The sequence below is a fragment of the Spea bombifrons genome, chromosome 6, assembly GCF_027358695.1.
Source record: "Spea bombifrons isolate aSpeBom1 chromosome 6, aSpeBom1.2.pri, whole genome shotgun sequence".
NCBI lineage: Eukaryota > Metazoa > Chordata > Amphibia > Anura > Pelobatidae > Spea > Spea bombifrons.
This window is the reverse complement of record NC_071092.1, coordinates 8,348,135-8,416,459: the sequence shown is the minus strand read 5'-3', so window position 1 is coordinate 8,416,459 and position 68,325 is coordinate 8,348,135. Positions and strand designations below refer to the sequence as shown.

The window sequence follows — 68,325 nt, the reverse complement described above, 5'->3', positions numbered from 1 at the left end:
TCAGATCTTTCTGGTGTTTCTTCTCCATTCGGGCATAACTACAAAGTGGTCCTCTTTTGGAGAGATGTTCCTTCAGACTTGAAGAGGTTCTTATCAGATTCCACACTCTACGTTTCTTTGGAACCCCAATCCTCTATTCCTCCTCCTCATTGCGCCTCAATAAAACTAAACTAATAAACAGGAGGAAATTTCTTAATAAACAAGTTTATTTGAATGAAATAGTCATTCAATTGGCCATGAAGGTTGGTCCTCTTTATTCACGTAAGATGTAACAGGTTATGTCAGATGTTAGAGCGAATTCTTGATTCCTCGTTTGGAAGAACATGCTCAGCTTTTTCACTTCTCCTCCATTCAGCTCGGAATTTCTTTGGGACTTTGAGGGTTTACATGAAAACTAGTCCTTTCACAAGGTCTTTGACTAACCCTTTCACCCGGCACCCCGCCGTGTATGCATGACGTAATGTGAATGTTTGTCGTTGACCCTGCATGGCTTCTGAAGTCAACTTTCCCTTTTGTTTAGAACTTCTGCTCCAGCCCTGTCTCCCATTGCTAGGCATCCATTCTCTAAGCCTTTCTTTGACTCGCCCCGGCCAGCCATGAATTCATTTGGAGCAAATGTGATGAAACCTGAATGGAAAACTCCTGTTCCGCTTCGTTGCTTTGCAACCTGCTGAGGTCCACGAGGAAGGGGGTTAAAGAAGTAGGCAATGCAGAAAACTCCACATCTAATATTAAAACTTCACTCCTTCTATTTCCCTGCTGAGGACATTATCCCCCAAGATGGACTCCCAGCTCCCGAGGCTCTGCCTTTATACCGAATAAAGGTATTTATTCTGCCCCCACCCCACACACCATGCGCTCTCCTCCATCCCTCATTTATATGCCTCTGGGGCACACCAAGGAGCATGGGAAGCACACTGCTATTGTCTGTCAGTCCAAGTAATTCACTTACGGAGGGCCTGACAACCCCCACCATCTAAACAGAGCTTTCAGATGAAGCACAGTTGCACTGGACGAGAGGACAAGTTGAAAGCCGGGGAAAATATTACAGGGTTCCCTTAAACGGAGTTCTATTTTGATCATCATATGGTGCTAACAGTATTTCTAATGCCTGCTGCTTATATAAATAGCTGCCAACAGTCCCGAGATTGGCAAATATCCTTTCAATCAGGACCGAGGTGTCGTGAGCAAGCACTCCAAGTCTCCAACATGCGTTGTACAAATGACTACATCAGTGGATCAGAGAAGTGTGATGGTACCTATGGTCATACACGGGAACTTTATAAATGAGATGACCCTGATACCTTTTTGTACATTAACCCTTTACTCATTTTAGATTATATTGTAGTTGCTCACCTATGATAGAAACCACATGGTTCTGAGAAAGTTCTTAATGAAAACTAATAATCAGCAGGAGGTGAGGGTATTCTGAATGTAGTCACCTGTAGTCACCAAGGTTGGGTTCCATCTTAGAAAAACACTAAATTGAATGTTCAGATGCTATTAAATAAGTAGAGGAGTTAGCACCAGAAAACCTGAGCCTCTGAGATCTCTGGGGACAAATCCTGAGAGTCCCAGATATAGGAATGGTGATCAACTGGTGGGTCTGTAATTATTCATCTGCAGTCTCAATGTCTTCTGTCTGGAGTGTCTTCACTGTCTTCGGGGCTGTATGCTGTGTCTTCACATTACAAATAAGATACTCTGGAACGTGAAGGAGATAAATATTTAAATGCAGGTGTATTTTTACAAGCCATCTTAGACTGCATCAGTCTCAACCACACGCCCTGACTTTGTAAAGAATGTGAGTTTAATGTGAGTTTAATGTTTAAGGCCCTTCATTAGATGTCAGTAATTATGGGAAGTATCTCGTTCGTATCACTTGTGCACTTAATTCCTATAAGCCCAACAGAGTTATAAACTTATAATAAGTCGAATTAAGGGCAGACTGAAGGTGAGAAGCGTGAAAAGTGACTCAAGAAGATATTTAAATAACTCAATTAGCAGATGTTTATAGAAGCTGGTCCATGTTGACCACATTTATTTCAACTGCCCCTTCATCATCATTGTCCCCTTCCCCCCATTACCTCTCCTCTACTTTAACAAGCTTTTCTTCTCCCCCTTTCTTCACCTCTTCCACCTAACCTACATTTTGCCCCTGTCTTCAAAAAATAGCTTCTACCTCTCTTTTCCACGGTCACCTAACGTCCTTCTATTCCTGTGCAGCAAATCGCTGGGATAAAGAACGATTGCTCCCCAATATGTTCTGACACCCCAATGTGCAGAGAAGGGTTGCTTCATGCTGACGTTGCCCAGAGGGACACAATCAAGTTTTTTTTCCCTCTAAGATGAAATTTTAAATAGCATGTTTTGAAGGCAAATATTGACTTGATTTAGATTGTTCTTCTGTTGACTCACTTTACATTTTGTTATATGATAAAAAAAATAAATTAACACATATTTTTGCAAGCATTCTTACTTTACGGCATTTTTTCACATCTGCCTAAAACAGTACTGTATGTATGTGTATGTGTATATATATGGTATATATTATATATTTATTATATATATAATATTTATTTATTATATATATTATATATATATTTATATATATATATATATATTTATATATATATATATATATATATATGATATATATATTATATATATATATATATATATATATATATGTATATATATTACACATTATTCACCCACCCTAGCGGCTGTTCATGCAGACCTGGCAATGAGCTTAGAGTCTCCCTGATGAACTTTTAGGTACTTTGTAGCACTTTGCATGTTACAAAAATATTCAGCAATGACCCAATTATCTGGCACAGGTAAGAATAACAGGGAATGTGTAACACCTCGCCACATCTGTTCCCCACATGTTCCTTCCTAGACTTTTTCTTTTTCGCCAGGCAATGGAAACATGTCTCGTGGAGGATGAAGTTTGTCTTTCCTTGAAAGATAGTTTTCGCAGTCGTAAATATATTTAAAAGTATATTTGGAATTATTTTCTTGTTTTTAAGCAGAGTATAGCAAAATATAGCTGATATTATACACACTATAAACATTATAAACATAATAAATAATATAATAGGCAAACAAAAGGGAAAAAAGAAAATTCATAAGTAAATGGAACCATTTGCCCTGGAGCAGAAAGGACAATAAAATAACATATCAGAAAGAAATATTTTATTTATTTTTATTTATGTATTGTTTTATATAGCACCATCAAATTCTGTAGCGCTGTACAATGGGTAGACAGGACATAACAAGTAGTATATAACATAACAATTTGACTTACAGAAACAACAGATGAACAATATAAAACTCTATATATAGAAAACCAAAAGTTTTTTAATATAATTCAAACAAATTACACTACTATATATATAAGAACTCATTTTTATTGAAATGTTTTTTTTTTAAATATAGTCCCCCGTTTTTACTGTGCCAACCACGGCCAGGAGAAATTACAGCATTTAGCTGATCGTGACTTTTAGGAGATGAATCAGATTTTTTGTGATGTGTTACAGAGTAACTCAGTGAAGAGGAAAGAGTTCCCCGTTACTCAAAAGTCTCCGCAGCTAAAGAGTTAACAAGCATTCCTTCCATTATTTGCATCCCCTTTCTCTATGATGACGGCTTTAATCTTCTAGCTGTGGCAGCTGGAATAATGGCGGCATTGTGACATCAAAAGGTCGTCTCCTACTCATTACCACATTCCATTTGGGTGGGCAGCTTTTTGTGAGTATGATAGTGCTGGACTAAATCTCCACAATGATCCCTGCCAGAAGCCATTAATATGCACATGGAAATGCCCATGGGTTATATACTTGGGACACAAAGGTACCGGCTCATGGGGTCCCTAGAAGGGTGTGGAGCTCAGAGAAAGTAAACATTTTGTAGGACCCCACACTACTACAAGAGAAAGTTCTGGGGTAAGAGCTGTGGTTCCATCTATGGACAGGATGGCCCCAGCCACCACCTTGGACCCTCTCGTAGACGGGTCTCCCGGTCCTAAGAAGATCTGGTCCTCCTGCAAGTCTTTGGGCTGAGCAGGAAAGGACGAGGTCGCATATCCCTTTAGAGAAATGTAGCCCCCAAAATAAAATAAAAAGTGTCTCTTCTTCATCACACTGGACATGATGTCACCTCCAAGTGGGCATCCAATGAAGTGCTGAGAACAAGTGCCTAGTGGCCCCAGAAGGATTTAATGGTACTATTCTTAACAGTGATCCCTTTTCCATGCTGTGATCTGAAATCGTAAGCAACAAAATATATCATGGAAAAAGAATTCTTCAATATTTTCATCTCGACCATAAGAATGTTCCACGATGGAATGGAATCGTGTCCCAGATCCTTGTAGCTGAGAAGATGACCCACAATATTATGACACAAGGCTATGCCTTTCCAGAACATCTCAGGATCTTGCCGTGTAGACCTGTGCAAAGCACTTACTCTTCATTGTTCAATACACAAGCTCCAACCTCTCTGTATTAATGCATCATTAATGTACCATGTTTTATGGAAGGAGCTGCTGGAGTGCCGAGCTCAGGGAGCAGCGGGGAGCAGCGCGGGCACTTTGTTGTCATGGAAACCGGAAGATGCTTCAAACTCTTACAAACGTGTCAGATTTCACCGTATTAAGAAACCTTTACATTCACTCAGCATGAGATGTTCTCTCTTCGTTGTTGTCACTTTTGAATATGATTCTGTGAGCTTCAGGAGCCAAATGGGCTTTTGAGACAGGTAATGATGAGAATTGGTAGATCATAGAGATATATCTCAGAGATATGTGGAGAATTTGAATGGCATATGTTTAAATTGACAAAACATATCAAAGACTTCTTGAATCTTGAGTTATGCCACCAGTGGCGACTTGACATCTACCTGGCATCAGGAGACACTGCTTGCGCGCCTCTTTGAATGAAGCCCAAACCCCAACCCAATGGCACCACCTATGGCATGAGGGTGACCCACTGGCCAAGGCGGTTATTAAATCTTTATTGCTGATATTTTTTCTTTAATGGCTTAGTGTTTTTTGCCCCCGCTACAGCAGTATTCGACCCATCAACGTAGGAAGCCACCCCTGATTTTACAGGGACAACCACTGCTGATTAGACCGAGACAGGGACAGATGCTCCCGGCACAGGGGTATTCCAGCCCAGACAAAACTAATCAATAATAACCCCTCCAGTTAATGTCCCTCCCGGCTCTTCCCATCTACAGTCGAACACAGCCACCCAGACTCAAGGGACATCGAGAATATGTCGCTGCTTCCCTCCCATGATTACACAGCGGCTGCTACGCCATCACTATGCTGATCTCTACACACGATCTGCCCTTCCTCCTTCTTTTTACTTTTCACAGAGGGATTTTTCTGCCCCCACCGGCCAGATCCGCTCCTCTCCCTGTTTTATGAACAGCCTCTGACAATCTGCTTCCTGGAAATATTGACAGAACACAAATTATAGTCTTTCTAGCCAAGCAATTGCAGCAAAGGTTTCTTTACACTGCATTTATGTTCACGCCAACCCGATTGCGACACATTTCAACACAAACAGAGCAGCTCCAGAACAACAATGTTTGACTCATACAACAGAGCCTTCGTTCCACTGGCTGTAAAGCCGGCCTGAGCAGTGAACAAGAGGCCGCTGATCGGATTTAGTCTGGCCTGTATCTAATTAACTAGGACCATAGAAACGTAGAATTTGACCCATTTGGCCCATCTCGTCTGCATGTGTTTCCCTGCTGTAGCTCCACAAATCCTACTCAATTATTGGTCTCGTCTTAGATTCGGGATAGCTGGAGGCATATCCCATGCACAGTTGCCAACTGCCCCGATTTTTTACCAGGATAGTCCATGCATTTGGAGATTGTCCTGATGTCATATCCAGGCACTCAGGGCGGGAGTCACATGCAATTCAAGGGACCCTGAAGAAGAGGTTTGAAGACCTCATCCTCTCACCACAAGAGTTAAAGAAGACTAAAGGAAAGGGAGACAAGAGATGGGGAGAAAGGGGGTAGTTGATAGTGAGAAAAGAGAGAGTTAAAGAGAAATGAGAGAGAAAATGAGATGAGATAAAGTGACATAAGGAGAGAGACAGTGAAAAAGGGCGAGAGAATGAGAAAGAAGAGAGATGGAGAAAGGAGGGAGATAATGAGAAAGAAGAGAGATGGAGAAAGGGGGGAGATAATGAGAAAGAAGAGAGATGGGGAAAGGAGGGAGACAATGAGAAAGAAGAGAGATGGAGAAAGGGGGGAGATAATGAGAAAGAAGAGAGATGGAGAAAGGGGGGAGATAATGAGAAAGAAGAGAATAGGGATAGATAAAGAATAGTAGAGAAAAGGAGAAAGAAGGGAGATAACGTAATAGGAGAGGAGAAAGTGGAGAAAGGGTGTGTTTGTATTTTGAAAGTGTGTGTGTGTCAGGGCAAGTGTGCCTAAGGGCCAGTAAGCATGTGGATGCAAGGGCTACTGTGAGCCAGTATGTTTATGTGCAAGCATGAATGTGTATGTGTGTGTATGGGCACGCTGTGTATGTGTGTATTTTGTCAGTCTATCCATACTTCTACGGGTTTTGGTCTAAAGGGAATAAACTGACACACGTTTAACCCAGGGGCGCTATTTAGTATTGTTTTAAATAAAAAATATGTCATTAAATCCTAATTTCTGAAAAAACTATGCAGAAAGATTTATCGAAAAAAGCGCCCTGCCCAAACCTGTACTGTCCTGCTGACTCGGGAACTCTGAGAGTCACATATTCTGGGTACCCATGTCACAGATACAGCCTACCAGCAAAGGTGGTAGAGGCAATTTAAACAGGCACAGGATAGGCACATTTCTATGCTGAATCTAAGACGAGACCAAGGGCTGATCATAGACAGATTATCGAGCTGACTGCCGGCCCCTGAGCTGCATACGGTTGGTATGGGGCACCGCTTCATGTTCTGTAGGGTTATGAGTGGTGGCTTCAAACATGAGACGGGGTCTCTTCATACCCCTGTGCACATGCACAGCAAGCGCTCCCACTGATTACATGGGGTGCTTTCCTGCTTCAAGCAGCCAATCTGTGGCTAGAAATAAAGGACCAAGGAAGAGGAGGGAAGCTGCAGCAACAAGGCTGCAGCTTCAAGTTCAGGTAAGTGTATTTTTTTATGAAGAGTGACTATTAAAGTACTCACAGAGGGCAGGGGTTACTACATTCTTCTTTAATGGGGTACCAGAGACATTAAACTGTCCCTTTTCCAGCGTGCCTTGACACTGACGATGTGCGATTAACATGTCAGGGCGGACTGTATGTTGCAGCGGTTGTCATTATTGTGTTATTTTGATGGCTTATGACAGCACACGTTGTGTACACTGGTGTTACCCCGCAGACAACGCTGACAACACAACACCCTCCAGGCTACAGCTCCTTATTTTTGCTCCATGTCACTCTGTTCTCGTTTCCATGGAGATGTGTCACATACAATCAGCGTACGGCTGTCCCTCGCAGGGAACGGTGATATCAACCAACATTATTTATTTCCACACACACAGCACACTGCTTGGATACCAACAACAGCATACCCGGGAACTGGCACGATTTATCTGGGACAGTCCTGACAGCCGTACTTCTCTGTACATTGGTATATTATATGGAGCACATCATACCTCCCAAGTGTCCCTCTTCCCTCACCTGATGCCCCTCTTTACAGAGTGGTCTCCTTATTGCAGCGAATAGCAAATTGATTACAGTGAAACTCCACGTCAATCACTAGAAACATAGAATTTGCCAGCAGATAAGAACCAATTGGCCCCCGTCTAGTCTGCTCCTTTTTCCTGATTTAAAAACTCAGACCTTAATCAGTTGTTCTTCTAGTTTTAGATTCAGCAGCCATATTCCTATCTCATGAATGTTTAAATTCCCTTCCTGTATTAGTCTCTACTGCTTCTGCTGGGAGGCTGTTCCACTTATCTACCACCCTCTCAGTAAAGTAAAACCACCTTTTATTGCATGTGACTTCATGACCTGTTGACGATTCTTCATGTCATTGTGGGAAGTAGACCTGGCTGTAGACCCCTGCGATCCCCTCATTCCCAGCAAACACTCTGATCTCCTCGAGAGGAGCATACCGTCAGCATCCTGGCATACTCTGGCTCATTGCGCACATTAATGAGACAAAGACCGGCGAGGGGGTTAACATTAGAGTTGTCATGTTGGTTATTTTATATAAAGTGGTTCCCAGCGTTAGGGGGTCTGTATAAACCCGATGGAGTCATCTATCGATACATTTATATGCCCGGGTAGCGTGCAGCCACACATATCCAGACGTCAGTCATGTACTGCAGCCCCAATCTGATAGTCCAGTGTAAATCAGGACAGTTGTTCAGTATGAAAAAGGAATGGCAGAGGCGTGACTTGGGTCCTAAAAGCTTTGGAGTTGTGTATATGGAGAGTATAGCATACATCTGCCGTATCTCTATAGTCTCTACCTTACTTCCTTACACCTGGACTGTCGGGGATGTTTAAATCTTTAATAATGCGATCAGAATTGGACTTTAACAAAATTGTTCCAAATTGTCTAACCAAATTTCCACATTGTGGGTACGAGTCTTTAAGGACGGACAATGGACATAACGTGACTGGTCCAAGAGAAAATGGGATCTGTATTGAAAGTTGATACATCTATCTGAAGAAGAGACTGCTGAGGTCCCAAAAAGCTAACGTGATCTTTTACTTCCTATAATATGAAATCACTGCAGCAAACAGCGAATGTGACAATTTGTTCGAAAAGCTCTCGGCGCCACCTAGTGGCTAAAGCCATAGCGACACATCGATGCGCTCGGCGTGCCCAGCCCTGATAGCGAGCGCCGAGTTATCGGAAAGTGTCATGGTTTCCTCCAGTGCGCATGCTGAATGATCCCCGACCAGGTAACTGTTTCATGCGGATGATTGAGAATCGATTGGGTTGATGGTTTGCTTGTTTATGTGAGTGTTTGGGATCAGTACCCAGTGTGCATTCCACTGGGGAGATTGATTAGAGCTATGCTCCATATCCAGACACGTGCTGATTTAATAATGTGGGGTCTGGTGACAGACTTCTGACAGGTACTGTGACAGACTCCAGGGTAAAGTGTATTAAGACTATATACTGTGAGTTCCACAAGTATCTAAATCTAAAGACTCGTCCCCTCTGTCGCCCGACTCGTCCCCTCTGTCGCCCGACTCGTCCCCTCTGTCGCCCGACTCCACATTGTGGACTTTGAAGTCAGCCGGTAAATTCAGAAATATTTGTTGTTATGCTGGTTCCATTACGGTGGACACTGAAGTTGATGGTGAGGGTCCAAACCTGCTTGCCAGAGCATGGAAAAGAAATCCAGCCATGAGCCTTCTTATCCTAGCCAGAGAGCCCACCGGCAATAGAAGTAAATAGATGCTGTGGCCATAAATCATTTTTACCGTTTAATCTCAAGAAATCACAGAAAAGGGCAAAATAGAAAACACCTCACATGCGTCATCTCCACAGGCGCGTAATCATAGGCACTGTTAATTTATGTCCTGCTTTTTATTAATGACCGTACTGACTTTACTCAAGTTCTAAATGCTTTTATCCAGACTGTTAAGAGGCATAACTGGCAACATGTCTGAAGTTGACTCGCTGACCGATAATCTGGCAGAGGTGAAACTAGATGTTGCCCCTAATAACTTGATGAACCTTGATGATGCACCAATCACTATTGGAGCCACAGTGCCCACGGGGTTTGAATTTACAGCAGCCGCAGAAGTGGAGGAGAAGCTGGGATGTCCGTGCAGAATCAGCAAAGATCGTGGCAAAATCTACTTTGACATCAGGAAGGATAGCCTGGCTCAGGTAAACGTGGCAGTTATACGGGGTTATCATCCAGTGCTGGAAAAATCTCTGATGACGTTGATGTTTGAGGGGGTGCCGTTGGCTGCTCTCAAAAACTCTCAATGAAGGGCATTGAAATTGGGAACAGGTGGGCAGAATAAACCTGGTCAAGTGGTCATCAGGGAGTTGATTGGCACATGTCAATCATCACCAGTCACCCAGCTATTGCTTTAGCGTCACCACTTTCCATCAACATTGTCTCCTTCCTTCAGGTTCACCGTCTGAAGTCCGTGGACAATTTGTTTGTTATTGTTGAGGAGTTTAAAGACTTCCCGTTCAAGGAATCAAAGGTCAGTGGCTGAGGGGCACCAAATCGTAATCTTTTTCTTTTTCTTGCATAATGTAGTTCAGCTTCTCAGTTGTCTCGTTGAAGAACTGGGTATAACTCAAAATCAAATGTTTTCAGCTGCTTGTTGTCTTTCAGTTTCTAAATGATTAAGGAGATTAGGAAGACTATTTTTGTGGGTCTCTGGCCTGTGTCTAAATATTTTGCTTTGAACATAGAATATAATATTAAAACTAAAGTGAGCACTGAGATTTAATGCCTTGAGTCTAGTGAAAAATGATCGTTATCCTGTGCTTGTGTAGGAAGATGCCCTACGAGATTTCCAGGAATTGGCACCCAAGCTGTCCTGGGACAGCGCTCTCAGTACCTGGGAACTTAACAACAGCCTGAAAAAGAAGAAAAAGCACAAGAAAAAGCGCAATAAACCGGGGAACAACAACCACAACAAAGAGCGGAAACAGCCATCAGCATCATGTGACGCTGAGATTCTGAAAGAAGACAATGGTACGAACGCTGATACACAAACTGAAGCATTATCTTCTGTGGAAACTCATGGAAGTGATGGATCAGATGGCCAGAGCCAACTATCAACACTTGAAAGTATGGAAAGTCTAGCCAAAGAGGTTACAGAGAAGAAGGATATCCCAGAATATCTCCCGGATAAATCCACAGGAGAAACCCCAAAGAAAGAGAGTTTAGGTGAGCCGGTTAAGATTCATGGCTCACAGTTATCATCACATGATGGGTCAAAAGACACACAAGACGGAACCCAGGATTTCAGTGAAGCAGGGGGCCACCTTGAATCTGAGGAGAAGCCAGAAGCCGATGAAGGAAATGGGTCCACAGAGGCCCGCGGCATCCTGAAATTCCGTGTCACCTGCAACCGCGCGGGAGATAAACATAGCTTCACGTCCAATGATGCAGCAAGGGATTTTGGAGGCGCTGTGCAGGATCACTTCCAGTGGAAGGCTGACATGACCAAGTTTGATATAGAGGTAATAAGTGTAGTAGTGTGTATAATAATATAATATATATAATATATTATATATATATATATATATTATATATTATATTATATCGGTAACATTGTGCTGCTGTCCTAGGTGCTTCTGAACATCAGTTACAATGAAATGGTGGTGGGGATTGCACTGACCGAGGAGAGTCTGCATCGCAGAAACATCACGCATTTTGGACCCACAACTCTTCGGTCAACTTTAGCTTACGGGATGCTCAGGTGATGACGGCTAATAGTCCAGCTGCTTGTGTTATGAAAGCTAGTCCTCCAAATTATAGCAAGCAGGGAAAAAAAATACATTTTGAAACTGAACTGGTGGAGCTGCAGTTATGTAGTTCCTATCAAGGTTCAAAGGTATAGCGATCCGCCGCTTCTTCCAACTCCTGCATTTTTGTATACTAAATTAATCTGTGCAATTATATGTAAGGGTTAAATTAATCCGTGTATTAAAAACTCACCTAATTTGTGTATATCTATATTTGTGGAGGACCTTACTGGTTTATCACTGGTGTATTCCTCTGTGTTTCAGACTCTGCGACTTGCAGCCATCAGACGTAATTATCGATCCAATGTGTGGGACAGGAGCCATTCCTATAGAGGTATTAAATGGACTTTGCCCTTTGTTTTTCTCAAATTAGTGATATTCTATTTGCGCTTTATCTGACATTTTTCACGAAGACCACCACAAATGATATTCATGCATTAAGAGCCAACTCTATGGTATGTTTCTACGATCTTTTAAGAATGATGCAAGTAGATGTCAGAAGGGTTCTCTGGATCATGGAGATGTGCCGCTTTTAAAGCGTAAACATGCTGGCCTCAAAGTGTGACACTGGTCTGTGTTTCCATCTTCAGGGTGTCAGCGAGTGGCCAAGCAGTTTCTTTATTGCCGGAGACAATAACCCGCAGGCTGTGAACAGAACCGCTAGCAACATCTCCTCCTTACTGGAAAAACAACAAAGCCCAGATTGGTGAGTTGAAGGCATTTGATTGATTTTTGTCTAGGATAACACTTTATTGATGAAGAGCTGCTTTTGGCCAAACCTATCATCATAAGCATTAGTTATCATCAGGTGCCTGGGGTGTCTTCAAGCACACATTCTCCTACTACAAATGTAGCCAAGGTTATCGCATTTCAGCTCTATGTTCTATTTTGGCGCCATAGAACAAATGTGCCCTGGTATAACATCAGTGGACGAGGGTCTGGAAGACCAGCATCATCGCCTATTGTTGATCTTATCCGTATAACTGATGTGCCTTATATTCTTTGACCCACCAGTGAGCCACGAGGGCTTCCCATCGATGCCGCTCACTGGGACATATCTAGCCTGCCTCTGAGGACCGGATCTGTGGATGTTATTGTCACGGACATGCCATTTGGAAAGAGGTAAGCAAGTCGCTGGAGGCGTAATCGCCCATAACGTTGTGCATGGTTGGGAGAAACAAATTAATTATACAGTTTGAGTCTGTCCCAAAGAGATCAAAAGCGATCAAGTTAGTAAACAAATCAGTTTCGCTCATCATCCTCCGTTTCATCAAATCATTAAATTTATGACCAGTTATGCATTTTTTTTTATTGTTTTTCTTCTTTTATTCTCAGAATAGGGTCAAAGAAAAAGAACTGGGATCTGTATCCATCGTGCCTGAGGGAGATGAGCCGCGTTTGCAGGGCTGGAACGGGGAGGGCAGTACTGCTCACGCATGATAGGAAATGCTTCATCAAGGTATGGGCATCACAAAATGTTTAAAGTAACAGTATCACATGCACCAGTGCTTCCCAAGGTGGGTGATACAGCCCCCTGGGGGGTGCGGGAACAATCCAGGGGGCGGTAGCACCCTCGGGTACAATTGGGGGGGCGCTGAATAAAAATAGGGGAGTGCTGGAAGCATAAAGAAAGAAGAGAAGAGAATTTTGAAAACCGTTGGTACGTGTCTGATCTGTTGTGTAACATAGCGCTAAAACTGTAGTGGTTACTTTATTTTCCATATAAAGATACAAAATGCGAGATATAACTATAAACCAGTGCTTCCCAAAGAGGGCGATACCGTCCCCTGGGGGGCGCTGGAACGATCCAGAAAGGTTTCCAGTAATTTTTACTTTCTGAAAAAGGACTAACAACAATGTTAGTCTTGCTTGACTGCAGATTTTCCATAATATGACCATAATTAGACGCTGTTCTCTTGGAGAAGTAATAAAACAATGAAGCATTGTACTGGTCTGCGTCATAATATAAATCAAACAAATGAAAAAAAAAAAAACATAAAAAATAAAACAAAGAATCAAGAGAGAAAAAATGTAATAGAGGAACTGCAGCAATACTACCAGCTGGAAGCGTTCCCTAAATACCAAAAAGAAAGATATACAAAATCTATCAATTCTGGTGTATGCGCTGGCTAATAAAACGACACTAGACAAAGCGGCTATTGTAGTCCTTTCCACCGCATGACATTTCTCTTTTTCCAGGCCTTGGCAAAAGCTGGACACTTGTGGAAGAAAATGCACACAGTCTGGGTTAATATAGGAGGACTCCACGCTGGCGTCTACCTCCTTAAACGCACGTCCCTGGACTTAAGTGAATGCTCCGGGGAGAGGCCGGACCAGAACCGACCCGAATGTTCCGAGTCTATCCCCAAGGAGGAGTAGGCGACGAGTCCCTCGAAGCTTCTGACAGTTCAGCCAAATTCCCATTATGCACTTAAAGGATCTGTAGTGACCTACTCAGGCGTTTAAAGGGTTAAATGTGTTTGATGTGTTATTTTTGAAGGGAATTCCCTGGTATAAACACTGTTTTTCTTGTAACATTAAGTTCTGATAAACATGGAATGGTGTAGTACCCTGTAACCTCACAATAAATGCTTTGTTTCTTATTGTTACATTCATTGTGCACATGATGAGGTCACAATTCTAAATTATGTTGTGATGTCACACTTCACTTTCAAACCGCCATGTTGCTTTATGGCAGCTCTTTTAAGTCTTTTTCAGAACACTATGCAATACCGCTAAGGACATTTTCCTAAAAGGTACTAATACAAATATTCCCGTGGGCTTCTCTTTAATCTTTTTGATTGCCATTGAAATATGTACTCTGTTTGGCACCAAAGTTTGGTTTAAAGCTTCCCTTGGCTTTCCTTACCTTGGCGTGTTTGGAAATGTTTAATTTGTTCTACATGTTTCGGTTGCTTTGTACAGCTGTTGGATGAACAATAAAAAGCCATGTTTGCGCGAGGGTTCATTCTTGGTCTCGACGATACCCTTCGTAGCTGGGTGTAAGAACTCACGACAAATCAAAACTAGAGTGTGATTCATGTTTCGTAAGACACGCACACGCATGTGTGTGAGCCCGTGTACTTGCCCGATAGTCCAGCTCTCTGGACTGAATATGTTCATTAACTAAAACAGGAACTTCAGGAAAAGTTGTCCCAGAAACCCTATTTAGGTTTTGCCTTAACTGGGTCCTCAAAATAATAATTTGCATCACCGGTCCTTTAATTCTTGACTTTTGGCAATATGTTTAGCACAGGGTAGGGGTGCGGAAAAAAATGCATATAATAGCAGCCAAATTTAGATCTTTTTTGATAAAATTATTTCTATGTCTGTATATGAGCATCAGTTTCTGCTTGCTGGTCACCCTGCTTGCTGGTCCTTACAATGTTCAGGGGTCCCTATCCTTGCTGATTACCTCCACTGCTTATCACCAAAGCCCTTCTACCTGGAGACATGGAGGCTACAGCTGGCAAAGGATGTAAGATGAACGGAGCGGATGCCGTCTGATGAATGGGAATTGAAAACTCCGCTGTGGTAGGAGGACCAACGCATCTTCATCACCCAAACTGAACTCTAGCCGCGATCCACTACTATATTTAGAAAAGCAATACCTGGAAATCGGTACTAATCCACTATATCGACAGGTCTCCCGGTTTCTTTCCTACTTAAGTATTGTTTCCATTACATTTATTGACCGATATAGGTACACATTAATAAAGTCAATGCTATGCACTTGGCAGGTTACTGGGAAACTCCAAGGTGCATACACTAGAGAACCCTTTCTGTATATAAAGATACGTTCAATAATAGATGTAGGTGACCAAAGTAGAAAACAGGTCCGTCTTCACGGTAATAAGTATTACCCAATTTCCAAGTAATATAACACGTGGTACAGCAAGAAATCAATAAAATACATTGCTTGGTTTGCTTTCTTAAACATAATAAGTTTAATATAATAAAAAGCTACACAATGTCCCAGTTTTGCACTGGAGGAAACAAGCAAACAATGTGGCCAAGAACAATTGTAAACAATTATAGATCTTGTGATGTTGTACTGATTAGGCGTGGGGTGCGTTGTTCTTGCATCAGGCGTTTACGGTGTTAATGAGCTGTAAACGGGGTTTACCTGGGATCAGATATTGGAGGCATACTTGGGGAAAGTCACGCTGAATCTGGGTCAGTTGGGCAGTATGCCACACACTGCAGAATAAGTGTGTTATCACTATAGAAACAAAGATGGTCCAAACAGCAGGAATAGCCCATTGGTTGCTATGGTGATACACCAAACCCCCTTTGCCTGTAACTGCTGCTCTGAGTTTAATGTTGTTAGAGTGATGATACGACTGTTGCTGTTGCCATGATACGTGACGAGTACAGTACACATTGATACTCAGCATTAATACCCATGGCCGCATTAATAAAGATTAATTCTAGGGCTAATTGTTAGGTGCAAATGAGAAGGAACAATGCATTTGTTCCCATTGTGATTGCTGTAAATTGTTACATATGACTCTGTCATCTCTTGCTGTTCTGTCACTGTTGCTTAGCAACAAGTAGTACCCGAGCGAACACCCGCTACAGCTGTCGTGTTTTGGGTGTACCAACATGGCTGCTAGTTTCCTGCGTCCCCGTGCGTCACCTAGCGGATGCCGGGCGCCACTGCAGCTGTCTGTGCCTGTGGTTTTCCTCCGTGCGGCTGCTTGGCATGGGCCTACACCTTCACTAAAGCCTCGGGATGCCGGAGGAAGGCCCACCGCAGCGCGATATGCTCCAGCTCCGCTCCCATAACAGCCGCAGGCGTGCGAACGCCGTGTTCTGTAACCGGAGCCAGCGCTCCGTACAACCCATATGGATAAACTTTGAGGGGGCGCCTCAGGCCTACCCTATCCTGCCCCCCCACACCGGCCGCAGGATGGTCACTTACTTGGGTACAGATCTGCACGGTACCGGGGAAGGGGCGGAAAAAAGCTCTGCTGGCGTCTTTATTGATGTGCATGCTTTACAATAGGACTGTATGATGCGAATGCTAAAAACACCTCTTGGGGACCCAAATATCTTTTCCCTCCCCTTATGCCTCTCTTTCTTCCCCTGATGCCCCTCTCTTCCAGGAGATCAGAATGCTTGCTGGGTGTGAGGGGGTTACAGGGGTCTACAGCCTTAAAACCCCAATAATGTATATAGAACATTAGCTTACATTTATTGATAGAGCACCAACAGATACCGTGGCGCTGTTAGAGCAGCAGGCAGCAGAATTTAGTAATATTAATACGCGTTAAGCCATAGAGTTGGAATCTAACGAGCATTGCTTGGAATGTTTGTTAAATCCATATTATTATTATATTTATACACCATTGTTTGATAATAAGAGGTGTTTATAAACTAAATAACGTAAATAAAAACATTCTCCGTTCGTTGCTGCATTACAAGGCTTTCAGTTAAGTTAAAACCCCCTTCCTCAGCCTCTAATCGCGACCCACCACATTTAAAGTGACCCTTTTTTATGCATATCCCCCTGTATTAGCCTCTACCACTTCTGCTGGGAGGCTGTTCCTTTTATCTACCACCCTCTCAGTAAAGTAAAACTTCCTTATGTTACATCCAAGCCTCTGACCCTCTAGTTCCAAGAACTTTCATGTATTGAGATCTCTTAGTATTTCCTGATCATTTTCATCCCGCATTTAAATACTTAAAGCAATTAAATGAAGCACAAGGGGAAACCCTTCTTTCAAAGGAGGAGAAGTGTTTTAAGTTTAAAACTAGAGGGCCGGGGGCTTAGATGTAATGTAAGGACTGTTTACTTTACGGAGAGGGTGGTAGATAGGTAGAACAGCCTCCCTACAGAAGTGGTAGCGGCTAATACAGAGAGGGAATTTAAACATGCATGGGATTAGCATACGGCTCCTGATTCTAAGACGAGACCAGCGACTGGTAAACATCAGAGTCTTTACATCAGTATTACTTTAATATAATGTTAATGTGTGTGCGCTGGGCATATGGCCTGTGCGTGTTTATGGTATGTGTGTATATGTATATACCGGTATATATTTTTTTGTATTAGATACCAGCGTGGGTTGCATGAAGCTATCGATCGATGCTCCTGTTGAATATGTTATTGAATATGTTTGTTATTGAATATGTTATTGAATATGTTTGTTATTGAATATGGCGTCTTGGTACGCAGGGCACATCTGGCTCTTCAGAGATCTTGATACAAACGTGGGTCTGCTGGCCAACAGAGAAGAGCTCTACGTTCCTTCCCCTAATGCAAACGCGGAGCCGGTTATGGTTAACATAACATTGCCAGGTGAGTCCAGCGGGTCAATAAATAGCATACCACATGTAGCATATATATATATATATAGAGAGTAGAGGTTGTAGCCGTATTAGTCCAGTGGTGTCAATATCAAATAACAGATGGAATAAGTATCTTGTGATAAAGATACTTATTCCATCTGTTATTTGATATATATATATATATATATCACACTTTATAGTCTAGTGGCCCGTTACCCACAATTCGCAGGGTTACTTCGCTCACTCACGAGTACGGTGTCGTGGAATATGTTGGTGCCATTTAGATCAATAAATCATTTTATTGGGAAAAGATGAGAAAAGGCTGTCTGGTGGGAATAATCTTTTGAAAATAAATGAAGCTGCTTTGAAGTTATAATGAAGCCCCCTCTTTTGCAGACTCGACACGTTTATACAGAGTAATTCATATCAAGAATAGTCCATTGGTTGCTATGATGTTGCTTACGCCTTTCCAACTTTGCCCCCCAATGGCTTTTTTTATAAATACCCCTGTTGTTTTTTGGGCAGATGAGATAAAAAAAAAGTGTTTTAGAAATATCACTCCAAATCCAGAGAGAAATCTCTCTTATGTCCCTTTCTCTCCTGTCTCTCCCCCCTTTTCTCTCTCTCTCTCTCTCTCTCTCTCGACCCCCCCCCTGATGTTTTAGAGCTGCCCTGGGAGAATACACCAATTGCGGAATATTTTAACAACATTTTTTCTCAGTTTTCAGTCTTAAAGAATGGTGCATCCAGGCGATCAGGAAGATTGTGAAGCCCGAGGATTACCGAAATTTAGACATTGTTGCGTCTTTATACGACGACTTGGAAAATCACCCCAGTGTTGACAAGGACTTGCGCCGATTGGCTGTTGGATTCCGGGAACAATCCAGATTATCCAATCCAGAAGCTTGAAAGCCGCGCTCACGAATTGTAATACCCTTTTAGTGCAGCTAGCTGTACATACTGCACCGAAGTCTATTTCTCTCCTCTTTGGCACAGAACGGGTTTTTTATATTAGAAAATGAAGTAAATGCCTATATTTGTACTTATTTGAAGGACCTTATTTCTACTGATAAGAATTATCTAATATCTGTAACGGTGATGACTACTAGCATTCTTTTCTTATTATGTATATATGTTTATTACTGTAAACAGAATTATTATTTGCAGTCTAGTTCACATATGTGTTTTTATTGGTCTATGATGTCACTATTTTTTTTATTCAAGCAATCACCGATGTTAATGAAATCATTGCGATTGCTAGGAAGTCTTAAACTAGTAACCTCTCTTTTCATATAATTAATATGTTGCTGAGTTAATTATGTATACATTCCGATTTCCATGGACTTCCTAGAAAGATGCGTTTCATGTGGATGCCGGGCTGCACACAATACATGTTATGTATACCGAGGGCAAAGCATAACTGTCCCCTAACCATTGGTTTCTATGGAAACTCGCATATATTCCATATGTCCCCTAAAACAATGTGACTTGCAGCATCCGCTGACTGCACTGACCTAAGCTATTTACCGCATTGCTTTTTACCCACCCGGAACTCCATAACATTGGAACTGCTCCAATGCAGACAATACTATTTGGGTAAAACAAGAGGAATCCCATAATTCTTTTACTAGACTGGATCTGGTATTGGTGTACTTGTACACAATTTGGACAAAGTGTATTTTAATGATTCATGTCTTATCCCCTTAATGCTACAGCGCAACTAGCACCACACATTACGGGGGTATGTATGGAAATACACCTTAACAAAAGCGCTCGCCGTACGTTCCATTGTCATGATAAATGAAACTCTTCCGTTAGGAGCAGACGCCATTTATGTTGTGTGGGGTTTAAAAGGCAGTCTTTACACCCGTTTGGCACGCAGGGGACGGTCTGTGCCATCCACAAGCTCCTTTGGGGGAGATTTAAAGAAACAGTATATTTAAACTAGTATAAAATATTACCAAGAAGAACTGTATTTTGACTATGCTGAATAAAACCTGCACTTTTTCTCACCGATTATGATTGCGTTTTATGTATGATGTATGATCCTTCATGTTGATAACGGTAGCTCTGTTTTATTATTTCCCTGCCATCTTACTCTTATTTCGCTCTGTATATAAGCCTAAATCAGACAAGTATAGGTGAAAAAATGAAGTCATTCCTTTCCACAATACTAACTAAGAACCTTTACCCAATTCCTTGCCGTTTGCCCTAGAGGCATAACAATCAGCTTTCATATAACACATGTCATAATGTAACGTCCTATGTCATAATGTAACGTCATGGGGCCTCAGAGGTCATTATAATATATAACGCCACATATATAATAAACTATTAATATTTTATCAATTTATTTATTGGTAGTATATCAATTCTTATAGCAGTCTTTATAGCCTGGCTGTATACAATATATATATAGACACATAGGTTTTGATGGCGGATAAGAACCACCTGTTACTCTATATCGCCTTTCTTTTATATATATATATACATTTTAATCCTTGTATACAGTGCACAATATAGCTCGGCCCTCGTGAACAGCCTTGTTTGTTGCAGGAATTCACTTTGACTTCCTGTTCGACTGGTTTTTATGGCATGACCGTTCTCAGCGGTGACATTTATTTCACATAACAGGAAGCCAGTAACACATGAAGACTGTTCTATAAGATCAGAAAATAAGATTTAAATACTACAGCTGATTAACAATATGCGCCAACCATTTTTTTTCTTATAATTTTCCTGTTTTCACTGCAAATATGGTTGCGAGGGCGGCCCACGGTCCCTGTAAGAGCTGAGCAGAGATGGGCTCTTATATCGCGGATTTTCTCCAACATTTCATGGGCGTATGGAAAAAATACAGAAACTTCTAAACAGGTACCGTGCGACTTTAACCGACAAGTGATTTCCAGGATTTGACTATCATGGCATATTTAATAAAAGCAGAAATGACCTCTTTGTGTTAAATATAGAGGGGTTTATTAATATATGTATATATCTTTAACTTGTCATGAGCTGTAAGTTATTGTAGAGTTTCATTAAACACTGAAATTCTGGCGGAGCTTCATAAAGAAGCCAAAACTTGCTACAGGTGGTCTTTTTGCAGTAGCTGGGGTTGGACAGCCTTGGAATAAAGGGGTAAATCCTGGATTTGCCACTTTATGTCCCGGGAAATGCTCTGTCAGCGGCCAAGTCAGTCCACGTTCCTCAAAGGCTGCCTTCCGTGAGGAAAGTGCAATTAGCAGGGCTGTGGAAAGCCTTGGAACGCATGTGGAGGGAGGGGACGGGGGTCAGCATGGGTGAGACGTTCTGCGCATACTTGTGCTGATGTGTTGGAGCAGGGCGAGTTACAGTATTAAGGTGTACATGTACTGGACATGTAGAGACTATAGACCTATGCGGCTGTTTGCAGATTTTGTTTCTGTAAGTCAGATTGTTATGTTATATACTACTTGTTATGACCTGTCTATGCATTGTACAGCTCTACGGCATATGATGGCACTATATATATATATATATATATATATATATACATAAAACAATAATTATCACTTTGTTGTGGCTTGGCATTGTTTGGAATATAAAAGCAGCCCTTGCTCTTCTTTCCTCCTTTTTGCTTTTCCTTTCTTTTCCCTCCTCTGCTTTCATTCTTGCTCTCCTTTTCCTCTCTCTCTCTCTCTCTCTCTCTCTCTCTCTCACACACACACTCTCTCTATTCACCTGTCTCTTTTCTCCTCTCTCTCTATTCTCCTGTCTCTTTTCTCCTCTCTTTTTCTTTTGCCCTTTCACTATTTTCTCTCTACTTTTTCACTATTTGTTATCTTTTTCCTTTATTTTCTCTTTTCTCGTCTCCCCTTTCTGTCCTGTCTTGAATGTATCTTCCATCTCCTTTCTAACTCTCCTTTTAAGTTGTATAACTTTTTTTTGGGGCAACATTGAAAAACATGCAAAGTTAAATAAGTTTTAGGACTTGAACTTCTAGGACCCAAGAGCTTACATAATTTTAAATATTTTCTATATTGGCCTAATAAAATGTATCAATTCATTTGACGTTACAGAAACAAAAGGCGAGGAGGACCCCTTCTCAAACAAGCTTTGTAAATGCCTAAAAGTCTCTGTTTGATTATCGTGTTTCTAGGGAATTTTGCTCTGCTTTCATTTGTAGATCTTTTGGGTTTTCAGCATTTATCTGATTGTTTTGTATTTGATTAACCGCGTGTTACACCCTTTTGTTTGATTGTAATGGTTATGTTGTTGTCTTAAGTGTTCCAATCTCTATTGTCATGTGCCTTCCTATCGGCATGCGTAGACGAATCTATTCCAAGACTGCCGAGTAAGACGAGGGTAATTATTGACCTGGGAATTTCCAGGTTGTTTGTGCATTTTAGCTCCTCAGCTTCACTTTATGTTATAAGAGGAGAAAACCAGTGAACGGGAATTCTTTGAGAGATCTTCTGCAGGTCTAACTGCCTTCTTGCAGCTCACTGGGGCTGGAAAAGGGCTTAATGACCACAGTCATCAATAAAAATTAAATAAAATATTCAGAAGATTTATCATTTGTTCTACAGTGCTCGGGAAAGGGTATAAGTCACGTTCATTAATCAGCACAGCATGGCGGGTGCACCTAGCATTGTTTCCTCCACCCAGATCCTGGATATCCCACCCGTGGTGATGGAGGAGTTCTGTCGTTGTATGGACTGCCTCAGCGAATCAGAGTGGATGCGTTTTGGTAAGACACCCTATAGTTATTGGCCATCCACATAATATGGTATGGTAACCAGCAAAGGGACTTCTTAATATTTCTTTACTTTTTTGCTACCAATTGCTTCTTCTATACCACAGCCAACCATTCCCATAGAAGAGCGGGTAGTGGGGTCTACAATCCTTGGTGCTCCTGAAATACATTACAGGAACTGAGCCCTTGATGCTAAAGCAGGTTATAGATTAGCAAAATGATTTAATCCCAACCTACACTTATTGACTCTCTGAATGGAGCCCCCAAAACTACCAGACCATCTTCCAGTGAAGGGCTGATCATTGCTCTGCTGTCCTACTTGGCTTTATAGTACTAGTGATCTGGGGCCGCTAGTGTAAAGCCAGAGAAATGTAAAGCCAGAAATATCTCCCCCTCTCTCTCTTTCCCCCTCTCTCTTTTCCTCATGAAGCCACTCCACTAGAAAAGGGAGAGCTTTGGGGAGTTCATAGGTATTCTTACTACCATACCCATAGGATGTCCGGTGCAAACCAAGAAGGTTCACACGCATTGGCATCTGTTGTGCACCTGATAAAGTCACTTTAAGAACAAATGTTTAAGTAGGAATTATACAAGCACAACCGATAACCTCTGCAAAATCTGATTATCCTAAAAGTATGAATCCACTTCTTTCCATGCAGCATCCCATGTGGCCAGTGACCTTATTACGCTCAGAAGCATGCAATTGTTGCAGAAGACAGGGATCAGCGTGACCAGGGAGTTGTTATGGTCTTGGGGACAGAGACGTACAACTGTGAAGGACCTGAAAGATATTCTCCAGAACCTAAAACTGTACAGAGCCTTGGACATTTTACTACAATGTGAGCTAAATTTATGGGGGGGGGGGGCATGTGTTTCAACATAATCCATGGTACAGGTTTGTTGTGTTTCCGAGCAGAACGTTCCCCCAGGCATACTCAAAAACTCTATTTTTGGGTGATGTAACTTTATAATATTATGCTAATCCTGTAGGATCCTGTATAACCCCCTCTGTCATCAGTCTCAGTGTCCCTTACTCTCTAATTCAAAAAACACTGATTGTAGAGCAAAAACTACAAGATTTATGTACCGCTAATAAATGAATTGAGTTATGCTAAAAGCTGCAAAAATGTTTCTATAAGTCAAGCTTTGATGCTGTGTATAGCTTAATAATATGCACTCTTTACCCTTAATTACAGGGACTCCGCCATCTCCAACTACATCCGAAGGCAGAAGAGAAACAGACGCATCTACTAGAGAGAAAAATAAAGAATTGAAAAGCCAAGTCTCTTCCAGTTCAGGTTAGAAAATATATTGATATCAATAGTCATTTAAAACAGCGCATGTTCCTGTAATTGGATTGGGGACCACTAGTTCACCATGTTCTTGTCTGCTACAGATGCTCCTCAACCCCTTCCATCGCTTCTTCTTCCTCCACCTCCACCATTGGATCTAACCAAATCCCTGCAGACAAACTCGGACATGGATTCTGTGTCACCCAGCCAAGAGGTAGGTACCGTAGTCCCTTTCATCAACAGCTCTTTGGATGGTCCAGTGGTTTGTAGAGTTTTGTAAACTGATACTGTAACAGTTCCTAGCATTCATCGATACATTGAATGTTTCTATTAGACTCTGAGCATCCCAATGCAGGAATGTAACCTGTACGAGGACACATTCTGCCAACGTTGGACTTCAGGGGAGGTTGAAAAAGCCACAGAGGGATTCAGCAGCAGCAAGATGATACACAGCGGAGAATTTGCTGATGTTTTCATCGGTTGGAAAGCAGACAAATTGTATGCAATAAAACGTCTTAAACAGGTAATTTATGTGTCTGTATACAGAATAAGGTGATGACCTCCTTGGTGTAGTAGGGGAATTATTCAATTAATTGCTTTTCTTACACATTGTAGTTAATTTAAATTAGAAACAGCTGATAGGCTGTGGATGAGCGTTGATGATGTCAGCACAGGTCTCACCCAATCAGCAGAGAGCAGGGCCCAACAGAGTGATCATCTCTCACTCCTCTTGCAGTGATAATTGCTAATTTTGGCCCAAAAAGTGTAAAGGGGGACTAATTAAGATACCTTCTGCCGGTAAAAAAACACATTGATTACTGCAGGAGCAGATTAATGCCGCTAATCATCCTGAGAAAACAACTTGTTACTCAAGTCACATGTAGTACATTAGCAGAGGTGGACGGTGGGAAGGCCAGCATCCTTAACATTACAGAAGAACTCTGAATAATGACCCTTTGTGAATCACTGGAATTAGGCAATGAGTGAATGACATATAACAAATAAAACATAAGCCTATATGAACAATACTTCCCATATAAAATATGTGTTTCAGAGGGTTTCTCATTCCCTTCTAAAAGATGCAACAACAGAGTCCACAACCGGGATTTCATTTCATTATAGTTTCAATCTCAAAGAAAACATAACAAGAGAGCCTCCATAGTATAAAAAGTATTTAAACCCTAATTCTCACCGCCTGCTGGACTAAGGTTATTTATACCGGGGTGCAATCAGCTTCCAGATACGTAACATCCTTTTCTTCTTCTAATGGGTCAGCAGCGGCAGATCCAACAGATCCAACACACCTATAGTGATCAGGATTTGTTTTTGCAGATCGATGAGTGTCTACAATAGATTAAAAACATAAAACATAATATGTAGCCCTGCCTGTTTCTCTGAGTCTTTGGCTCAACTTCTTCAGGGGCAAATCATTTCCATGCTTCAGTACCTGGTTATGAAGACCATCAGAATATGTGTGTGTTTCTTTACAGGAAGAGAGTGAGAAGAAGAACAGGGCGCACTCCTACTTCAACACAGAGACACAGATTAGATCTCGGTAAGATCTGGAATTTCAAAATAGTGGCATAAACCTGAAAGCCTCTACCCAGGCATTAGCTTCGCTGGGAACGATCAAAGCAGTGTCTATTTCTATCCCATGTATGTTACATTCAACGGCTTGGTTGGTCTTCCAGGGATTTTATTTAAAAAGGAGCAGGTACTAGGTAAGGGCTACGAGGGCTGTGACTCCCCAGTGTCTTGGCTTGTCTATGTAACAAACAGTAGATAATGTCCCTGCGGTCCCGGTCGTGAAACATACAACCCTGTCCATCTAAGAAACCGGGTCATCAACCACGCTTCACCATGTTCAAAAGAAGCAGTGGGGTCTCTTCCATACAGTTGTACCCAGATGAGTATGTAAAGACCCTCATAAGACTGCGCATGTAAAGCAACGTCTTTAAAATATATAGCTAGGTACACTCTGATGCACATCTAGTCTTTGCCGGCATCATGGAGCACCAGTGCTATTTTTTCCATTAATATAAGCGGTTAAACATAATAAAAATTATATCAATAATGGATGGGAAAATCCAAATAAACAAATTACACAACAATTCAAGTCAGAGAGTGAGGACTCATACTCGGAATTATTGAATTTGATGTTCATGGTATCTCTCCGTCTTCTACAATAAAATTCTAGCTGCAATCATCGGAATATCCTGTTTCTGGACGATTTCTGCTCGCAGGGCGGACCTTTCTGCCTCATATACAAGTTCATGAAAAACGGATCCCTGGATGCTGCGTTAGAGAAGGTAAGCGGTAGTTTGCATGTTAGGCTTCACGGGTTAAAGAACAGCAGCGAGAATTAAAAATTATATTTTGGGTTATAATTTTTTATCATTTTGGGCCCAATTTGGGCATTTCCACTTAGGGGTGTACTCACTTTTTTTTTTTTGCCAAGATTTAGACATTTATGGCTGTGCATTGAGTTATTTTGATGGGAAAACCAAATTGACACTGTTATACAGGCTGTCTACTTCATGTAAAATGATCCCTGTGGTTACTTCTTCTATGTATTTCAGACCGGAGCAGACACTCTCAGCTGGGAGAAGAGGATGAACATTGCTGTGGGTCTTCTACAAGCCGTCGGTCACTTACACAATGCTGATATATTACATGGAAATATCAAAAGGTACGGACAGAACACGGACTATATGACATGTCTCTACTGTGGGAAAATGGACATTTTCTGTGCGTTCCATAACGCATTATTCAGTTTGCTGGGCTTCAATGGAATTTACTCTTATATAGATTACTCTTTATATAAGATATGCTATTGGCGCCAATGGCATTTAATTTTTTGGTAGGTATTTATGTTTGTATCCTTATGTCATTATCACTGAAACACTGGTTTAGACGTGTTTTAAATGCGAGTTGATACACATTAGATGTCACTGCTCATGTAATGGCAAGGACAACTTCTTGCAGCTCTGTTCTCTAATTCTTTGTAATGGGTTCCATCCCATAATAAATGATTGCGATCTCTGGGTTTCACTTCCATAGTTACTGTTAGGGTGTAATGCCGATAAACAAGTGTCCTCTTAGAAGATATTGAGCTGAATTTGCGATAAAATGGCTGCCAGTTGACTGATCTTTCACTTAATTTCCTTCCAGCTCCAATGTCTTCTTAGACGAGGATTTCTCTCCTAAACTTGGTCACTCCGGACTTCGTTTCTGTCCAGACAGAACTGCTGAGTACACTCAGGCGAAAACCAAAGACATACAAAAGTACAATTCCTACCTTCCAGACAGCTTTTTGCGGACCGGACTTCTCACTAAACAAACAGACGTATTCTCTTGTGGAGTGGTAAGCAAACCTATTCCATTCAGTGCCAAGAAATGAACTTCTGGAACTTGCCCAGATTGGAAATATAAATCAAACTGATAAGCAGACAGATACAAACTCATAAAATAACCAAGTGTGGTTTAACGATGTGTACATTATACTTTTACTAATGTGTTAGCTGTAGTATGTTCCAAATTCGAACATCTAAAACACCTTCTGCTTTCGTTCTTCTGCTTATCATGTATGTTACTGCTTTCATGGTCATGCTTCATTGGCACGTTTTATGGATACTGAGCTCTTTCTAGGTTCTGGGAGAAATCATGACTGGCCTGAAGCCATACGATCATAGCAGACAGCCTGCGTACTTGGTAAGACAAGATTTGAATGTAGGAACGGTGATGTAGAAGGCTGAGGAACATCCAAGAAGTATTACAGCAATTCTCTCATGCCCACTGAGCTTACACTCGTGAGCACTTTGCAATCTCATTGCACACATGAGCTCCTTAAAGCAGAAATTATGGTGATAAATGATAAAATATGGTTATTTTAAACATCGGACTCCTAGAAAGAATGCAACAACTATACTTCTTGCTGCAGGTGGTTCTTACTTTGATAGATTTGGTGTCTTCTATCTGAGTCCTCTGAGGATTTCCTCGGTTTTCTTATTTGTTGTGTTTCTTTGTTCTGTTTTTCACTTTGTGGTGGTGCCGTTGTCTCTGGTTGTTTCGAATATAATTAAGAATTTGAATATTATTATTTTTTTTACAAATTCAAATGAAAGAGCTTTGCATCTCCTCCACAGAAATATTTACTTATAGAAGAAATGGACCGTGTAACAGGACAGGTGGACTCCAAATCGAAACAGGCGGAGGCAGAGTCCGCAGCAAGCGTGTGCGCACGACACATAAGCCAGAAGTACACGGATAGGAGGAGAGGATGGCTGGATGAAAGTGCTGCATTACACTTTGCATCTGCAATCTGCTTGTGTCTGACCAAGAAGAAAATAGACATATCAGAGGTACAGCTACAAACATTTGTGTTTTATGGCCCTAGTCAATGCAACGGGTTTCTCCTCTCCAGGTTATAACCCTACTTCTTAGCTTGGTGGTCCAATTATTTTTGTGTTATGATGAAGGCAGGACAGAGACTTCTGGTTACTCTTCATGTTCTATCTTGTTTTTTGGGTTACTGAATACCATTACCCAAGGATATCCTTGCATGGTGAGGTAGGCCTGCAAGGATGAAAAGTTAGGTCCATCAAGTCCAACCTTTTGAAGGTTTCACTTTTACTGAAACCAGACACAGAAACGGTTACAGTTTTGTCAATTTTTTACTCCAACCAACGCAGTTGGGAGAAAAATTTAAATTTGTTCCTTATGGAGTAAACATGGACAATCTCACACTTCTTCTGTGGGAACAAAGACATCTGTTTTCACCTGTTGACATCACTGTGGACACATTTCATGAAAAATCATGTGGGCTGTGACATCATGAGTGGTGACATGATGAGAATTATTGCAGAAATGTATTTTTTTCTATTTGGTAGAAGGTGCTACTTTCAGTAATTTTTGGGGATATTGAGGAACGTTTCCCCCCAGGTTTTAGTGAACAGGTTTAGGTTGTAGCAAAATAGTTGAGCATGAATGTCTAAGACCATCTGTCTTCTCATCGCAGGTTTATACAGTGCTGGAAAAAGCTAAAAAAGAGTTTCAAAGGAATACAGAGCTTACAGACAGCCAGTTGTCTCCAGAAAAGAGAGTGGTCTCCTTAAATGTCCCAGAAGAAATTGACTATGATGCATACGGATCCTCTGAGCACTCAGAAGATGCCATGCTTGAAGTGACCGGTTCCTCAAGAACGCCAGATTCTACAGATTTACAGATTACAAGAAAACAATATTCTGCAGCTGCCAATCATGATTCCACAAGGAACCCATGTGAAGCTGATGAATCACCTACCGGGGACGAAAACGTTCATTCGTCACTAGGGGGGGCATCTTCTAATTATCAGCCAACATCATCAACTGCTGGATATCAAACTACGGGACATGTAAAGAGCAGGGAAAGCCAAGAACACCATGGCCCATGTGAAGCTTCGGATACATCTTTTTTATCTTCAGGTTAGTAAGTACCGGAGAGATGAAATCTTTAGAAGGTAGTAATGTTTTAGTTAATGTTCTGACCACCCTGATCCTTTAACTTGCACCGGCGGTACAGTCAGTTAGCAAATACAGAGTATTATTATAGTATTATACTATTTCTGTGATACGTTGGTACTATGTTCATTTTTTCCATAGTACTGAATAAAAATGAATGACTATTAATAATAATATATGCCTCTTTCTTCCAGGAAGAAGTTTTCCATCATGGGGTATTGTGGTGAACGATCAGAAGAAGAAACTAATGGAAAATATTGCAATGTATGAGGACGAGAGGCTGGACAGCTCAGACATGTTTGATTGCTCGTGAGCGTTAAAAGATCACTTCCTAAGGTTTATCCTTGCCAAGTTTCATAAATTACTCCAAGGAACGTTTGCAAAGAGTTAAACTTTAAGTAGTAGTTCTTCTTTACTTGATTTAGTAGCACTCACAGAGAAGAACATTTGAGTTTGAGAAGAAAAATGGCAGACAAAAACTAAATGCAAATGAAAACCGAGCATTCCGAGTTATAATAACCCAAAGACTGATGGGAAGAAAGACCGCGGAGATGAGAAAATGTGTGAAATTCACCGTTTGTGCAACAAGGAGATCTGGATCTTATGGTAGATCTTCGGGAGCCGTTAACAATGTCTGCGAGACATTTCATTTACGTTTACAGTTATTCAAGTGTACAGAAGGGATACTCACCGGACGGCTCGCTCTCTAGCCAGAATTATGAGCTACCTATATTGGAGTTTCTTGGCAAATATTTTATAGGGCTGGAGAGTGGGATCAGCAAAGGATCAGCAGGTATTCCTGATACCCTCTATCATGTGAGCGCAATCATAAAAACGTTTCTACCAGACAGCCGACGTGTATATAAGTACAATGCCCTCTCCAGCCCTTCCAAGATGATAAGAGACTTATAATCAGAAATGCAGGGGCAGGGTTGTTTAGAGGTGTGATTTTTCTAATAAAAGGAGAAGTTTTCTGAAGGGTCAGTTGAAAGCGAATGGTGTTCAGGAACCAACGGCAAATATCTTAAACAGGTGACTGCAACCCGGTGCACCTGATCATTATGTTTGTTATACAGTTTAGTATTAAGAAACGTTGACCCTTTTTGGCCTAGGTCGGTCCAGAGCTAGCCCTGCATACATGTAAGCAACATGATGTCAACGGAAAGCATTATATAGCAGATCAAGTACAATACAGGAAAGTAGTATTAACCCTTCAGCAACAAGCACGTTCAAACTAACAAGTATGGAAGTTTAGATATATATATATATGCATTCCTGTGAACTTTCCGGGTTTTGCCCGGACACTCAGGGAGAAGTGCCGCTTCTCGGGGGCCCCAGCAAAACACTCCAGGCCGCGGGAGCAGCTTTCTGACACGCCCCACTCCCCGCCCACTTCCCCCCTAAACAGTGGCATGTCCCGCGATGTCAATGGGAACACCCACCAATGTCAGTGGAAACGCCCACCGACGCAAGCAGGACCGCTCCAACTCGCGCAGACAGCGTCCAGTGACGTCAGTAGACCCGAAAAGGGAGGGCTCCGGGACGCTGGAGCCTAAATGATTCCAGGTATGACTTTAATGCTGATTTTAACCCATGACATTCCAGTTATATGGTTACTCGTTATTTAAGTACTTCAGTTAGAAGTACTTAATTCAGTAATAAGACAAAACTATTTGGCAAAATCACCCGGCGAAGCAATCGCTGCCTGACCTGCCGTGTTCTCTTACACTGTGGCGTATAACTCTCTGGACTTTGCCCAGAGTCTCCAGAAGAAGCGCCGCTTCTCCAAGTCATCACCCGATCCCTCTGGGTCGTGGAAGTGGGGTCCTGACACGCCCCGCTCTGCATACATTTCCCCCTTAAAAGGTTTTGACCCGTGACACCAGCCAGAACGCCCACTGACGTCCATACCTGGGAACTTCTGAGCTCCGGCTACCCAGAGACTTCCCTTGCGGGATGGGGCCCGGACCGCCCATTGACGTCAGTGGGCGTTCCCGCTGCCATCAGTGGGCGTTCCCACTGACATTGTGGGAAACACCCCCATTTAAATGAATTTAAAAATGGGCGGGGAGCAGGGCGTGTCATAACCCCGCTCCCGCGACCCGGAGGATTTGGGTCAAACCCGGAGAGCTCCCAGGTATGCTGACGTCACGCTTCGCAATGTCAGCAGGATCTTTATCCGATCTTTATCAGATTTGAAACATGTGATTTAGGCTTTTTAGGTATAAACAGATCTCCTGCTGTTTCTTTACACATTATTGTGAATTTGAGTGCTGTAAAACACTTTGATCCCCTCAAACCAGCAAACATTGTGAGCTCCTAAAAAGGGGGGGGCATCAGTGGAGGAAGGAGAAATGGATAGACTTGGTTTCCAAAGAGAGACATTTGGTAGGTATGCTTATAAACTGGCATTGGTCCTACACAGCTCCAGCCTAATAACTTTACAGCCCTTTCATATTACATCACAACCCCTTTTTTGTTAGTCCTACTTATAACACATGTTCACATGACCATCTCTTTACGTCATCCCAGTGACTCCCCTGCCAACCACAGCGCGCTTTGGACACGTGCGTCGCGTGCTTCCGTTTTTTGATTGGCTCTTTGTTTATGTAATCAACGCTTGTCCTGTGGGTGGGGCCGCGCTGCTAGATGACCAATCAGAGAACTCTGCGACCGTCAGTGCGGAAGTCGAGTCTTGCGATAATGGAATTGAGGAGATGGTAGGAGGTGGAAGTAACGCAATTCCCTGAGGGAGCTAAAATAGCGGATCAACTGCCCCCTCCCATGCCAGGAAGCCTCGTAGGGTCTGTCAGGGGCAGTTAAGCTGCAGCTTCTTGTGTGTTTTAAAACGTTAAATGGAAGGTCCGGCTGAGTCTCGCGTGTTATGCAGGTTGGTTAAAAATCCCGCCTGCTGACACGGCTCTTAAACGTGCCTTAGGGCTCTGCTTACCGAGAATTTAATCTACCTGAATACCGGTCCTATAGGGAGGTGCTAATTATACCAATTTGATTACCTCCTGTAATTATTGTACGATGATGTAATAATTGTGTTACCTCCCAGCCCCTGAGTGTATATGTGTGACGCCAGGAATACTGGCAGTGTGTTATACTTTAAAGCATGTTATCTGTCATATCATTTACTCATGAAATCCTCCTCTGAATATTAAACTGCTGGAGGGAAAACCTAAATAACTTTTTAGTTATTACATGTGTGATATTATACTGCACAAATCACACACACACAAACGACCCCCCCCCCCACAGATCTTATCTGCCGGCAAAGTGTTTCCTAAGATAAAAGATGTGTCTAAACCCACAACTGTACAGGAATAGAATACGGTAAATTCCGTGTGTATATGTGCATGTATATGTGCACACGTGTGATATAATCCCAATGCTAATTCACCCCGAAAGTATTTACCTGGGGGCTTCCAATGACCGGTAATGCAAATAAATAATAAGATAGGCGCGTACTCATATCTGTAGAAAAAAAAAATATTTTATTTAAGTAATTATATATAATATGTTATATTTTACAAGGAGCAACTCAAATCACATAATATTGAGGGAAATTAATATATTTTTATATATAACCTATTTTTAGGCTTTTTGTGTTTCTTGTAAGCTTCAGAATTCATGTCTCTGGTCTCTGATAAAATCTTAATCTTACAGACGTTATTTAAAGCCCCGGTTTGGATTGATTCTCTCGTTATGCGCATCCGCTGTGCTACTAGTGTATCTGATATAAGACCCTGGATAAAGTTAAAAGAAACAGCAAATAGTATACGGTGTAAAAACACACGTTATGGCGACGTTTCATTATTCTCATGTCTTGTATGAATCTTCTTCTTTCTCAAGTCACAATGGCAGCACGTGGTAGTGGATCTCAGAAGCATAAATGGTCAAGTCCAGGAGAGATGTCGCCAAACAAATTTCTGAAAGGCAATGAGACCAAGCTCCCTAGAAGGATCGGCGAGACCGCTGCCCAGGAATCTGAATGTTCTAACCTAAATCTGAACAGACATGTAACCCTGTATCCTGATGAGACGCCAACCAAAGAACGCCGGTATACCAGGACTTCTAACATCGGAGACGACGGCTACGACTGTGTTCCTACAAAGGGCAGAAGACATAGAAGTGAATCTTCTTGTAGTTCCGACTTGTTTACTAGGCAATCGGAATCTTCACGACGTAAGGTATGTACATCGACTAGTTGTGTGTGTTTCTAATAGAAGCAGCAATTATGGACATTGTTTAGAAAAGGTGTTCAGATAATGTCTGACCTTACAGCTGTACAAATACCTCGGTGATACGCAAGTCCTATATTCATCACTGATTTCTGTGTCGTGTATTTGGAAGCACAGTGCGTGTGATGAGGTTTAGCTGTAGCTTTTAGTAAATTAAAAATACTTCTAAAATGATTTTGTGATACACATTAACTATCTGTTTAATCAGGGTGAATCTAATCTGATCCAGATGAATAAGACATGCATAGATACGTACATGTTTGATAAATGAAATAAAAAGTCTGTCTGGTTTTCAGAGTACACATGTGCCAGAACAGTGTGATGAATACAGGCCAAGAGTACCCAAGGATGCGCGGAGTGACCGGAAGCCCAGAGCACACGATCCCTCGATGCTTTTCAAGAGGGCGTTCCATGATATCATTGGGAATCCCATCAGAACCAAACTAACTCCAAGCAAAGATCCCGAGAGTTCCTCTGAAGTAGAACATGACCAGGAATCCGATATTTACAGCTTGGATGAGCCGGCTGCTGTCCCAGGTGTCACAGAGCACAATAACACAGAGAGATACAAGCAGGTTCTGGAAAGTAGTGTGGAGAACAATAACACGGAGGGGTTTCCAGACCGTAGCCACGCTGCCTCGGACACGCAGGATGAAGCTCATACCCTTAGGGAAGATCGTAGACTTGTGTTTATATATGAGGATGAATCTGAAACAGACCTAGATAAGGTAAGCTCTGGCATACTGCGCAGGATAGGTGAGGATTTGATGTCTGCTAAATTAGAAGGTGGCACAAAGGGGTCTCTGTGCTGAAAGAGGTGCTTATGAGCCCTCCCTCTGTTGATGAAATTTTTTTTTATTTATTTTTTTGTAATTTTATTTGGTAATTCCATTAAACGAGTTTCATAATTTTACTATGAACAGGAGGTTTAGAAAAGTCAATTTTAATTTAACCAATGAGGTAAATTGGCATCATTTTGACTTGAAATCTGCACTAATTGGTAGAATTCTTATTCAACAAATAAAAGATTGGATCCAACCTCAAAACCTAATTTTGCTTAGAGGGATTAATCACATGGTTTTAAAGTCCACCTTTCTGGATGATCTTTGTACACCAGATTGTGAACTATAGGGTCTATGACTAAGGCAGTCCTTGTACACTCTAAGTGTGATCATTCTCAGGTAAAATAGTAAAGAAATATCACATTAGGTATTTGCTAAACTGTATTTTGACCCAATGTGGTATTCAAACTCATCAGACCGTATGGGATGATTGCTGGCAATTTTATTATACTTTACTGCAAGAGTCCCATATGAATTAAGTGATATATTTTTCTGTTGTGTGTATACGGAAGATAAAGAAATTGTATTTTTCATCAATTTTAACTGTATTCTTCTGTCCTTTTTGTCAAGGGAGATGTTTTGGAGAAGGATCCATCCATTGGAAGTGACTTCTCCGACGTAGAGGATGTCAGTTCTTTGATCAAATTTTCCCAAGAAGACGAGGCTCTCTCATGCTGCATCACACCAGAAGACTCTTGCGGAACATCTTGTGGTTATGTTATGTACCCACCTCACCTGTACAAGAGCCCATGGCGTAATTACACGGGTCAGTGGCTCAGTAATTCTGAGTATAGTTCATGTACACAGCAGAACTTATGGCAGCAAGAAGAGACCAGCCATATCTCAGAACATTCTGTAAACTGGGCAGAAAATGCCTTTCCCAGCGGGTCAAGTGACAGCGAGGGTGCCGTAGAAAGATGCTTCGAAAGGTCTAACTCATTCGACTCCTCAGAGATATACAACAACACAATTAGGATCGAAGGAAGAAAGTCGGATACTTCTGCATTTTCAGGCTCTTCTCCGACTCCCAAATTCTTAGAGGATGGATTCATAGACACACATTGCCATTTGGATATGCTCTTTTCCAAAATGGCATTCAGAGGCTCCTTTGCAGAGTTCAGGAGAAACCACAGTATCTCTTTCCCTAAAGAGTTTCAAGGCTGCATTGCAGATTTTTGCAACCCTGACACCCTCGGTGACCTTCAGTGGCAGCAGTTGCTGGGAGAGGACATGGTGTGGGGAGCGTTTGGTTGCCATCCCCATTTTGCACAGTATTTTACATGTCAAAAGCAAGAAGAGATATTAAAGGCTCTTAGGCACCCCAAAGCTATTGCATACGGTGAGATGGGGCTGGATTATTCCCATAAATGTTCTACCAAAATCCCAGTGCAGCACAAGGTAAGAAGTTAGGGTCTTGATGTTTGTGTGTCTGATAAGAATTTGCATATTATTAAAGGGATCAAGCCCCGGTGCTACAAAATGCAGCTGAAGGGGTTAAAATTGACAGGTAAGCGTAATTAAGTAACATGTAAAATCTCTGGAGCGATATTAACCAGTGAATTTACCTATTTAATTAAGTTCTATATTACATTTGTCTAACGGTGGTGGTTCTTTGTAGGTTTTTGAAGATCAGCTGAAGCTGGCGGTATCGCTGGGGAAACCTCTGGTTATTCACTGTCGCGGTGCAGATGAAGACTTAATGAGTATTATGAAGAGGCAGGTCCCCAGTGATTACAAAATACATCGGTGAGATGTGCTTTTTTTCCCCCTCTATAATTTTTGTGTTCGTTTTTACCTTTTGTTTCACCCGCAGTGTGTTTTTTTTGCTAGAGAGTTGGTAAAAATTATTTCTATTAAGTTGAAGCATGTCACAGAATAAAAAAGCTACATCTTTTGCTTTGAAGGTTTTAGGAGTTCTTTCAAATCTTTTTTAGAATTAAATAATATTTCAAGAATTTTTTTAATGTGTTGCTTTTAATTTTTCGTTCTCGTTCTTTGTATTTTCTCGTTCTTAGTATGCATGGCGCAACAAAAAAATAGAATAAAGTTAATGCAGATATGAGGTCGTGGGATTGATATCTCTGTAACTTCTTTATAATTCATTGATATATTGTAGCCTGGCTCAAGACATACAATTATTTCTGAAACTAGTGAGCAAAATACATCTTAAGTACATACATTCCCTCTTTTTCTACCCCTTTACTTTTTGTATAATGCAATTTTTTAGTCGTGTTGATCACGTTGAATAATCAATTCAGTTATTGAATACAGTCTTCTTTATCATGTTCCAGATGTAGAGGCAGCAAAGCTGCTATTTTTTGCAACAACAAACAGTTGTTGTCCGGAAAGGACCCACCTTTGAGTATTTAATGGGGCAGTGCTGGGCTGCCCCTCTGAGCTGTTTGCGGACACCCCTGAGGGTCTCAAGCCATCACAGACATTTAACCAAACTCTCTCCTCTTATTCTTTATCTTGTTGTCTAGGTGCGAGATAGCAGTGATAATTCCCTGGGTTATGTCTAATTTAAAATGCTGTTAGAAACTATATAAACAGGCTAATTGTCTGATATTTTGCTTTTCTGCTCCTAGGCACTGTTTTACTGGCAATTACAGAGATATTGAGCCTTTTCTCACAGAGTTCCCAAACATGGCTGTAGGCTTCACCGCCCTTTTGACGTACCCCTCTGCCCGGGAGGCACAAACTGCGATGGCACTTATCCCCTTGGAGAGGCTGATTGTCGAAACGGACGCCCCTTTCTTCTTGCCGAAACAGGTACTGTCAACGCATCGATTTGAAGATAGTATTTTGTAGCTTTATTGATGGGCTGATTTGTAGAATTATGCTCCAAAAACAAAGTAACCTACCTTACCAAACTATGTCAGGTTCAAATGGAGCAGAGAGCTGAATTTTCCCCTGAACAGCACCAAAATAGGGCACCTTTTTCTAACTGACCTTCTATAAATGATCCAAAAAGCATATGACTGATCAACTCAATCAAGGTTTATAGAACAAGTCACAAAGCTTCGCTAGCTTATAGGTGACATAATCAAACCAACAAAAAACTGATAGAAGATGAAAATAGTATTAAGTCATCCCACCTATATGAATTAAGTGTTTTTTTTTTATATATTTTTCCATCAGGCCCCCAGAAATCTGTGTAAATTTGCACACCCCGGACATGCTTTGTACACAGTCCAGGAGATCGCTAGACTGAGGAGTATACCTGTGAAAACCGTTCTGGCGACATTGCGCAAAAACACCAACCAGCTTTATAATCTATAAGCGCTTTGATCTCTGAGTTTTGTTCTAAAAGATATTTCCGTTTTCCTGTCCGCTAAAAAAACGTCATCTTGTTTTCAAAAGAGACTCGATATAATATATGTTTATAAATGTTATTTGTTTTCTTATCCAGATTCATGGCTGTTAGCTTTTTGTTTTCTAAAACAATTTTATATCTGGAAGTTCTGTGTTTAAATTGAATTTCTGTTTTATGTTTGGTTTTATATTACAATAATACAAGCAAGTAAAAAAACACCAGCTTCTGTTTAATTTGAATGCATCGTGGGAAATACATCTGCCCTCTCAATCAGACCATCCCGACCCAAGACTATTTATTCTGGGGCAATAACCTAGTTATTTTATACATCAACCACCGATATTGGGAGAATATTAGGGGTGCCGTTTTGAGGTGCAAATCATTTACAAGGAGACACAGTCTTGCCTTTAGACATTTGGTTTATTTCTTAACTTACAGTTAAATGTGTAAAAGGGGAGTATTGCAGGAATAAAAAGACCTTCAAGCTATGTGAGGAAAGGGACAGCCAGATTTTGATGATTCGTTGTCACTCCGATTATTCATTTTCTTCTTGTGAATCTAAAATAAACCAGATGAATTGTAATTCCAGGAAAATTCCAATCTTAACCCCTTCCACCCCATCTGCTGGCTGCAGTGCTTTCATATGAAAGTGTCTGGATCTGATTGCCAGTTTTGTAATTTAGAACAGCATGCAGTCAATGACTTTAACCCGTTTGCTGAACTAAATCTTTGGTAACCCCCTTTTGCTAGTCTTATATAAAGAAAGAAAATGGGCCAAGTCTCCATGATCCTTTAGTAGACCACCAAGGATAGCAGCCCCCAGACACACAGAAGCTTCTCTGTGCTAACAGTTCATTAAGAGGAGCAGTGATGAGCCCATATTTTTAGGAAATGGGATCATATTGCTGTTAGTAATACTGAAGCCTGAACAATGCATATCTACTTACCCTGAGATGAACTCAGAGATAGGAACCCAAAGAGTATCTCTTGGATAGCAGCCTTCTGCTGCTGGAACTGTTCCCTTGTCATTTTCATGTTAATATCCAGAGGGAATTTAAACTGAAAATGAAAAAGGCAGAATATAAGATAAATGCCGTGTTTATGGATGAAAGCTGTGGCTGCTCAGCAAAACAGGGCTCTCTATTTCATCTTGGACTAAACGAGCTACAAACCCCAATCTCCATGTTTTCCTCGGTCAGCTGATCCACAGGACCTTCCCACAGGTCCTCAGCCTCCCTGCGGCGCACGTTGTTATGGACCAACTTCTTAGGTGGCCTCTTGCCCTGAAACCAGAGATGATACCCTTCAGTTAATTCCTGATTATTATTAATATTCAATGTAAAGCAGCATTACATTAGTATAAAATCACGAATTATCAATTATTTATAAACTACTTTATCAGATGTGAGGAATATTTTCTAAGATTAAATTTATTAGATTAAATAAATAGGAGCTGATAAAACAGGAGCCACGTGTTCTGCCGGCAACATCATCCAGTCAAGAGATGAAGGCAATAGGTTGTCTTCAAGGTTTTGTGGCTCGTCTATTTAGCAACACAACATTAACAAGACTGAGGAAACATATTTTAGAACATGAGGGATTTTACCGAGTACTTCTGCATATCTGCAGGGCTCAGAAAGCTTGATCCGGCCTGAGCGTCGTCCGTACAGAGAAGACAGAACAGGACTATCCCGCAAATAGTGACTCGGGGGGTCAGCATCTTTAGATCTTTTACTGCTAAATCAGTGTTTGTCTGGAAACTGAAAGATTAGAAAACACAGACCAGCAGAGTATAGCATGTAACATCAGAGGAAAATAATCCGCCAAAAACCGACATGTATCCCATTGGTTTCAAAGCCGGCGTACGTACACACAACCTTTGAAAATTATTTTTATATCCAGAAAAAAATGTCCACAGGCAACAATTGGTCCTATTGACACCAAAATAAGTCAGACTTTTTCCTAGAAAAACTATTTGTTGCTTATTTTAAAAATATGGCTTCCAATTCCCCCTATTTTTTTCTCTATTTAATTCAAGTACTCCTAAATCGTCATTCCTGTTATGTTTTTCCATAATATACTCCTGTTCGTTTTATATTTATTGTTTTATTAGCCAAATGCGTAACCTTAGATTTATCTATGTTAATCTGTATCTGCCGTTTACCTTTCCAGACCCCATTTCATTAAAATTTAAGCTGGCTGAGGGTTACCAGAGTTGCAGTCTAACCTTTTTTTGATGCTTCCATCCTAAAGTTTCTGAACATTGTGATAGTCCTAGTTTACGAAAGCATCAGTGTAGATAGATATTTCTTCTAACTGGTCAGGTTATATGTATCCTTGCCGAGACATAAACACACAATTATAACACAATCACGAATATGACTTACCTTTGGCGCTCACACGATTCAGCGAGTGTAATAAACACATGGGACTTCTTGCCATATTTATAGGAGATCCAAACAATGTTCGTTATTGAGTAATGACAATACAGGATTGGAATTCCTTTTAAATGTCGTTCATCTCCTAAGAAACATATACCTGTTACAAAATGTAAAGTATAAACTTCTTCTCTTGGTCTTTTGTTGAACGTACACAACACCGGAATGGCTTTTTTGTGTCTGTGACCCCGCGACGTGGTTACCTTGTCATTACTATCATGTAAATACCGCTTGTATTAATGTTAAATAACTTCCGTGCTTATTTAGTGATAAGACAGGACAGCCAAGAGGTCGTTCTATGCTGTGCACACATATTTCTTTTTATATCTTTATTTTTTTTTTTTTGCTGGCAGCAGAAACCTAACCCACATCTGTTCAGGGTTCTAGTAGTCTACATTACTTAACAGCGGTGTGCAAATTGCTCTCATGTGGCGTCTGTACACCATAACATATATACTGTATCCAGTGGTGGGATTCAGCCAGTTTGCACGAACAGTTTCTTAAAAAATGATCGGTTCACGCAAGCCAATCATTTTTAACCTATTATAGGCAGCACTTTCCCCCCACTTAAAGTGGTTGTGCAGCCTATAATTGGGTTTAGGATCCAGATCCCCCGCGGCGCTGCAGGGTACTTGGATCCTCCTTTCCGGCAGCAGCTGGGCGTCTGTGCGATGCAGACAACCCCGCTGCTGCCGGCGGCTCCACCCACCCTCCTCACTGAACGGGGCTGGCACCGCCCACGAGGGTCACTGAGTCGTGCTGGCCAGCTTCTTAAAATGCCACCCCTGTCGATTCGAAATAGAAGTGAGTCAGCTGGCGCCGCTCAATAACTTTCGTGGGCGGCACCAGCGCTGTTCAATGACCTTTGTGGGCAGTGCCAGCCCCATTCAGTGAGGAGGGTGGGTGGAGCCGCCGGCAGCAGCAGCAGGGTTGTCTGCATTGCACAGATGTTTGGCAGCGGGAATCCGACACATCGGGGTCTTCGGTCAGGTAAGTTGAAGTAACTGGGGGCATGCTTGGCAGTGGGAGGCAAAGATGGCTATGGGAGACTGGGGGCAAAGGCAAATTCTGTCCCCAGTTTCCCATAGGCATCTTTGTCACTAAACATGGGACTATGGGAAGCTATTTAGTGACAAAGATGCCTATGGGAAACTGGGGACAGAGTTAATTAATGGTAATTTAAAGTATGCACTGGTGCTTTTTAGATCGCTTGAGGTTTTTTTTATGTGACAAATGCAATTGATAAAACATCTAACGAGTCATCATAGATTTTTGAAAAAAAAAAGGTGAAAACCGCATATACCAATTTGAGTCAAATTGTTTCTTGCAGTTTTCACCTTGTTTTCAAGAAGTAGATGTACAAAAATGTTTAGTGGCTCTTTGTTTTATTAATTGCATTTGTCACATAAACAATTCACTTACATACTTTGCATACTTTTTCCAGACTTCTATTGAACACTTTAACTGCTTTTCATAGAAGCAATGTTCTGTGCATATAGGGTCATTTCATTCCCCATTATGCATTGGTGTACATGTGACCACTGACCATATTTTTATCGGCTTGCATTTCTGTTTATTGTTACAAAGTGCTGTCTTTTTATTGTAAATAACTACAAATAACTATATTGAAATGGTTTAAATGGATTCACCCTGCTTTTTACCAGTAAGACTATTTAACTAAGTCGGACTATTGAATACAGCGGAGTAACGACAGGGGTCAGATAAGGTGTAGCTGCAAACAGCACCTATGTCGAAGGGCCAAAAGGTTCTGCGCTCCATTAGCTTCTCTCCTCCTTTTCCTAAACCGGTCTTCAATTTGCGAGGGAGGGATCAAAAATATTTAGGGCTTCCTAAAGTGAAATGTATAGGCCAGAGATCACATAATTAACAGCAACATGTAGAGGGATTATCCGCCATGTCTAGACATGATTCAAGCAGCCATACTTATTCAGTACCTTAACAGGGCAGGTTTAATACAGGTTGCAATCGTAATGGAGTAAGGAAGTTCATATGACTTGGAATGTGAACGCAATATTAATTCAGTTTAAACTTTTATTGAGTCCAAGGAGAATACCATTATAGGGTTAATATCTACAAAGCCAGTTGATTTTGAAAGTCCCTTTGTATGCATATCTGCCATTGGCTACTTACTGATAGGACTCGGAAACCAAACTGCAATTGGTTTTTACAAAGATTACCATCTATGAAGAAAAAGGTTAATGAACAGCATAGGGGGTTATGTATAAAACTTGATTCTGGGGCAAAGTTTTAAAAGCAATCACAATAGCAGCCAATGGAATGCTTCAATCATCGGGCCATCCGAGAGGTTGCTTTGATAGCAAGAACACATTTCACTTTGCACCAGAAACACTGCTTTATACGTGACCCCCGATGGCCCATTATATACACGCAGGAAACATGCAACAATATCTGAAAAGTTTCCTTATTGATCAATGAATACGGCCCAACTGACACACGCTGCAGGGAAGAGAAGCAAGCTAAAACGTTCTTTAGTAGACCTATTGTAAAATTTAAAAAAAAATAAAGAGTTCAACTTTTCAAGTTTAATACGGTAATTGCACACAAAAAAAGGACTTACGCCCCAAAATATGGATTTTTTTCTTAAAGAGCAATGATTTGTGTGTTATTAGGGCAACAAATACTATTCCATACTAAAAGAAATGCGTTGGGATTCATTATCTGGGATCTCTACTTTAATGTGAAACATTCAGGGGCAGATTAATTTACTTTTAAATTTATTAACTAATTAACACGCAGAAACTTAATCCAGATAACAATTGGCATATTTTTGGTGCATACACGATTATCTTAAGTTTCCCCCGTTCTTTAACCCTCTTCCGTGTAAAGGGTGAGAAACACATCGTAAACCATTTGTCTAAACTGTTCGAAGACAGGGAACCCCGCGATAGTACACGCCACGGCATGGTTTGTCAAGCTTGCCAGCGGTGTCAACAAACGGGAATGTGTTGCGGTCCCTGTTACAACGGGATGCGCTAGCGATCACGAGCAAATAGTCCTTGGCGGATTCACCCTTTCAGTGCCGAAACAACTTGAAAGGAGTTAGGACTTGAACTGGAATTATGAATTTGACATCAGGGTAAGTCCAAATCAGAGTTCATGGGGCTTTCATTACTGTTCGTTTTGTTGTCCATCTGTTACAGCAGACACCGCTCCCTGTCCCTTGTTTACGTCGCTGATGCAAGCCCACTGCCCATCCACGGATTCCTTCCACAGGGTCACCTGCAACATGAACAAAAGTTACAGAGGCAGCCATGTCTTTTTTATTTATTTTTTTTAATTCAAGCATTTCGGAAACTAGCATTCTTTTACTGATTTTTGTTTGCTTTATGAGCGACTGTTGACAGCACTACCCAGGTTTTTTGTTGGCACACATCCGAACACTTCTAGGGCATTTCCCCCCCAGTGACAACAGTTCCCAGATTGAACCATGACGGTGCTAGACTGTCCACACGAGCGGCACACGGGTCTGCTGAACTGGCAAACATGCCGCTATTTCAAAGTGGTGGAACCAAGAGCTTCTGCAGAGCATTTCACAAGTCATAGAAAAACTCATGCTTATACTTTAACATACCTTATTATCTCCACCGGATACAGCCAAGATGTTTGCAGTGATGGACCAGCTCACGTGCCAAACCACGTCGTTGAACTTGTGCAGCAACTTTGGGTTCCAGCAGTTGGTTGTAGGATCGTCGCACGTCCAGATATAAACTCTGCCGTCCTATTAAGGAAAGAACAAAGCCAAAATACATGAGATCGTGACCTTCGGTCATCACTCCTGACATAAAAGAAAGTAACTCGCTCCATCAATACCTGAGAGCAACTTGCTATGGTGCTAGTTGGTAGACCAATGGAGGGAGCCCAGGCCACATCCCGCACCCAGTCGCTGTGGGCTTCCAGCTTCTGATCCTCCTTCCACTGGCCATCTTCTTCCCTGGATAAGAGAATATATCAGTGACTGTGACTATGAAGTCTGGTACTTATGTGATGATGGAAAATTGAAATCCCTTGGAGTTAGGAGATGCCTGTGTGCACCAGTCAGGTAGATAGCAATACCCATTATTGGTCACTCTCTAAATTGGTTTTCAGTCTTACCTCCAGATTTTCACAAGATTGTCACATCCGCCAGAGACAAATTTCTTAATGTAAGTGGGTTTCTGTCCAGATGGTTGATCTATGAGGCTGCCAGGAACCACAGAAGGGGCCCAGCTCACTGCATTACACCCAATCTGAACAAAGAGGATGGACACAATTAGAGGAAGAAAGAAAACCTACTGTAAATGTGTCACATTATGGGGAGGCAATAACATATTCAATCTTCTAACTTGGCAAGTTTAAAAGTGGTACATACCCCCGAATCAAACTGATCACAGTCTCCTCACATACATAAACTAGATGTCTGCCACCCGGGGAATCTACATTTTAGTCTATAAAGACGAACCTAATGACTAACCCAGTGAGTTTGTTAAAACCACAATGAATTACGTCATGGCAGTTCATATAAGATCAGAGTAATAATCTATATTAAAAAACTTATCAGATACTTGCCCTTAACAAAGATCTCAATTTCCAAAGTCACAAAAGCAGAAGGCCTTACCGTGTGGGCATTTGTGATCTTCTTCACCTCCCACGGTCCGTCTCCAGTGTACGTGAGAAGAGAAATGGCACCATCTGAGCTGCCGCAGGCGAGCATCAGCCCGAACTCATGGGGAGCCCAGCACACGGAGTTTACTGTGCAGATAGGAAACGGACAACGTTACCGGCTACAAAGAGCTGGAGAATCGTTAAAGCGACACAACTTTAACGCACAGGGAACAGAATCACCAAACAATGAATTCACTGCCAAACCCTGCAAAACGACCCAGGAACAAAATGAAAACACACAGTTGTTATGATCAATAATCCAGAATCGTTTAGGTGTATCGCTAAGCATATGAAACGTTATTAAAACTTTATTAAATTGCTGCATCTCCAGCGCAAGAACTATTGCAACATAGAGCAATGCAATGTTTAATATTTTTACTTGTTACCCTTACGAGTATTGCCCATGTTTATTTTTCACAAACCACTAGATGCATTTGATCTGTAACACTGTCAGTTACCCGAAGAGTCATGGCCGGTGTACTCGTAGGTCTTCTCCCAGGTCCCATTTTCTTCCTTCCAGATCAGCACCTTCCGGTCATAAGAGCAAGAAGCTAGAATGTTGCCATACATCGGATGGGCCCAAGCCACTTGCCATACCGGACCCTCGTGCCTAAAATAGAGGACATGCAAAAATGACGGGCTGTTACGGAAGCTGAAATGCTTTGAAGGGGTTAATTCAGCACTATTGTACATTGATTTACAGAGTTGAGAAAATGAAATGAAAATCTAATTATTACAGTAACTCACAGAACACAGAATTTAAACGTCTGTTAGTGCCTTGTGTAGCTTCATGTAACTGTGGGGGCTCCGCGTGATCTCCCAGAGCCCCCCACTCACCCTCTCAGGTCTGCAATCAGGATCTGGCCTCCATTCTTCACATCAAAGATCTTCACCGATCTGTCAGAGGAGCAGGTAGCCAGACGGGTGCCGTAATAATCCATCTGAGCATCGTGCTACAGGCAGAATGTGAGAATATTCAGTGCATTCAACCCACAAGATCTACTCAGACAAAGTTTGGGTTCAGATTTTACAATTTTCCGACTCTCTGCTATATTTTATAAATTAGTTGCATACACGTTTTAAGACTTCGGGGTATTGTAATTGTTCGTAAGGTTTTAGCATTTAACCTTAGAACGGCTCTGAGAATCACTGATTACAGACAACGTTTAATACCCATTGACTTACACTACTGCTCAAAAGTTTGGGGTCACTCAGCTGTTATAATAGAAAAACAAGGAGATTTCTGGCTGTAACATAATTATAAAATAATTTACCACAATTAGCCCTTTAAACTTAAACTTGGATTAACGAATGCAACGTGCCACTGGAACCCAGGAGTGATGGGAGTGATAAAGGGCCATTGGAACCCAGGAGTGATGGGAGTGATAAAGGGCCCTTGGAACCCAGTAGTGATGGGAGTGATAAAGGGTACTCCTATGAAGAGATTCCATTAAAAATCAGCCCTTTCCAGCTACAATAGTCATTTACAACATTAACCCCGTCTGTGCTGTATTTCTGATCCATTTCCTGTTATTTTAATGGAAAACAAGGACATTACTAAGGGACCCCAAACTTTTAAGCGGCTGCGTATATGAGAGTGTGAACAAACTTGCTGCAATAAAGGTGGAAGTTCACTCGGGTACACAAATACACAATGAGGCTTTCAACGGTGTTTACTCTGACCGCGGCTGTGTTCACACCGAGCTATCCTGCGCCTTAGTTTAGTTTTAACACAGACCTAAAAAGTATGAGAATCGCATGAAGTTTTTCCTGAACACTCGTTACTCAAGAGGCATGCGCGGAATGTACTAACTGTAAAGTCTTATCCTTAAGCAAAAGGAAAATGTGTTACTATCGCAGCTGAAAGCATGAACGGTGATATGTAAATAATAACCAAGAGAGAAAGGTAATTAAACACTTACAATCATATCCTCGTGGGAGGTGTCCACGGTGTTTATTACAGAAACCTGCGATAACGAGAGAACAACCAGTTATCTAGGAACTTTTAAAAAAAGTTTGCACTTTGACATTAACTTGTGAGTCTGACGCGCATATGCACACACACACATATATATACACACACACACACACAACTCAATGAACAAGTCTTAGTCCGCCATGGGTAATGCAAGCCCATAGCTGTATATTTAACGCAATAAAGACCCGCACCAAGCAAGGTTACTTTAAATAGAATCAAACGTGACGGCAGATAAGCCCCATTCAGCACATCTTGTCTGCCCATTATTCCTGCTGTAAAGACTCAGTCCTTAATCAGTTGTTGGTCTCCCCTTAGATTCTGCAGCCTTATGTCTATCCCATGCATGTTTACATTCCCTTGCTTTATTAGCCTCTACCACCTCTGATGGGAGGCTGTTCCACTTATCTACAGTCTGTGTAAAAGGCCTTGTTACCCAGGCACCCTAGTGGCTACATGTGAAATCACAAGTACAACTAAAGAAGATGGGGAGGAAAATAATTCATCAGTTGCCTCAAATCCTAAAACCAGAGGGGTGGGAACTGCCCCGGCTAGCACTCTCCTGGTAGTTCCGATCCCGCACTCATTCAGTCGGTCACTCCCATATACAAGGCTAGTTTAATATCGAGAGAGTCCGGCGGTATTTACCATGATGGCGGATCTCGCTGCAGCTCTCCTTGTCACTTTAAGTCCTCGTTTCACAAATCAGCCCCACCGCAGGCCCGATCTGGCGCTCCCGTCTACGGGTCTCAGACGTGGCAGCTCCCGGCTGCTTCCAACAAGTTCTCGGCAACTAGCACTTCCCGTGGTGCAGCACTGCTTCCGGTCCGGGTGGAAGCTTTACTGGTGAAATAACAGTTCCGTTTCCTCCCAGCCCGTGTTATTGGATTTATTATACATTTTACGGGCTGATAATGAAGACTATGTACAATGTGTCATTAAAATGCAGATGGCGTGTTATTAAAAGTAATTAATTCAGGGCGCCGTCTAACCAATGCAGACTGGAAATACGAATGTCAGGATAAATGACATAAAATGGCCATTAACCCCCCTGTGCAACACTTTCCTCATTGTACCTCCCTGTATAGGAGGAACACCCCCTCTTTTGGCCCAAATCCCATTTTTCCTCCCTTGATGCCCCTCTTTTCTAGGAGCTCAGAATGTTTGCTGAGTATGAGGAGATCACAGGGTTCTACAGCCCTAAAAGCCCCAATAATGTGTATAGATAGACCAGGAAATGGGTTTATAAACAAAACTGTGTAAATAAATACATTCTTCATATATATAGGTCAAAAAGTAACAAAACATTGTTTTGCTGTCAATTAACTAGTCATTTGAGATTATATCGGACGCGCTGGAATATCCTGTACTTCAGATTGTATTATTTATATGCCCTGGCTGTAAAGACATTACCAAATAGGTGAAAACACGCACATTCTCACCAATATTACTGCCTGCTGTTTGGCGGCTCTAGATTTGGGAAGGCTGCTTGTTTGGTATCCTGGAATAATGCAGACGGGGCATCGGGCACACTGGGCACAGGTCCCCGATGGCCGGCAGGGTTGCATTCTTACATTTTCTGCCGCTTCGGCAGCAGACTGGGTCCTTCGGTTTGCTGCCGTCGGCTGGATACCCACCGCTGCACTGCGGTGTGGCTGTGTGTATCCAGCTGGCGGCTACCCATTCATCATCTGGTGGCCGCTGGCCTTTAAGTGCCAGGGCCGACTAGTCATCCCCGATCCGGCCCTTAAATAAGGTTGGTGAACATCATACAACCGCTCACTGGGTCTCACTGTAATTTTACTCTGGTAGCCGCCACAATGAAACTGAATATTATTTATGTTGCTCGACACACTTAAGGCTTGCCCACGACCCATAACATTTGTGTTATTATATGTCTTAGACATACACAATTACAGGGCAATCCTGCCAGTCCTGAATCTCCCGGGACCATGCCAGGAGATTCAGGACTGTTGGCAGGTATGCAACCATTTAAAAAAATAAATCTCAATTTAATAATGATCTGCAAAAAATGAGGTTTTAACACGGGCCTCTTATTTTAAGAGTTAACTTTAACTCAAAATAGACCAAGGTGCTTTAAATTCAGCCGTTTCCAAGCAACCGTATTTCTTTATGCCGAAGAAGGCGAACAAAATACAAATAAACATTGACGCAAAAAAAGCCCAAACAAAAGCATTTTTATTCAAAAGAATATATTCTCCTGGAACAACATTATCTGGGATGAGTTTGATGGTAACCCCTCTGTATGTTTTTGGGCTGAAATGGTTGCATTTGGAGAGGGTCGCTGTCTGTTATGTGTGTTTTAGACGCAGGTGCTTTGTCATCCATCGTGATCTGTGTTCCCTGCAGTACGAGGCGATGGCCAACAGATGTCCTTCCTGGGCGACGGGCTATTTATATCCTTGTGACAGCCGGCTCGGTTTTCCAGTGACTTCCAAAGAGGGGACAGTGATCGAGTCTCCCCCTCGCATGCCAGTCCCGTCGCCATATTCCCCTGTCCGGGGCAGAGACGCTTTACCTGCTTCCCCGGAATCTCTTCGGATCAGCTGTCACCATGAGCAGTGCCACCTACCACATCTCCAGCCTGCTGGAGAAGATGACGTCCAGCGACAAGGATTTCAGGTGGGAACGTCACTCTCTATAGGGGTGACACTTATTTGTATCAATAGTTGGGTTCAAAGACATGGCTTTACAAAACGCTCCGTGCATAAAGCTCCAAGGTTATAACTTTATGCTGAGTGGTTATGTTCTTTTTTAACTTTCGACCCTTTGGGTGCAAGAAAGAGGAATGAGATATTTCACCGCGACTCATCTGGCTCTCCAAAGGTGTTATAGCGCGAGGTTCGGAAAGCATAACCCTTCTGTTCATACGTTGCGTGTTCCTGAAATAATGCTCTCTCTGTCTGCTCGCTCCTGGCATGTGTTAGCGTGTCTATTTATAAATATATGTCTTCGGCTTAGGTATGCATGTTAGAATTCATGTAAAAATGGGGGCCCCATAGGGTTCTTCTCTGTGCTGTAAGTATACCTGGGTACCCTAAGCCATGTAGCGGCTGAAGTCGTGCCTGCGATTCTAAGAAAAATGTTCCCCCAGACTAGGACTCCCTTCGGCTCGGGTAAAGTTACCGCTTATGAATATACGTTAACTGCGACCCAGGAACCTGTCGTCTCCTCATCATTAAAGCCGGGCACTACATCTCATGCCATACATGTTTCCTGATACATATGATGAGTATGAAGAAATAATAATAAAAGAACTATGCATAATGCACGGCAGACTAAGCCCTACTTTCAGAAGGAACGCGTCGATTTGGCTATTCATGATGTGTAATGAAATCAATTAACTGCAACTCAACAAATCAAAGTTTGATGAGATGATTGGGTCATACGTTGTGTTAAGGGACGTTAAAATGTATGATCAGTTGGCTAAGGATGTCCCTTGCTTATTTTGTAAAGGTTCATGGCCACCAACGACCTGATGGTCGAACTGCAGAAGGATTCCATCAAGTTGGACGAAGACAGTGAAAAGAAAGTGGTGAAGATGCTGCTGAAGTTGCTGGAGGATAAGAATGGAGAGGTGCAGAACCTGGCCGTGAAGTGGTGAGTCTGCAGAGTTAGGTCTTAAGCACCTATTTTAAAGTAGGAATCTAATATCTTACCTACCCTCTGCTTTTATCCAAGAGATGTATCTTTCTGCTCTTCATCCCCGTTACTTTCATCCTCATACCTCTGCTTTCATCCTGCAGCTTCTACTGTCCTAGGAAACTGTATTCCTCCATTTGAAATTTACATATGATTTCTTTTTTTCCCATTTCACACATTTATGTGATTCCAGCCTCGGCCCCTTGGTGGGGAAAGTGAAGGAGTACCAGGTTGAGACTATTGTGGACACATTATGCAGTAATATGTTATCAGACAAGGAGCAGCTGAGAGATATTTGCAGCATTGGATTAAAAACGGTGATCTCTGAGCTTCCAGCAGCTGGTGCAGGTGAGAAACGGAAAAAGGAACAGCGGGCGTATGCAACCACAGTTAACGCATGAAAAAAGGGTGCATCTGTCCATCAATAAGTTGGTATCAGACATACTCAAGGTATAAGGCATTGGGCAGGTAGCAAATGGGTCATCTTTTAAACTAGTATGAAGCAGGAGATGAGAGTCCAGCATCAGATATTAGCATGGACAGACACATTCTGAACTCAGCTTCGAATTCGTTTTACGGATAAAGAAAATATTATATACTTTAATATACATTATTATTACATTGTTGCTTGTAGGTACATCATTAGCAGCCAACGTGTGCAGGAAGATCACGGGACAACTGACCGGAGCTGTAGGGAAGAGGGACGATGCAGCTGTGCAGTTGGAGGCTCTCGACATCCTTTCTGACATGCTGGGGAGGTGAGCTTCAGCTTTCTATCCGAGTGACCTCTACGTCCCGCATTCACTGATTCACATCACTGAGAAACCGTGTGCTTAATTAACCTTTTTACAGGTGGAGTGATAAGGGTAGGTTGTTATGTTTAGCATTATTCACTACCCTTAAAGGAAGGGGAGGGAATGGAGTAATAAACCCTTGTGTCATTTATTTAACTGTCTACCCCACCACACAAGGGGTAATTGATCAGAGGAGGCACTTGTTGGTTAGTAGGCTGTCTTATGGTTCCTTACCTTCGGGGTACAGTAATATGAAAGTGATGGGTGACTTCAGAACTTGTTTTCAATGAAACTCTGCGATGTTCCTCTGAAACACCATATGGCTCTTTGGATTTTGATCAATAAATCATCTTTGTTACTCTGTTGCTATCAGGTTAGGAGGAGCACTTTTCACTTTCCATCCTTCCATCCTGAACTGCCTTCTGCCCCAGCTTACCAGCCCTCGGCTGGCTGTGAGGAAGAGAGCGGTTCTGGCCTTGGGGCATCTGGTGCAAACCTGCAACGGGAACTTATTTACTGAGCTTATGGAGCATCTTGTGGCAGAGCTGAGGAAGAATGAGTCCACATCCACTACTAGGACCTACATCCAATGTGTTGCAACTGTGAGCTGGCAGGCAGGCCACAGGCTAGGTAAGATCGTTAAAGAACCCAGTCCAGAATAGGTAAGAAGATCATAGACATGACACAAAATTATAGACATTACAAATATATTTATTACATTTTTCTCTTTTTTTTATCCCTCCCACTGCCCCCTTTTCTTTTAAATACCCCTTCTGATGTCTTTACCTCATCTCGCCCACGTCAGCTCCACACTTGGAGAGGGTTGTGCCGCTGGTAGTGGGGTTCTGTAAGGTGGAGGATGATGAGTTGCAGGAACAATGCTTCCAGGCGTTGGATGCTTTCATTAGGCGTTGTCCAAAAGAGATCTCTGGACATATCCCCACCGTGATGGAGCTGTGCCTGAAGTACATCGCATACGACCCCAACTATAACTATGACAGTGAGGAGGAGGACGTTATGGAAACAGAGAGCGAGGAAGAGCAAGGTTTGTAAAATGACATACAAGTGGTACTGATCCTTACCCCTAAACTGTAAACAAAAATGAATTCCTTTAGCTCTAAGTAAGTCAAAAACAAATTTACAACCCAACTGCCAAACCATATACAGTGCCGTCCACTAATATTGGCACCTTTGGTAAATATGAGCAAAAAATGCTGTGAAAAAATGCCTTCTGTAGCTCGTAGGAAAGCAGACCATGATCACCAATGGTAGATGAGTGCAGTATAACACAGTGGCAAAAGCTGAAAGGTGCTATGGGATTGGCTTCAAGGTGACGTACAGTCTATACTATGTGCTTTATTGTAACTTTTTCATGTGTTTGGATCACTCTGGCCTAGGGACTAATGATTATGTGTCTCTGACAGAGAGCGATGATGAGTACAGTGATGACGACGACATGAGTTGGAAGGTGAGGCGCTCTGCGGCCAAGTGCCTGGAGTCTCTGATCAGTGCCAGACCGGATCTCTTGGCTGAATTTTACAAGACAGCAGCCCCTGTGATTATCTTGCGTTTCAAGGAGCGTGAAGAGAACGTCAAGGCGGATATCTTCTCAGCTTACATTGCCCTGCTGCGGCAGACACGCTCTGCTCAGAGCTGGAGGCTGCGTGCCGACACTGGAGGGAAAGAAGATGTTCCGCTTGCTACTTTGCAGAACCAGGTGAGTCCAGGTGAGAGTCTCCATTACTGGCCTTGCACTCTCTTACTCAGATGGAACTTTGCCTGTAAACTCCAATCCTTCTGGAATCGCTGTTTTGTGAACAGTTGTCCTAGAATTAGTCAAAAGATATAACTATCGTTCTCTGTACATTATATCCACTGCCTGTCGGACATTGATATCAGACTTTATTGTCTGAGTAATGATTTGCATACACCTATTCAGTGTGCACTTATTGGTAATGCTGGAGTGGTTCATCTACTCACCTTCATACCCACTAATATCAGATACGGTCAGACCATAGTGTGCTTGGTAATTTTGCAGATGCAGAAGTCTTTCTGTATTTGTATACATTGTTATAATCTTATTTTAGGCTTTTCTTTACAGAACATATGATTTTGCCGTGGTGTCTCCGTATTCCTTCCTGCATGTAATGTCTTATTTGATGTTTCCGCAGGTTCCTTCTGTAATGAAGTCTCTGCACAAACTCTTCAGAGATAAGAGTGTAAAGTCTCGTCAGGGCTGCTTTGCTGTGCTCACAGAGTTAACCATGACTCTCCCAGGATGCCTTTCTCAGCATATACCGGAGCTTGTTCCAGGTACGGTATCAGTTTTCTCCATCTCCATTGTTGGCAATTTTTCAATGAAATCAAACATTACAAATAACAATTTTTGTTTGTCCTCTTTTTTGCCACCAGGGTTGGTTTTCTCGCTTACAGATAAGTCCAGCAGCTCCAATATGCGTCTGGACACCTTGAGCTTCCTTCACGTTGTGCTCAGCAGTCTTCCTTCAGAATGTTTCCATCCCCATCTACCTGCCATTGTCCCCTCAGTAGTTACCTGCATTTCTGACCCCTTCTACAAGATCACTTCAGAAGCTCTTCTGGTGGCCCAGCAGCTGGTTAGGGTTATTCGGCCACTGGACAAGATTCAGGTCTCAAAACCCTCACCGTATACAAGAGAGCTGTTTAATGCTACCTCAAAGAGGCTTCAGGCGACAGACATCGATCAGGAAGTAAAGGAACGAGCTCTGTCCTGTATGGGCCACTTAATTTGTCATCTTGGGGACCATTTGGGTAGTGACCTGCAGCCTACCCTCCATCTCATTCTGGAGCGTCTCCGTAACGAGATCACTCGTCTCACTGCAGTTAAAGTGCTTATTCTTATTGCAGGTTCTCCGTTAAAGATTGACTTGCGCCCATTGTTGAAGGAAGCGTTGCCCATTCTGTCCTCTTTCCTGCGTAAGAACCAGCGAGCTCTTAAACTGGGGACTCTCTCTGCCCTTGGGGTTCTAGTCAGGAATTACAGTGACTGCCTGAAGCCTCCTATGGTGGATCCTTTGTTAGGAGAGTTGCCTTCCCTGCTGGCTGAATCAGACATGCACGTGTCGCAGGTCACTGTGGACTTTCTCACCACCCTGGTGACTTCACATCCAGCTGCTCTTCATAAACTGGCTTCTCAAATTCTACCCCAGCTTTTCCACTTGGTGCACTCTCCTCTCCTGCAGGGGGGTGCACTCACATCCATACTCTCTTTTTTGCGTACGGTCGTCACAAGCCGCACACCTCATCTGGGCTACACAGAACTCCTTAAGCAACTGACTGGACCCATCTACAGCTCAGGGTCCGCTCTACACAAACAGGCCTTCCACTCGGTGGCGAAATGTGTGGCCGCTCTGGCAAGTGCCTGCCCCAAAGAGTCTGCTGCTTCCATTAATCAGTTTATACAAGACGCAAAGAGCCCCAGAGTAGGCGACCCAGTAAAAGTTCTGTCTTTCCTGGCGTTGGCCGAGATCGGGCGTGAGTGCAGTCTGGGAGCCCAGCAGCGGGAGTTGAAAAGCGTCATCCTGGAGGCATTTGCTTCCCCCAGCGACGAGGTGAAGTCTGCAGCCTCTTATGCTTTGGGCAATGCTAGTGTCGGAAGCCCGGCAGACTTCCTCCCATTCATGCTGCATGAAATTGGGGGGCAACTTCGAAAACAGTACCTCCTGCTGCACTCACTCAAGGAAGCCCTGACCTCACTCCCTTGTGAGGAACTCAGGCCGTATCAGGAAGACGTGTGGAAACTTTTGCTCCAGTACTGCGAAGCTGCCGAGGAAGGCACTAGAAACGTGGTGGCAGAGTGTTTGGGCAAGCTGACTCTTGTGAATCCAGACCAGCTCCTGCGCAGGTTGTGCAAACAGCTGGATTCAGGTAATTCACCCAAACAGAAAATTGCAATTGAAAAAGAGCCTTAATCAGACTGCTTGAATAAACACAAATTCAACCCAGCCTTACACATATCAAAAAACAGCATTTCTGAGTAGGTAACTGCATAGATTTAGGCGGTTCCTCTGTGTCTGGTATGTCTTGATATAATGACCTGTTCTCTTTGTAATTTAAGGTTCTCCTCAGACCCGAAGCACTGTGATAACAGCCTTTAAATTCACAATCTCTGACCAGCCAGCTCCTATTGACCCCCTGCTACAGAACTGCATAGGTGAGCCTTGCCTAATAGATTGCCATATTGGTGTATATTGCCATTTCTTGATTTTTAAACTGCTTTGTTTATGTAGTGAACATGTCATGATTTTGGTCGTATCGATCTCGCACACAGGTGATTTCTTGAAATGCCTCAAGGACCCGGAGCCCAATGTGCGGCGTGTGACCTTGGTCATGTTTAACTCTGCGGCTCACAATAAACCATCGCTGGTCAGGAACTTACTGGGCAAGGTCCTGCCTCCCCTGTATAACGAGACCAGAATCAGGCGTGAGCTGATACGGGAGGTGAGGAATCTATAATATTCAGGGATTGGGAATAAATGGGGGCATACTCAGAAACTCAAGTCTTGGAGGTATTGGGTTTCAGGTAGTGGGATGCCATCCAAGATGTCATTTCAGACATTTTTGTGTGTTAAATTCAGCTATAATGTTATTGTGGTGTGTGTATATAGAAAAGGAGCTGTGCTAATCTCGTGTAATAATAACCATCATGTGTTCAGCTATAAGATATGAGCTTTAATAACATACTGGGTTTTTTTCTGGCATGAAGGTGGAGATGGGTCCCTTTAAGCACACGGTAGATGATGGTCTTGACGTCCGGAAGGCAGCATTTGAGTGCATGTACACACTGCTGGAGAGCTGCCTGGACCAGCTGGACATCTATGAGTATTTAAGTCATGTGGAAGACGGGCTTAAAGATCATTACGACATAAGGGTAATAGTTTTGTCTTTGAAGTGTTTAGCATGCGATGTATGGCAACAGTTATCATGTTAATCGAACTAATACTGAAATCCCGCAGTATTTCATCAGCGCTTGCGACTATCGTGTCTCTGAGAACCTAAATGATGATTCAGGGCCCGATCTTTCAAGCTGGAATATTGGCTACATGTCAGACATCTCCTTCTCTTGCAGATGCTCACCTTCATTATCCTCAGCCGCCTCTCCGTCTTGTGTCCCAGTGCAGTGCTCCGGAGCTTAGACCAGCTAATCGAGCCTCTTCGGGCTACATGTACCACAAAGGTAGGTCCTGCACCCTCTGATGACAGACAAGGTACTAAACCTGACAGGTTAGTTACTAACCGGCCAAACTGTATCTACTTGTTTTTCCGAACGTCAGTTGCACCATCAACATACACGTTTGGTCTGTGACTACTAAGCAAACTAATACTCCATGTAATTCACCTTTTAGGTGAAGGCTGGGTCTGTAAAACAGGAGTTTGAGAAGCAGGATGAACTCAAGAGATCAGCCATGAGGACCATCACCGCTCTGCTCACTATCCCAGAGGTCGAGAACAGCAGGAGTATGGCTGAGTTTCTGGCCCAAATTAGATCCAATCCTGAATTGTCCTCTCTGTTTGAGAACATCCAGAAAGACTCTGTGACAACGTGCACCACAGAGGCCATGGACATAAGCTAAGGACCCGCATCGTCCTTAACCAGTGAACTCGACAGATCTCCCTTCAAACTTGGATACATAATTTAGAAGATGCCTGCTTTCAGTTCTCATTGAAAGAAAATCTCTATGGTCATTAAGAGGAGGCTTACTGGTTGATGCAGGAAAGAGTAAGTTCTTAAAGGTTCCATGCCAAACCTAAAGCTTTCAGGAGATACTTTAACAGCAATATATTGTGCCAGCGAAAGCCATTGTAGTAAAAGAAACGGTACATCCGTAGTTATTGTGGCTTCTGTTACGTATTAGTTGCAGGGCCTATTTCTGCTGTTACAACCAAAGTGCTTATTATAAATATAGAAAATACATTATTCTGTAACATCAGGAAATCTCTCTAAATAAAGAGTATAAACCTAACGAAATCCTTATTGCTTTCTTCAACCAGCTGTGTTTGCGATAATCAGGGAAAACATCAGTCGCCGATAGCTTGGCAAGAAACTCTTGGCTTCTTTACATAGTTTTTTTAGGAAGGGAATCACGTTGACTTGAAGGGTTTAGTAATGCCTCAAAATCCAAGGGGCACTGCCTTACGCCCCTCAGCCAGGAACAGTAACATGAGATTGGGCACACACCTCACCCGAGGCCTATTTAACGTACTACTTTTGGGGGGTCATGTATAAGATGCGTAAGCACCTGGTGCAACGTTTGAAGAATAGTCTTAGCACCTTAACATCCAATGGCATGGTCCAATCAGAAGTAACTGATTTGGTTACTATGGCAATAGGCCCACACTTCATATTTTTCACAAGCACTTATACTTGAATATCTTAGCCAAGATTGTTAGTTTTCTGCACTTGACTTTGTAGCTAGTAGTGGATTAGCATTAAAACCACTTCACGCCAGTCACAATATGAGGGACTTAGAATCACAACTCTATTCGATCTACAGACCCCAGTATGAGGGGCAGGAGTCATGTTTATGGGTCACTGTGAACCAAACATTTCAGAGGTGTGGGGGATACACATGTTACCGTACAGCTCCCCTCTATCCTAAAATAGTAAGTCTAGTTTATGCCAATATTTGCACACACAAGGAAACATTTAATAGCCCGATATCCGATTATTCAGGAGTGGGAATGGCAGAAAACACTTGCTAGTCTCTCGGTGCAACTCTGCAGCTTCCCAATACGGGGATAAGTGTGCCATATGTATAAATTATAGGTCATTTTGCTCAGATGTCATGCTGTGATGCATCTGATCTGGTGAATAGCATGTAAAAAAGGGAAGGGTTGAGCTGTAGCTATGTCAGCGAATGCCTTCAATACAGGGTATTTGTCTGCATATTCCCACCATGCACCCCCAGCACCCCACAAAGCAGATAAACGGTAAAGTTTACTTTTACTCTTTTATTGAACACAAAAAAAGCAGCATCAGAGACCAGACATTTATTCGTTCTCTTCACTGCGCAGTCTGGCGTTGGGGTTGGTAACTTTGATTGCAAGCTGTGCTGCTCTTTCAACAATGGTTTTACGGTTCTTGGAGGAAACATTGTGAGCAATTTCAGCGCAGAAAGACCTGAAACAAGCAAGAAGAGTTTAAATGCACAAGGCCATCCCACATAGAGGTTATTAGTTAAAAGGCGCTTTTCCACCTTTGCCAATGGATTTAAAATTCTCTTACCAAATGCCCACAAAAATCAAACAAACTTTACGTTGCTGATAATTTTTTGCCATAAAAACCATAGCAAACGTAATTATATTCCTCCTGGAGGCTCAGTCTCATTACAAGAAAGACTGGCTTTAGTCTTGTGTTACCATGTTTTATGTAAAATAGACAAATCTGAGAAGCATTCGGACATTTAATACTGAATTATAAAAGAGCTACATTCAGAGCAGGAAGAACCCTTAGACATCACAATAGCAGTTAAGATGACCCTTGTTTCTGATGTTGGCACCGAGGTCCCTAAAATCCCTATACAGTCTGTAGGTAGGCCACTAATCAGAAGTAGCAAGTATTACGTATTCCCCACAAAAAGGCTTCGCAGCTTATTTTATAGGTCCTGTGCGTTCACAGGTAAAAGTGTCCCTTGGGTTCAACAAACCAAGAAGATTCTATTTTGCAACTGGATTCAACATTATGCCCTGCTTTACACTTAATTCACACAGAATAATGTCTAATGGTGAAGATGGGGCTAATAGATCTCCAGTCTGGCAATTATTTCTTTAAGACCCAAAGCATCCTAAAACTGCGCAAGCAAGAGACAAAATGCTTCAAACTGCACAACAAACCCAAGTCTGGATCAAAACTTATTTGCGCCTTATCCATTTCTCTCTTCTACTCACTTGTTGCTCATCATGAGAACCTCGAGCTCCTTGACATTGTGCACCAGGAACTTTCTGAATCCGGTGGGCAGCATGTGTTTGGTTTTTTTGTTGCTACCATAACCAATGTTGGGCATCAGGACCTGACCCTTGAACCTCCTGCGGGCCCTGTTGTCGATACCTCTGGGCTTACGCCAGTTGCGCTGCGGAGATAAAGAGACTGGTTAACAGCTCGCCCGGTTTGAGAAGAATCACTGGGCACTTTAGGCACGCGGGACTCTTTACACACCTTAATCTTGACATAACGGTCTGACTGATGACGGACAAACTTCTTTGTCCGCTTCTTGAGGATTTTAGGTTTAATCAGAGGTCTGAGGGCAGCCATGATACCTAGAGAAGGAAGAAAATACACAAACTTAATACAGGTGTTCAGACTTTGTGTCTACACAAAATAGCAGCAACTGAAATGCACGATAATGTTCAGCTGAACAGGATTAGACCAAGTAATATTTCAGCTCTGTAGCAGAGAATCTTCCTTTCGCCAGACTCTAAACTGGCCAAGGAATGGGTTCACTCTGCTGTTCTCTCCCTCCGTCAAAACAAGCTAAGGAGGTACTGGAGGCTCCTCAGACAGGGATCCGGAGGTTTAGGGCGAGATAAATACCCACAGCTAGCGTCATGTGGAGAAGCGTTCTAACACAAAGGTGGCAGACATAGAATTTGAAAGAAGAGCGATTGGGTCCATCATAGATAACTATGCTTATGCGCCACATGGTTAAATACTTACTGTATTAGCCTCTACCACTTCCGCTGGGAGGCTGCCCCACTTACCCACCACCTTCTCAGTAAAGATATTAAGCAAGCCACAAAAACAGATGTTAATTGTTAGCTCAATTACATCCACTTACTGGGAGGTCTACATATACATACATATATATATATACACACATATACACTACTTCACATCAAGTACTATTACTAAGCATCCTTACTTTCTATACACAAACTCCCAACATTAATATTTTACCATAACATCTGCCAGCCTATTAAACAGCACCCTGGGGTACAAAACACTTCATTGCGTCACTTAGGCCAGCAAAGTGACGCAGGCCGCATAGCCCAAGTAGCCAATTTAAGACGCTCCAGGTCACATGGCACCCAAAGGGTTAATACACACCGGGTCTCAATAGTTATTTATGCATCTTACAGAGCATCAATAAAGCCGTGAGGGCGGAAGGCAGCAGCCGCTCCTGCCCCTCTTTAGTGTAACCGGACGGATTTTATACCCCGTGTATATAACGTAAACGTTGTACAGACCTACGGAATATGACGGCGCTATATAAAATTTCAGTATACAGGCGAGCAGCCAAAATACACATGTGCCGATACATACGTGTCTACGGCATTCCTACTAGGCCAAAATGTATTGCTCAGCAAGACACAGTCTGCATTGCTATAGTAATAAAGCTTCAGCAGGCGAAACACTGCACGACGCGGCATTTATAGCAGCAGCGGCCTGGGGTTTGTGTAAGAAGCCATTTTACCAGCAGACATGCCCAGGACTGCTAAGTGTTAACACCAAATATCTTACATACAAACGGTGTATTCTCCACAAATAACGGCACACAAAGAGACAACGAACACTGTGGATTAAGGAAATGCGTTAAAAGATACCAGTTTACCGAATTTAAACGCGGATGGTTCCCGATTCACTCACCAGTTCGCGGAGTCTGCCTTCTTCGCAGACAGCCCGGGGAAGAGAGAGAAGCTGAGCAGCTGGGCCGGATAAAGAAGAGCCGAGTACCCGGAAGTATTACAGCGCCACCAGCGCATGCGGCGCCTAGTGGTATTACAGCCGCCGGCAGAGGTTTCAGGTGTATCTTTTGCATTGGATTTTGTATGGGAAAAAAATTACCGTACACAGGAAGGGCCCCTTCTCTGTATTCCCTACCTTGAGCTGCCATCTGTTCTATCCTCTTCTTCTGACATCCTTTCCTCGCATTTTCTTCTTTCTTTTTTCCCCTTCTTACCTTTCTTGTCTGATTTTACATTTTTCATTCCAACCTCTATTTTGCTCCCCCCTACACATGCATATACAACCTAGACTTGTCACCTTTTCCTCTAGAAAATACCGGCCATTGTTGTGGGTCAGTGAGGATGGAGTGACAAAAAGGGCAGAGCCACTTAATGTTGCATGATCCTACCAGACTGAGCTTCAGGCTCCCTGACAGTGGTACATTACTGATATTATTATATAGTGATCCTGACACTAACTGGGGTACAGTATAACACATATCATTATATACTCAGGCAGACACAGACCGTGGTACAGCATAATTCCTATCAATATATAGTGATTCAGACACTAAGGGTGGTACGGGTTAACTCTGTTCACTATATACTGATCCATACTTTGATTGTGGTACAGCATTACTCCCTTCACTATATACGGAGCCACACATTGATGGTGGTACAGAATTAAGTTAGACATTGACAGTGGTACAGCATAACCCCATCACTATATACTGAGCCAGGCACTGATAGTGGTACGCTATAACTCCCATCATAATGTTTGTTTGCATTTCGTTCCTTTTTCACTCTCACTCCCTTACTCTTACTCATGCTGTCTCACACTTTCACTCACTCTTTGACACATGTTGCGACACCTGATCAGATTGGACAAGAGTTAGTCAGTATGCCGGGGCCCAGGAGCAAGTGAAATTCTGCAGTAGTATTGTACCCTGAGAATATTTTTTCCCGTTTCAAATAGGCTTGATGATATGATAGATATTCCTTTGTTTGGTCAACCTTTCAATTTGGAGGTAAGGCACTTTAAATCTTGTACTTAAAGTTCTCAGGTATAATACACACAATCAATAATCAGTGACCAGATAGAAATCAGGTATGTAATAAAAGTGTAACAATAATAAAATGTATTTTTTTTGTGTGTGTTTTTTATGTGTTTTTGTGCCTGTCTCTCAGGGGTTGGGGTCATTTGCTGCAGAATGTAACTGAGAGAAACTGACCTGGAAGCACCATTGACTTCCATTTCGCTGTAGTTGCAGATTATTATTAACTCTTTCAAGAAACCAGCATGAACCCATCAAATGTCATGATCACAACATCACAATCTGTGATCAAACGCCTGTTGAGCCTGTGGTTGATGGTAGGGCACACTTACCTGTATCACCACTCCAGCGGCAGATCAATCAATGTGCCCTGGAAGTGCCAGGATTTCCTTTAAAGCCCAGTTCAATGCATGTATGCCCTGTTTGTATGCATTGAAACGGGGATTACAGCTATAACAGCATTCCTGGTACATTCTCTGGGTTGATCCTTAAAAATCTTTCCCTACTCAGAGATGAAAGGCACTCCTAGAGTCCTGGAATTGGCAGTGAGTGTTCCTGATAGCGCTATATGTTTGAGGACACGTGGCCCCAATATACGGTAATGATACATATTATTGTCAAGGTAATAAACTTAAATCCTAATTTTATTCTAACAATATATCTAACAATCTAATCTAACAATCAGTATATTTCTACTTGTATCTAACAATCAGTATATTTCTACTTGTATCTAACAATCAGTATATTTCTACTTGTAATCTACTTCTAATGTGAGACCGGAGCCCTTTTGATGGCGCTGGGCCTATGGTCTTCACTGGGCCTAAGGTCTTCACTGGGCCTATGGTCTTTATTCTGCCTGAGTTGACTGCGGCAGATAGACACGAAGCTTGTCCAGGAGATGGCCAGGCCAAAAGGCGTTGTCTTCAGTGGTCCTGAAGCGGTAGGCATATCTCCTCTTCAGGTTACTAAGGATAGAAAGAACACAGTGTTTAGTAATGAAAATACTGCCCCTTCCTCTGTAGCGCCACAGGTAACAAAGACCACGATGCAAATGGCGACAGAGATAACCCCCCCACAGTTCCTACAGGCCTGTTTCCATTTTTTATTTTGGGTATGGGCAAAAGACAAAAACAGACATTCTAATGTCAGCTCTGCTAACATCCTACAAAACAGACCAATTCGTAAGGATTTACAAAAAAGCTCACAAAGAATTAGTTTCCTAAAGTACTTATTGATACATAACAGTAAATATACCCCCTGTAAATTAAAAAAAAAACATTAATTATGAGTTTGAACTTAATAACTTACCAGATCATCCCTTTGAACTGCTGAAATGTGACCCAGCAGTCCAGTGTCTCCTTGGTGGACTTCACATCCCCTCTCACTCTGGCTTTCACTTGTTTTACATAGGCCTTAGGAGGGTATGGTGTACGGGCAGGAATGCTGCAAAAAAACAAATGGAGAAAACATTATTTCAGAGGTGAAGGAATGAGGTTGCAATTCAAAGGAGAGAAACATAATCTTTGGGAGGTCACTGTAGGTGTAGCTACATCCACCTAGATGATACATTTATGGGCACTGTCCGGCACTCAGTGGGTACTGGTCAGCATGACTCCAATCATGCAGCGTAGCCTAAGATTACAGGTGGACTAGAATGTTTCTAATAGAATCCAGCAGATGTTGATAAATATGGCGACCAGCTCAAACCGCAAGTAAAGTTATCCTCCTAGTACCATGGTGTTTGCTCATGCATCCCTTGATTGGCAGCAAAGAGCCTTTCACCATATTCAGCACAGGGCACCAGGGGTTCTTAAATGCGCTTGGCTGCATATACACAGCAGGCAGACATGAATGTCTTTAAAGGTCCCATTGCATTGCACTCTTTAAAGGGGGTTTTAGGAGGTATGTATAAAATATAATAAATCTTACACTCTCTGAGTTTTGCCAGTGTTTCCACGATCTAGAAGAACGGTCTGTTTTTTGAGGACATCTCCAGGTTGACAGATCTTTAAAGGTTGTCCTGAAGCACGAATCAATCGGTCCCCGGGTTTTCCACGACCTAGAAGTTCCCCCGAAGTAAGGATGTGCTTTTTGAGGACATCTTTTTTGGAAAAAGCATCTGTTCCAGGTTGACGAATCTTTAAAGGTTGTCCTGAAGCAGAAACCCATCGGTCCCCGGGGTACAACAGCGCTGCACAGAGAAACACATACATTACACGTGGCACTGAGAACGTCTTGAAAATTAAATTGTTAATGCTTATCAGTAAGCAGAGGTTAAGTGTTGTTGACAGAGGTTAGCGGGAAACATGATATATTGTGGCAACCATCTTGTCCAATTAGCAGGGCACAAAATTTTCCACATTCTCACCTCTCTCTAGAAGTTCCTCAGACAATGGCACTTTGTAGATCTCACAAAGTTTCAGGATCTCGTGGTACTGCCACAAACACTTCATCCGGTACTTGTTCGCCTTTTCTCCAATCTCTTCGCCCATCGTAGATGGCTGAGAGTGGGCGTCCACTGCATCATTCCAAGTCCGGACGGTACGACTGTGATCCAACCAATGTTGGGGCTGGGTGTTACTCTGTGGAAATATAAACACAAACACAACCTTTCAAATTGTTGAAAATGAAATTGTTGATGAACAAATATCTTATTAATGCCTATGAACTATTAAATGTATCTGTTTGTAAATTTGACACTGAACGATGATTTATTTTCTTCATTTTACTGAAAATAGCCAACCCTATCAAATATATTGTTTCTTCTACATGTCTAAAACCATTCTTGAGCTGCATTACGTACCTTTACTCTGCGCTTTTGATCTCTGTAATCCTTGATGACATCTTCCATGTCCTCAAAACTGAGGGGTCTCTTCTCCTCAAGGTCAATTGGGGGCAATTTTAGAAAGCGTGAATTGCTGCTCTCACTTTGCTCACCATAGCTGGGCGAAGATCCCCTCGCTGTATGGTCGACATCATCAGGACACAAAGGTTTCTGTCCTCTTGGAGAAATGGGAGGGAGTGTTGTAGCTACAGACAAAAGATAACAAACAAAGTTAAAGTATTATAATAAAGAACTGTACATAAGTTTACCCCTAAATCTCTAGAATTTTGCCATAAACAATTATGTCATCCCACCATTGTCCCTAAAGCCACTGACGCTGTGGTTGGGCTGTTGGCTTTGGATTGTGGGGACTGTCTAGACTTTTCTCATTGGGTACCAGAATGTAAACCAGGCCATAATCTACTGCTGCACAACTTCCATATCCCTTCTGGAGAATTTGTTTTTTGGGGGGAATTTTTGATTCATTTTTTGAGTCATGCTCAAATTGGGATATCCAAAGAATGTGGCTTGCTTGCATCTCCCCCAGGCCTGGATTTTTACACCACTGCTGTTGTAGCCCATGGAGCAGCACAGCTTATAGGAGTGGGCCTTGACAGAACTAGGGCGTGGGCTTGAGGGGTTAGTTTGATTTAACTGGTATAGGGTGTTGTGGGTGGGGTTAAGGGTGCCATAAATATATAGGGGAACCATGTTGTATGTGGTTTCACTAACCTGTTTTGTCTCACCCATTACATTATGGTGAAGTTGTTTAATTTTGGTTTGTTTTTTTGTAGAGTTGGTTTTTGGTTAGGAATGATTAAATAATAAATGTGAACTAAAGCTGTGGACAAATATATATTTCCATCTAATAAACTTGTTCGTGTTATTTATTGGGGAACTGGGGACTGTGGTTTCCTGGGCACATTCGACTATGCGCCTGGTCAGTGTGACATTTGTTCTGCATGATGTGTACCGTCCTTACCTGGTTTTGCGTTGATGTTTTTAAAGTGTTCCTCCGTATGCTCTTTCCTCCAAGCAGAACGACCTCTGGACAGCTCCTTATAGTTCACAGAGTTTGGAGTGCTGTCGCTCAGTGAGATTATCATATCTTCAACCTGAGTGTCACTCATTGGTAATCCAGCCTAGAAAAAGATCAAGAGGTTTGGAAGAAAGAAAAGTAGAAGTTAGTGAGTTCATAGGCTTAGTGGCTATGACACCGGTTTCAGTGATGCCAATTCCAAGATAAATGTTTATTGCCCCATCTAAATTTTGAATGCCAGAAGGTAAATTTTGTAGCCAGAAAAGATGGCTCCTAGCCAGAGACTCATTATTCACATATTAACCCAAAGTCTCATGGCACAGTTCTGTAGAACAGCCACATCTACATTTACTCATGTGCCCAGTTACCTCTTTCCTGACAGCCTTGAAGTCATTGATGGATATGGTCTTCTTCTTGGCCTTGTCAGTCTGGTTGTAAGTGTCCACGAGACGCAGGCGGCGCTGGTGCAAGTATTTGTCCACGACTCCCAGACCGTCCGGGCTGGGAGCTTGAAGGGTTGGTGCGGTGAAGCGGCACCGTGGACTTTTGATAACCTTGCGGTCCATTGCCTGTAAGATCACACATTTAGTTAAAACATTTTTTAAGCATCAGCTATAAAACAAAGCACTAAAAAGTATTAATATTCCAATTCCATTCTATATGTGCATGAAAATGTACCCAAAAAATGATTTAGTAGTTTAAATTAAAATCTATGGAAGAAAAACATCCTGAAGGGGAGATGTAGAACCCAACAACATACATGTTTCTATTTTATATAACAACTCTGTACCATCCTCTAATAATATCATCTAATAATAAATAATAACACAAATAATAATAAAGCTAAACAACAACCGAGAAAACAATAAGGAATTCATATTTGGCTTTAGGGACAGCTGGAAACTGTATTGCGGTTGTTTTAGAACTCACCGTGTCTGCGGTAATTAAGTTGGTTACCGGTCCTTTTGCCTTCTTCCCCGACACCCCTTCCGGGGCTTCCCGGTCTGAAGATGTTCCGCGGGGGGTGAGGCTTTTGGACCGTAACAGTCTCTCTTTGACTCGGGCCTCAGACTCGGTAAGTACCGGTTTCCCCTGCAGGTACTCCCAGACATCACCCATGCTGTCCAGCTGGTGCCGAAATGATTTTCTTGCAGCAATCCAGTCGGAACAGCTCGGCCCGGTCTCCGGTGTTATAATTCCCGGCATTGTAAAGGTCTTTGGTTTTTGACCACTGCCGGGATCCAGACGGATTACCCCTCCGGGCTGTGAAGTCGGAGACTCCACTTTCTCCATTGGAGGGGCAATGATGCGCCTAATTCTCGATTTGGGAGGACCTGATTTAGCACAGGCCATCCGAAACTCGTAAGTGCGAGATAAATCTCGCTGATGGTATCGAGTTAAGTCTATGTCCTTCGATTTCGAACAGATCGATTCTGCCATGATCCAATCCGGAGATCAGCTTTGCAGAATGACAGAGCAGCTCCCCGATTCCTGCGAATATAAAGAGAGCGAGCATTGTGACGTCAGAAGTGTAACGTCACAGTTGTGGCATTACCATTGTGAGGTCACAAGTGGGCTCAACACCTGTTAGCCACCCCCTCCCAAGTAAATAAATTTGAGCACATGGACTTTAATACAAAACACTTATAAATGTAAAAAAATGATATGCTATTATGGTCCAAAACTCCACTGACAATTTAGGCAACATGGCTGTTAAATTATGTTATATAGTCCCCATTTTATGTGTGTGAGCTGCTATAATAGTGTACCGTCACATGATTTAGGCGTGTAATGTTGGATGTTGGGGCTGCATGCAGTAACCCTTTCACTGCCAACCTGCTCCTGGTTTGCTTTACAGGTGGATGGGTGACCCCGAGCACATCCGTTTCCTCGGGTTTAGTTGCAGGGTTCACCGTTTCCTTCACAGCACCGTCTCTCTGTACTCGAGGTGTGATCACGTTTGTATCAGAGACTCTTGTCATTATTATTGAAGAAAGGTACTTGCACTTGCAGGAGTGTTGCTGGATCTTTTGAATAATTCTCTTTCCAATTCATTTTTTTTGTTATTACCGGTGTATATATATATGTTCCTAGGACACCAACTGCAAAAGAATGGGGACACCGCTTCTGATTTGGACAAAAATTCTCCGTGACGAAGTTGGTGAACCCATTTTCCTCATTTATTATTCCTTCTGAATCAATGCAGAACCAGTGACAATCCACACCTCCAAGTCACAGACTATGAACCTGAATCTCCAGCCTGTGCACTTTAACCTTTTGATTGGAGTCCGTAATGAATTAATTATTTACATGTAAAGATGTAAAAAATCATTATCCACTTTATTGTAAAATAGAACAAAGTAAGGGGGCATCCACAAAGGTTCTTATAGATGTCATTCTTGTATAGTACATTGATCAACAACAGATATATAACATCATGCAGATGGGGAGACCCTCGCTCTT

At 42.3% G+C, this 68,325-nt stretch overlaps 9 protein-coding genes across 9 annotated transcripts; 5 read left to right on the top strand and 4 right to left on the bottom strand.

The window, feature by feature from the left end:
• The first annotated feature begins 8,859 nt into the window (after positions 1-8,859).
• THUMPD3 (THUMP domain containing 3) lies at positions 8,860-14,439 on the top strand. The gene is made up of 10 exons (XM_053469807.1): positions 8,860-8,926; positions 9,611-9,866; positions 10,118-10,195; positions 10,494-11,186; positions 11,295-11,425; positions 11,736-11,805; positions 12,062-12,177; positions 12,486-12,593; positions 12,807-12,930; positions 13,671-14,439. Exons 2-10 carry the CDS (start codon positions 9,636-9,638, stop codon positions 13,848-13,850), a joined length of 1,731 nt encoding a protein of 576 aa, XP_053325782.1. The 5' UTR covers positions 8,860-8,926; positions 9,611-9,635; the 3' UTR covers positions 13,851-14,439.
• Positions 14,440-16,152: 1,713 nt separating this feature from the next.
• VHL (von Hippel-Lindau tumor suppressor) lies at positions 16,153-18,941 on the top strand. The gene is made up of 3 exons (XM_053469557.1): positions 16,153-16,399; positions 17,653-17,775; positions 18,487-18,941. Exons 1-3 carry the CDS (start codon positions 16,207-16,209, stop codon positions 18,672-18,674), a joined length of 504 nt encoding a protein of 167 aa, XP_053325532.1. The 5' UTR covers positions 16,153-16,206; the 3' UTR covers positions 18,675-18,941.
• Positions 18,942-22,319: 3,378 nt separating this feature from the next.
• IRAK2 (interleukin 1 receptor associated kinase 2) lies at positions 22,320-30,254 on the top strand. The gene is made up of 13 exons (XM_053469186.1): positions 22,320-22,491; positions 23,157-23,336; positions 23,694-23,795; positions 23,894-24,003; positions 24,124-24,312; positions 25,280-25,344; positions 25,987-26,098; positions 26,369-26,478; positions 26,961-27,153; positions 27,438-27,500; positions 27,935-28,150; positions 28,807-29,251; positions 29,482-30,254. Exons 1-13 carry the CDS (start codon positions 22,374-22,376, stop codon positions 29,598-29,600), a joined length of 2,022 nt encoding a protein of 673 aa, XP_053325161.1. The 5' UTR covers positions 22,320-22,373; the 3' UTR covers positions 29,601-30,254.
• A 2,888-nt stretch (positions 30,255-33,142) lies between these two features.
• TATDN2 (TatD DNase domain containing 2) lies at positions 33,143-37,910 on the top strand. The gene is made up of 6 exons (XM_053470073.1): positions 33,143-33,483; positions 33,831-34,262; positions 34,947-35,774; positions 35,995-36,122; positions 36,965-37,148; positions 37,518-37,910. Exons 1-6 carry the CDS (start codon positions 33,151-33,153, stop codon positions 37,656-37,658), a joined length of 2,046 nt encoding a protein of 681 aa, XP_053326048.1. The 5' UTR covers positions 33,143-33,150; the 3' UTR covers positions 37,659-37,910.
• Positions 37,911-38,093: 183 nt separating this feature from the next.
• On the bottom strand, positions 38,094-39,448 carry LOC128500802 (ghrelin-like). Its single transcript, XM_053470074.1, has 4 exons — positions 39,299-39,448; positions 38,865-38,975; positions 38,640-38,751; positions 38,094-38,250 (listed from the first exon to the last, which is right to left on the bottom strand). The coding sequence occupies exons 1-4, from the start codon at positions 39,410-39,412 to the stop codon at positions 38,228-38,230; spliced, it is 360 nt and encodes a 119-aa protein (XP_053326049.1). The 5' UTR covers positions 39,413-39,448; the 3' UTR covers positions 38,094-38,227.
• A 3,364-nt stretch (positions 39,449-42,812) lies between these two features.
• Positions 42,813-47,580, bottom strand: SEC13 (SEC13 homolog, nuclear pore and COPII coat complex component). Its single transcript, XM_053468843.1, has 9 exons — positions 47,437-47,580; positions 46,736-46,780; positions 45,651-45,766; positions 45,272-45,423; positions 44,767-44,900; positions 44,265-44,398; positions 43,983-44,103; positions 43,744-43,890; positions 42,813-43,391 (listed from the first exon to the last, which is right to left on the bottom strand). The coding sequence occupies exons 1-9, from the start codon at positions 47,437-47,439 to the stop codon at positions 43,281-43,283; spliced, it is 963 nt and encodes a 320-aa protein (XP_053324818.1). The 5' UTR covers positions 47,440-47,580; the 3' UTR covers positions 42,813-43,280.
• Positions 47,581-49,232: 1,652 nt separating this feature from the next.
• LOC128500612 (cullin-associated NEDD8-dissociated protein 1-like) lies at positions 49,233-57,252 on the top strand. The gene is made up of 14 exons (XM_053469808.1): positions 49,233-49,431; positions 50,266-50,409; positions 50,645-50,799; positions 51,086-51,209; positions 51,619-51,875; positions 52,051-52,290; positions 52,670-52,962; positions 53,417-53,558; positions 53,658-55,151; positions 55,342-55,437; positions 55,555-55,724; positions 55,990-56,154; positions 56,353-56,460; positions 56,630-57,252. Exons 1-14 carry the CDS (start codon positions 49,364-49,366, stop codon positions 56,855-56,857), a joined length of 3,684 nt encoding a protein of 1,227 aa, XP_053325783.1. The 5' UTR covers positions 49,233-49,363; the 3' UTR covers positions 56,858-57,252.
• A 968-nt stretch (positions 57,253-58,220) lies between these two features.
• Positions 58,221-60,966, bottom strand: RPL32 (ribosomal protein L32). Its single transcript, XM_053468581.1, has 4 exons — positions 60,868-60,966; positions 59,440-59,540; positions 59,172-59,353; positions 58,221-58,404 (listed from the first exon to the last, which is right to left on the bottom strand). The coding sequence occupies exons 2-4, from the start codon at positions 59,533-59,535 to the stop codon at positions 58,275-58,277; spliced, it is 408 nt and encodes a 135-aa protein (XP_053324556.1). The 5' UTR covers positions 59,536-59,540; positions 60,868-60,966; the 3' UTR covers positions 58,221-58,274.
• A 1,880-nt stretch (positions 60,967-62,846) lies between these two features.
• LOC128500477 (EF-hand calcium-binding domain-containing protein 12-like) lies at positions 62,847-67,302 on the bottom strand. The gene is made up of 8 exons (XM_053469638.1): positions 66,793-67,302; positions 66,231-66,431; positions 65,806-65,965; positions 64,803-65,029; positions 64,368-64,581; positions 63,929-64,190; positions 63,308-63,442; positions 62,847-62,964 (listed from the first exon to the last, which is right to left on the bottom strand). Exons 1-8 carry the CDS (start codon positions 67,300-67,302, stop codon positions 62,847-62,849), a joined length of 1,827 nt encoding a protein of 608 aa, XP_053325613.1.
• Positions 67,303-68,325: the final 1,023 nt, after the last annotated feature.

Bases quoted from the DNA above. Each gene is read 5' to 3' on its own strand.
- LOC128500477 (XM_053469638.1), bottom strand. From the start codon at position 67,302: ATGGCAGAATCGATCTGTTCGAAATCGAAGGACATAGACTTAACTCGA. The intron at 65,030-65,805 runs GTAAGGACGGTA...TTTTGTCTGTAG, and splicing joins AAACATCAACGCAAAACCAG to CTACAACACTCCCTCCCATT. The intron at 64,582-64,802 runs GTACGTAATGCA...ATATTTCCACAG, and splicing joins ATCAAAAGCGCAGAGTAAAG to AGTAACACCCAGCCCCAACA.
- SEC13 (XM_053468843.1), bottom strand. The intron at 45,767-46,735 runs GTAAGTGTTTAA...TTCTGCCTGTAG, and splicing joins CCTCCCACGAGGATATGATT to CACGATGCTCAGATGGATTA. The intron at 43,392-43,743 runs GTATGTTAAAGT...TTCATGTTGCAG, and splicing joins TATCCGGTGGAGATAATAAG to GTGACCCTGTGGAAGGAATC.
- VHL (XM_053469557.1), top strand. From the start codon at position 16,207: ATGCCGGAGGAAGGCCCACCGCAGCGCGATATGCTCCAGCTCCGCTCC. The intron at 16,400-17,652 runs GTACAGATCTGC...CTTGGTACGCAG, and splicing joins CAGGATGGTCACTTACTTGG to GGCACATCTGGCTCTTCAGA. The intron at 17,776-18,486 runs GTGAGTCCAGCG...ATTTTTTCTCAG, and splicing joins GGTTAACATAACATTGCCAG to TTTTCAGTCTTAAAGAATGG.
- IRAK2 (XM_053469186.1), top strand. From the start codon at position 22,374: ATGGCGGGTGCACCTAGCATTGTTTCCTCCACCCAGATCCTGGATATC. The intron at 28,151-28,806 runs GTACAGCTACAA...TTCTCATCGCAG, and splicing joins AGAAAATAGACATATCAGAG to GTTTATACAGTGCTGGAAAA. The intron at 29,252-29,481 runs GTTAGTAAGTAC...TCTTTCTTCCAG, and splicing joins TACATCTTTTTTATCTTCAG to GAAGAAGTTTTCCATCATGG.
- TATDN2 (XM_053470073.1), top strand. From the start codon at position 33,151: ATGGCAGCACGTGGTAGTGGATCTCAGAAGCATAAATGGTCAAGTCCA. The intron at 33,484-33,830 runs GTATGTACATCG...TCTGGTTTTCAG, and splicing joins CGGAATCTTCACGACGTAAG to AGTACACATGTGCCAGAACA. The intron at 34,263-34,946 runs GTAAGCTCTGGC...CTTTTTGTCAAG, and splicing joins CTGAAACAGACCTAGATAAG to GGAGATGTTTTGGAGAAGGA.
- RPL32 (XM_053468581.1), bottom strand. From the start codon at position 59,535: ATGGCTGCCCTCAGACCTCTGATTAAACCTAAAATCCTCAAGAAGCGG. The intron at 59,354-59,439 runs GTGTGTAAAGAG...TTATCTCCGCAG, and splicing joins ACCGTTATGTCAAGATTAAG to CGCAACTGGCGTAAGCCCAG. The intron at 58,405-59,171 runs GTGAGTAGAAGA...TGCTTGTTTCAG, and splicing joins GTTCTCATGATGAGCAACAA to GTCTTTCTGCGCTGAAATTG.
- LOC128500612 (XM_053469808.1), top strand. From the start codon at position 49,364: ATGAGCAGTGCCACCTACCACATCTCCAGCCTGCTGGAGAAGATGACG. The intron at 49,432-50,265 runs GTGGGAACGTCA...TATTTTGTAAAG, and splicing joins TCCAGCGACAAGGATTTCAG to GTTCATGGCCACCAACGACC. The intron at 56,155-56,352 runs GTAATAGTTTTG...CTTCTCTTGCAG, and splicing joins AAGATCATTACGACATAAGG to ATGCTCACCTTCATTATCCT.
- THUMPD3 (XM_053469807.1), top strand. From the start codon at position 9,636: ATGTCTGAAGTTGACTCGCTGACCGATAATCTGGCAGAGGTGAAACTA. The intron at 10,196-10,493 runs GTCAGTGGCTGA...GTGCTTGTGTAG, and splicing joins TCCCGTTCAAGGAATCAAAG to GAAGATGCCCTACGAGATTT. The intron at 11,187-11,294 runs GTAATAAGTGTA...CTGCTGTCCTAG, and splicing joins TGACCAAGTTTGATATAGAG to GTGCTTCTGAACATCAGTTA.
- LOC128500802 (XM_053470074.1), bottom strand. From the start codon at position 39,412: ATGCTGACCCCCCGAGTCACTATTTGCGGGATAGTCCTGTTCTGTCTT. The intron at 38,752-38,864 runs GTTTGTAGCTCG...TTTCATTTTCAG, and splicing joins AGGAAAACATGGAGATTGGG to TTTAAATTCCCTCTGGATAT. The intron at 38,251-38,639 runs GTAAGTAGATAT...GGTTTATTTTAG, and splicing joins ATCTCTGAGTTCATCTCAGG to ATTCACAAGAAGAAAATGAA.